Source organism: Petromyzon marinus, chromosome 6 (assembly GCF_048934315.1).
Source record: "Petromyzon marinus isolate PM22_M1 ecotype Great Lakes invasive population chromosome 6, UKy_Petmar_22M1.pri1.0, whole genome shotgun sequence".
Taxonomy (NCBI): domain Eukaryota; kingdom Metazoa; phylum Chordata; class Hyperoartia; order Petromyzontiformes; family Petromyzontidae; genus Petromyzon; species Petromyzon marinus.
The window spans coordinates 17,617,432-17,689,520 of NC_133672.1; the positions used below are offsets into that span (position 1 = coordinate 17,617,432).

The window sequence follows — 72,089 nt, forward strand, 5'->3', positions numbered from 1 at the left end:
GTGAATAGATTCCGTGGGAGTTGTTTGCGTGGGAGGGTGAATAGATGGGTCACATACCTGTCAACCCCATACCCTGATTATTGTACATGGAAATTGAGTTAAGTGAATACGGCAAACAGCCGTTCAAATACGTGGAAAGAATGCTCTTATTTGTTTGTGTTTCTCGCTTGTGATGGGACTTTGTAGGATGAACGTTGATATTTATAGGGGCACGGGGTGACCATAAGGTCTGAATTGGTCTGTAATAAGGTAGGGACTGACTTGTCGCGCTGATGCTTGTGTGCGTTCACGTGTGATAGGTAATGGGATGGGTTCCTCTGTGTGCGTGTCACACGTGTAGTGCTTGGGACCCGTCGGGTTGACAGGGGTAGTCGTGTTCTTGTATCATGAACATTAGAATCGCTATTCATCGATGCATCATTATATGCCTAAGCAACTTCCACCACCAACCCCTTCCTCCACACTTGGGATCGCAGAAACACGTCTTGTGCCCACGTCTTACTGAGAGGTCGTCTCAACCGAGACAAAATACCAGCGAGTTTGTGTCGAGCCACGAGAGTTATCATCAGGAGTGGGCAAAAATCCCTCCTCCCGATGCTGCCACGTGCTGGGTTGTAGCTGTGACCAGCAGTGGAAATTAGACATTCATATTGCAGGGCCCAGATGAATACTCGTTTAAGGATAACCCAAGCATTATTATTATGGGGCCCAGAACCCTGAGTAAGATAGGCTCATGGCTAACTTAAATACCATTATATTCAAAGCCGATCACGACATCAACACATAGGCACTACAACGTTTAACGCACACAAAGTACATACCAAGAGTATGATCAATCTCTTTATTTGCTACACGCTGATAATAGACAAAAGCCTGACATGCCATAATGCCATGGTATTGACACTTCAGGTAAATTTACAGGTACATATAAAAACACATTTTGGCAGTGGGAGAGCCTAGCAGACGCCTTCGTGACAGATTATCTTCGCCGCCTGCACCTCCCAATTAGCACAGTTGCCTTCGTACGGTGCAAAAGAAGTTCAACATACACGCGCACATACAGATGAGTGAAACATCCGCAGTCGGCCTGCCTCGGGGGGACACGTGTAAAGCGGTGGTCTCATCGTTTTACCAGTAGTTTAGCTCTCATTGTATTTAACCAGGCGAGAACTCAAGAGACCAGCGTCGTCTCGTTTAGAAGGGTGACCTGTGTCACCTGTGTCACCTGTGTGTCACCTGTGTCACCTGTGTCACCTGTGTCACCTGTGTCACCTGTGTCACCTGTGTCACCTGTGTGTCACCTGTGTCACCTGTGTCACCTGTGTCACCTGTGTCACCTGTGTGTCACCTGTGTCACCTGTGTCACCTGTGTGTCACCTGTGTCACCTGTGTGTCACGTGGCGTCACTGGCGTCACGTGCACGAGGGAGACGAGAGTTCCTGCCGAGAGCTGGGCTCAACCAATGTCTCACCTTCACTTAAAAAACAAACAGCTGAGCTATTGAGTATTAAACAAACACCCTTTTGTCAGTTTGGACGCACAACCTCTTACAAATACTTCAGCCTGTATAATGCACCTGCCTTTAGAGTGTACGTGTGTAAATGTGTTATGTACAATGTGTGCACCTGTGTGTGTGCAAACATGTGTTTTTGCAAATGTGACAATTCAATAAACGTTGGCAATAAATCAATGTGGATATGAAGGTAAAGCTAACATAAACATTTATTTGTAAAGGATTTGCAATTAGAATTTTGACATCTTTGATCTTTTTTTATACTTTTACATTTGTAGGTGGCTCAGGGCCTAATGCTACGTCAGAGCACCGAGCCAAAACCACAGAGATCCTGAAAGTGAATCTGGAAAACCACCCGTAACTAAAATAATTAACTTCTAATCGTTTTGCGTTTGATTACTTTCCCCTCAATTTTGACGTCAATTGTGCACTCGGATTAAGGGCATGAGACAAAGTATCCACAACTCTCACAAACCGCTGCATCGTGCCCCATTAGGGAGCGGGAAGGAGAAGGCTCCCCCCCTAATCAAACTGCCATGTTCTTACAGATCGCCTTCAAGTGACCTCTCGTCGCCACACTGCAATCTCCCGTGTGCCCGGCTACAAGAAACGTCTGTCGCAGGGCAGTCAAATGGAATAGTTTGAACTGTTAAGAGTTGGAATATTCTTTTGAATGACTTTCGTCTGGCCAATTAAGCGTAACCACTAGAGATTCAATTCTACGCGATTTCCTCAGGCAGTAGGAAGCTGCGGTCCATGGTTTGGTATTCATAGCCACAGTCGTATAAAGGAGAGCGCTTTATTCTAATCCAATCAGGCAAGGCCCATTGTTGCCGTGGAAGATGGCAGCCCAGGCAGTGTGATGGTGGGCACGTTGAATCTTGAATCCCAAGTATTTTGTCCACACCGTTTCGATCACGATATTCAAGTCACATTACAAAGAGTTTGTGCGTGTTTTCCAAAACGACTTTCTGCATCTTAGCCATGGGTGCGGAATGTTGTTCAGGTCGTCGTTGACTGGCAGGTTTGGACTGACTTCTGACCAGTGCAGTTGGCGAAGTGTTGCAGCAGGGTCAGCAAATGTCCGTTGGTGCGATGTTTGACAGTACAGGAAGCCAGGGCAATCGCTTAGATTTTGAAGCTCCTGAGATCTGGGTTTTGATCTTCAGTTGGGCACGATGGGTTTACTCTGTGGTTGAGTACGCCTGGGCAATTGCCGATGTCCAAAGCACGTCGGCATCTGACCCCCAGCTCGTACCAGCGTACAGCAGAAACCCTCTTAACGACCATTCCCGTTAACGACGGGCTGTTGTAGGTACGGTAAATATGAAGCAATGCATTTACTAACCATGTTTCTTTCCATATTATGTATTCATGTTGTTAGTAGCTTATGTATTAATATCCATGGTTTAAATATGATAAGGTAAGTTTTTGGGTGAAAAAGTAACTTTCGATGCTATCGGAACGAATTAAGCCTCTACCATGTATCTCCTATACTCGCGTAACGACCAAATCACTTAACGACCGGTTCCGTGGAACCAATGACCGTCGCTAAGACGAGTTCTACTGTGATTGTAAATGAGCTTTCCCCCTGGCTTTGCCTGCAGCCTCTTTCATGGTGTGCATTACATAAAGTCAGCTTGCGGTCAAGTGTCACGCCAGGGTAGATCGACCTCGGGTCGCGTCGCGCCTTTTTTGCCACGGAAAGTCACGTCGAGAGTGGCGCTGTTGTCAAGGCGAAACATCGAAACACCCGAGCTACTTCTCGGTCGCCACTTGCAGAGAGTACTCTGCCATGATGTTGAAGCCGGAGTCGCGAGTGGCCTCCACCTCAACAGGATCGTGGGCTTGTTCCCCCGGGGCCATGTCGTCCACGGACACTAATTTGCCAGACGATATCCATGGCATTTTTTTGTCAGCGGTGATCATTACATTCAAGCACCCGGTTTAATCGTCGGTGGGCTGCTTGGGTTCAAAACCAAGATCTCGGCTCATCTGGTTCAGTCCATTGACCTCTGGGTGACCCAGCCACCTCTATAGTTAGTTTGTAAGCGTAATGAGAGTTAATCGTCTCAGCCCAGTGACCAATGATAGCTCAACAAACCTTTCAACTTTGACATGTTACAATGCAACTCCTTGGTTACCAAAGGGGACTGCAGTATGCAGTGTTTGGCACACGTCTTATTATCAATATCCTTCCTTATCCGCACAACCATTATCCCACGCTTCTCTCCCTTCCCTCCGTGTACCATTCCTTGACTGACTGACCCTCCAACCTCCACCCCCGAAGTCTACCCTGCTAACCCTGACTCTCCAACACAGCCTCTCCCACACAGCCTCTCCCCACCTCACAACCCTTTCCCCCTCTGTTATATCCCACGATTACCCCTTCTCCTCTACCCCCTCCCCTGCCACGCCTCCACTCTCCCCCACCCCACCTACCACCTCTCCACTATCCCCTTCCACCCCTCCACTCTCCCCCAGCTCACCTACCACCCATCCACTCTCCCCTGCCACCCCTCCCTCCCCTGCCACCTCTCCACTCTCCCTCAGCTCCCCTCCTTCCCCTGCCACCCCTCCACTCTCCCCTGCCACCCCTCCACTCTCCCTCAGCTCCCCTCCCTCCCCTGCCACCTCTCCACTCTCCACTGCCGCCCCTCCACTCTCCCTCAGCTCCCCTCCCTCCCCTGCCACCTCTCCACTCTCCACTGCCGCCCCTCCACTCTCCCTCACCTCCCCTCGCTCCACTCCTCAAATCCTGTCCACCACTGCCCATCAAACCACCACGTTCTCTCGAGCCCCGATGAGCCTGGGCACGAGGTCTCGTGTTCAATCCTCTCGGTCGGTCATGGCTCATGTGCTCACGAGTCTTCAACCGGCCGTCTGAAACGGCATGCGTAAGACGAATCGTGAAACATACTCCACGAAAAAACTGTTTATCGATGCAGAAATAGGGCAGAATACAGTCACTCAAATCTTCGTACTCATCACATTATCATTTCCTGAAAAAGGCCACCCCAATTTTCACGTTTTCATTCTTAGTCCTCTGCCGAACTGCAGTTCTTTGGCCTAAATTACTCTCTGTCTTGTCTGATCTTGAACTTAGTTTCACTGTTGGACCCCTTCCCCTCTTGGCCAATTTGTATTTTACTACAGCTGACCCACAGTACCCGTTTCTATATTATAAAAGCTGAAATATATAATACCTTAAACCACCTAGTGTGTGATCTCACTAATATGGAGGGCCATTTCCGTGAATCATCACTCATGTATTTTTATATTTAGATGTATAAAAATATCGATTGTTTCCTCTCAGGGCACTGTCATTGATGACTGTGTGGAGCTTTTGTTATTTGTGCTTGTGTACCACCGCCAATGCAGTGTCACAAAACTATGTTTTTGTGCGGTGCGAGACAGGAATGGACTGGGTATGTGATGGGATACCTGCAGATTTGAGCGAGGAGATAGATGTTATAACCTTCAACAAATCTTCAAACACACAGTGTAGATCTCCCTAAAGGTACAAGAAGACAAGAAGATATTTTTTTTTGTGCATTAGCTTTAGAAACAATGACATGGACTTTCATGACCCTTGCATCAGTGTTAGTTGAGTCAGAATTTAATATTTCAGTAAAAGTCTTCGTTTAGTCGACAACAACCGGAATAATTTTAATAAATTCACAGTCTGTGGATTTCATTCAGTGATTTACTTCGTCTAGGCGACTAAACCTGTGAAACATGTAGCCCACTCTTGGTTATTAAATGGTGGTGTGTGGGGCACGCAATTTCCTCTACCCTCAATATATCATCAGGTCAGCCAATTGGTGCACTCAATCTTTTCATACACACAAATAGCCAATTACCATATCTGGTTTTCCTCCGTGAATGTCGGTCTCTTACAACGTTACTACATATCTCACTGCGCCTTAACTTACACCCATTAGGTGCTTCTCGTCGCAGTCACGCGTTGGTCTTTGGCGGGCAGTCAGCGTCATCATCATCATCGTCATGGCTGCGTTCGTCAACTCGCGGTCTTTGTTGGCTACAAAAAACCAAACATTTAACACGCGAATATTGGTGTCACATTTTCGTCACTTGACAAAATAAACACCGCCTTCTCGAAAAGTCGATGCCCCCAAAATATGGTGAACAAATGGGCCAGTTTTCGAAGGTGATTCAGCCAACAGGATGCAGCCATGATACATGCATAAACAAGCCTCTCGTGACGCAAACTTCACGATGCAATAGAGTTTAGAAAATATGGTGGAACTTCAAAAATCCCCGACGCACATTAACTGTAATTAAGATTTATCTGCAACTCATAATTGACCCTATGAATAACATAATTACCACTCATGAAACATTATCCTGCAAACGCTTGTTATTACACACTTCCAAGCCATTGATATATACACTTCATAGCTCCATGACGTTATCTGAAAGATTACAGCACCAAAAGACGTGCAATTCAATTAATTTGGTCATTTAAAGAGGATATGCACAACAAAATGAATGTGTAGTGGGTTTGTCTATTCAACCAGCTATTTGTTTTATAAGAAAGACCTGGAAAACAGCAATTATGTTTGGATGATTAATTATACAATAATAAAAACAATCTTGGCAGAGATGATCATCTCGCTTCATATGGAAACCCAGCGATTTCATCGGAGGAGGCTACCAGAGTTTGAGTTTTTAACATCTAGGCAGTCCCAGCTTAGACCGTGAATGTGTGAGTCCCCAACCAAAGCACTGAGAATGGCACGGGGATTTGATTAAAAAAAAGCATTGTGGCACATACTGAACATCCCTGCATTTGAACTCTCCTCTTCATTCCTATTTGGAAAACCTCCATTGGGTGTTAGATATAAAAATATAGCAAGTATTGATGCAAGGCAAGTGATATAGACAGCTAATCAAGTCTGTTATAGAAATAGGTTGGAAATTCCAAGTTCTTATGCTGGTAACCAGGAACCATTGTTGAGTATAAATGAGTAGCAGTTTTTTTTCATGGAAGATAACCCCAGATGAGGATTTGGTTTCGCATCCATCCGATTGTGAGCCGCGCGCTCCACCGCTGCGCCACGTGGCCAGGTAGACAGATGTCAAGGGCAGAGGTGCACAACATCGCTCACTGATGTCCCCAGAGCAACAACACACAGAGAAGTCTCATGTGGCGAGTACATTCTGTACCTGTCCGTCCAGCAGGTCGAGGGAGGGAGCACCACGGTGTGCTTGTTGGTACTTGTGCTGGAACAGGTGGCCGTCAAACAGTTCCCAAGGCATGATGCACGACTTGGGCAGGGGCTTACCGCTCGCAGAGTTCACAGTGAGCATCGTGTGCAGGCCACGCACCGCCAGGGCGCCCAGGTGCACGGCACGGGCATCCACCACGACTTCCTGCCAGAAACGGATGCGCAAAGCAAGAGCTAATTCGACCCCGAGCTGGGATTTGCAAATCGCATCCGTCCGATCGTGAGCCGCACGCAATAACCAATGCACCGTGTGGCCAGACAGCAGAGCATTTATTGGAGATATTTGTAATACTATAATTTACTGCAAGATCTGGCCATGTCCATCTAGTGCTCGCTGAGCTGCTTTGGCATTTGGTTGCCGAACGAATACATTATGAGGTCGCACTCATTACACACAAAGTACTTGCCACAAATTAACCACAATACCTTGCTGATGTCCTCAATGAGCATAAACCATCATGCGAACTCCAATTATCCTCACAGCAGCTTTTGGCTAGCCATCGAACAAAGAATTAAAATTAACTCTTAAAACTTAGGCTAACGTCTGTTTTTCCATTCATCGATTGCTTCAACCATTTTCTGACAGTGCTTTCACACACATACACAGACGACCCTGTACACAGCAAGCAATCATCACTAATCTCAACAGCCTTCACATCTTCTTTCACTCGAAACTCGATCACATCTCTCTGCTGGTAGCATAAGTCCACCCCAAACAAATTTTCCTAACGACTGCAGTGTATCTGCGTGGCTGAGAGACAACGCCACACAAAGGTGGCTGAGCTCAGTGCACACAGGCAAGCACAATGGACATGGATAAAGACGTCTCGCTTCTACCTCATATATCAAAACAACGACATCAATCAGTTATCCGTGCTAAAACATGCACGACCTGCGCAGCTGTGTTTACGAATATGCCAGTGCACTGTGTTCTGGAGGTAACGCAGGAAGGGATATTTGTCCATCTGCTCATGCCAAGCCATATCGGATCATGACGTTGTGGTTTCTGTGCAACTGCATGGTCTTTAGGTTGGGTAAGAGTAAATTTAGTGCGGCAAAACGTGTTGCTGAACCGTTTGACATGGCAGGGAGTATGCAGTGGCTTAAGATATTCTCCGAAGACGATCATCCGATATATTCTTGTACAGCATATATTGATGTTGCGAGTTTGGTGTGTTACTGTATGCCAATGCTGGTGCTGTCTCAAACTTCGTTGAATACGTACATTTTTAATTGCTTCAAATACATTTTTTTATTTTTTTGAAGAGGTGCATGTTTGTGGACTTAATTAACTGATTTAAGGCGCGTATGTGTGTACGTATGTATGGGTGTACATTCCATGAAAAAAAACTTTTATGAAACTTGATTTTTTCAAGCAGCTGATTGATATCCAGGACAAGTCATCGGTAGGGTACACACATTGGTTATTGTGAAGTGTTCATGTTGGTATAGTGATAGCCATTTGTTCTTTAATTATGAAAGCCATATGCATCTTCTTTCCTATATCAAACAATGAGCTTCCATAACTGAGAGACTGTCATTGAAAGTGTGGGCACTCAACAAATGAGCCAGTTTAGTTCCTACCCTTGGCCTGTTTCCTTCATATATTCACTATGTACGTGGCAATGGGGATTTCCGCATTTTCTTGTCATTAGGGCACAGTTTATTTATTTCCTTAATACCAGGAAATTCCTTTTCTGTGTTACCCAACATTTTTTTCTCCCTTTTTACGATAGAAATGACCCTACAAGTCCTCCACTCCTTACACTCCGGGCTATGATCCGCAGGCCAAACGAGGCCCATGGGCTCATGTCATCCAGCCGGCGGTATCATTCAATCTTCCTGCTGCTCCAAACAGCCCACACCGTGAACGTGAAATGTAATTAATAAAGTGAGCTCTCTTGTCAGTTCAGGCGTTTGTCTGAGGGCGATGATCGGTTAGGTGCGGGACTGGGCAGCGATTTCAGCATGGTTTCAATGAGTAGTGTACGTTAATCCATGCTTTTTTAGCCCTTTACCTCTCTCGCGCTCACGTGAATCTCTCACCTTATACTGTATCTCGTTTTTAATACATTTGTAACGTATCTTTCACTCGTCTTCTTTCTACGATATACAAATTGTGCGTGCATTTCTCCCCTCTTCCAAATTCATCAGTCCTGTCTCTATATATACTTAATATATGCATGCCTTCTACGCGGCCAACAGTCGAAAACTAATCTGGCCTAGCCAAACATACGTGACAGGCAATTTATTATTCAACAATATTTTGGAGTCCTCAAGTGACACAATTGTTTTTGCACCGATGCTGTAGATTACTGTTTTCAATTTTTCTCGTCATTTTTGGTGTCCCAGGTCACTCTCGCAGATGACACTATCCTGGTCTGCCCAGTTCTCACCTGGTTAAACAAAATGAACTCAAAACTTGAAAGCAGAGAGTTTCCGTACCCTTTCCCGAAGCGATGTTGTCTCGATTAGGATTCTGTTGCTCTCTTAAAATGCATTCTGAGTCCCTTATTCTCAGGCCTTGTCTTGCTTTGACCCTTCAGTAGCATGTTTTCAATCCATTCGATGCGTTATGATCGCAATTTCCTGCTCTCATTCCTATCCTAAGGAGTTGAAAAGTACCACATATGCCCCGCTGTATTTGGCAGCTTAGTTCATTGCCGCGTGCATGTATATTAATCATTTGTTTTCATATCACTTAAGGAAGATTGCTATTTGATGTTTTTTTTTTGTGTGTGTGGATGATATAACACATGCTGCTTTTCATCTAAAGAGTTTGTCATTTTGTGACGCTGGCTGTGGTATCCACCCCAGCCGGTCTTGTGGGGGAGGGTCCCTGGTTGCGATGAGAGTGGGGTCGTATGCAGACACATTGCAATCTTCTGCAACCACGACTTGGGTCCACTGACGGTGATGTAAACATCTCGTCCATCTCACGGACAATGATAACACGACAACGTGCTCAAAAAAACAGACATCAGAACAAGTAGCCGGGAAGCTTAGGAGGGTATAAGTCCATGTCGCAGCACTAAGCCAGCTCCGCTTACATCCTGGGTTCAAATCCAGACGGTAGCCCCTGTTAAATAAACTACGTTTTCAAGTGTAGATAGCTGATGGTCTCCACTCAACCACCGATGAGTACACATAAAAAAACTACCATTACTATGAAGTATGATTGTCAAGTAATTTTAGTCCAGCACCGTTTTGCACGAAATATGGAAAGTGTGCCCCTCGTGTGCAACAGAAGATGCCTCGTGAAAGCCTCGTGAAAGGGACCTCAGCAGTTGTTGTTTTAAGTGGCCAGGTTCCTAGCCAATTATTTGAGATAAAGCAGTACAATAGGGCAATTGCAATATAATTAAGGAGGGGGGGGGGGGGGACCCGACATTGTTGTCATAGAAAACATATTAATGTATTCATATTCTTGGTTCTTTCGGTAAAGTCACGTAGAAGGGAAACAATAAAATAATAAAAATACAAAACAATAAAATTCTCACGACGTTTCGACTGCAACACAAGCAATTATCATCAGGTGTGAAAACCACACCACTTGCTGTGGTTTTCACAGCAAGTGTTTATTGTTTCCCTTCTACGTGGTGACTTTGCTGAAAGAACCAAGAATATGAATCCCTGCAGTCACGAAAGCTTTAAATCAAAATATATTAATGTATTATTCAGTGCATATAAATGGTGCTAATTGAACATACTATTTTATTTAGTCGGTTACAGCTAAAAACACGCATATGTAATACCAGTAAATAAAACTTTACTCTGTTACAAACTATGATGTCACAGACCTCTGGGGAAAGATTCCTATCTTGCTGAAACAGCCAAAACACTCAGTTATGGCAATGCGCCCCAATGTTTATAATGGACACATAAGCACATTTAGTGGAACAGTCTAACAAAAACTGAACTTCTGCAGAGAAGGCTCTTTCGTGTTTCTACAGGTCACATGAGAACATCGTTTCCGGAAGATTATTTTACATGATTGAATTAAGAACTTTAAGTAAAAGTGATTTTCTGCTCAAATCTGTGTGAGTTTGCACTCATCTGCCAATTACAACTCTCAGAAAATGTATATTCAACTTCTTTCGCATCGTACATAGCCAACCGTGGTCATCGGAGGTGCGGGGGAAGAACAACAAATTAAACACAAAGAGTAGTTTGTCTTCAGAATTTCTGAATAAAGGAAATTCCACATTCCCGAAGCAAGGAGTTTACCTCACTGTAGGAAAACTACAGTACAACTTCACATATCTGACCATCACATATCTGCCCTGGCCAATAAACCTCCCATACCCAATGCAGCACTTGTTCAGGGTGTAACTGTAATTTTATTAAAATGTTTATATATACGATTTTTTATTCGCATATCCGCCTATACCTCAGGCCCACAGTGAGTGGAATATGCGATTGTGGGCTGTTCTTTAATTTAAACACAAAGTGTGGCTCGTTTTAATTACCCCAGAGGTGCGAAGTGCCGAGTTGAACTCACAACACTAAGATCTCTCTAATGCAATGCACCACCCTGCTGGGTAAACAATTCAACAGTCCGATTCTATCTCAGTGGGCAGGGTTTCTTGTGCTCTGATGTTTACATCACAATACATCTGGCTCTTCCTGGAAAAAAAAACCTTGTTTATACCAGCTGCATTTGCAAATAATCACTGCCTTATAAACTGCAAGATGTATCAGCATCAACAAAAATGAATCTTTTATGGGCAGCAAAATACTATAATTGGTGGTCTACATGCAGGAGACCAAAGGCATTCCACATGACCCTGCAACATTCACAAGATTTATCGGGACGCTGCACCAATGTCACTTATTAAGTTGTGTGAGTAAACATGACAAAAAACACGATAATGAACCCACATTGTTTGTTAAAACCACTCAACAATTCAAAATAACGACATCACAAAATACACATAAGCTAAAGTGTGCACTCTTATTGCAGAATAGACAAGGCAAATTGGTGGTTCAAAAATGCTGTGTTTGCCGAGTGCATTTGCACTGCAGTGGCTACTGTTGCCTGCAGGTGCAGTACACAAACAGCTCAAGAAGTAGTGTACGCCTTTTGCTGTGTGCAGCATTTTATTTACAGAGAATAAAAATGCAACTGCATCTCAAGACGCAGTAAAATAAAACAGTGGGCTAAACACATCATGCGTAAAAATGAGCCATTTACGCGCTATAAATGACATTCCGTATTTCATAATCACAGGTAGGAAAGAATAGGGACGTCTAGAGGGTGGGCTTGAATAGTGGAAGGGAGGCAACAACATGGACGGACATTGATAAGGCGGTCCAGACCACACGGGAACATAGGGGAGAAGGATCGACCTCCCATCGAGCGAAGGCTGACTTGGGGCTTGTACAGAAGAAGGCATTGGTTGAGTCTACTAGTTTTATTTTACCACGTTAGGCTCACTGGGCTATATCGCTCTTTTTCAGAAGCGACCTGGCCACAAACGATAGCTCTACGAAGTGGATTATCAGGTGGAAATGTACAGCAGCAGCCAAATGCTCTAAATGCGTGTTTCTAAATGTGGAGGGGAAAAAAGCAGAGGACCTGGAGAAAAATCCACGAGACCACGAGGAGAGAGAGAGACACGCAAACTCCAAATATACAACAGGCGTCAGGGTCGGGATCGAACCCACGATCTCCTGTATACAAAGCGAGGTAGTTAACATCTCTACGGGGAGAGACATGCAAACTCCAAATATACAGCAGGCGTCAGGGTTGGGATCGAACCCACGATCTCCTGTATACCAGGCGAGGTAGTTAACATCTCTACGGGGAGAGACACGCAAACTCCAAATATACAACAAGCATCAGGGTCCGGATCGAACCCACGATCTCCTGTATACCAGGCGAGGTAGTTAACATATCTACGGGGAGAGACACACGCAAACTCCAAATATACAACAGGCGTCAGGGTCGGGATCGAACCCACAATCTCCTGTATACAAAGCGAGGTAGTTAACATCTCTACGGGGAGAGACACACGCAAACTCCAAATATACAACAGGCATCAGGGTCGGGATCGAACCCACGATCTCCTGCATACCAGGCGAGGTAGTTAACATCTCTACGGGGAGAGACACACGCAAACTCCAAATATACAAGCGTCAGGGTTGGGATCGAACCCACGATCTCCTGTATACAAAGCGAGATAGTTAACATCTATACGGGGAGAGACACACGCAAACTCCAAATATACAACAGGCGTCAGGGTCGGGATCCAACCCACGATCTCCTGTATACCAGGCGAGGTAGTTAACATCTCACCACCGAGTGAAGAGAAAATGAGGGGAGTAACGTAAGATGAAGGGGCAGGGATGAGAACAGGGGAGTTCATTACTTATCTTTGTGGTTGATCTGGGACTGATTTGGGAGCCAGTGGAGGGAACGGCTTTTGGGATGTGGCCTCACATGCGGGGGAGGAGTCTGGCATTTGGGATCGTCTGGAGTTTGGAGACGAGGGATTGTGGGAGGCCGTAGAGGGGACAGTTAGTCGTGGCCATGTGATGACGGCATGGACGAGGCACAGTCGGTCCACTAATAGCTTCCCAGATGCTGTTTTTCCTGACCCAAGAGAGATGATGGATTGCGTTGATCCTAGTACAAAAATGCAATATTATGAAAATAGATTGCAGGCAGTAGATTAAAACCATGAAGAAATGCAAAAAGCCAACATGGACGATGTTCTACAACGTTACAGTAACCGTGTGATGGAACACAGAGCGGAATCCATGGTGGGGGGCTGAAGCATAAATGAAGATAAACATAACCGCAAATTGTATCCCAAGACTCCTCATTATGTGGACGGAGGTTAAAGAGGCTGGGAACAAGACGGAAAAAAAATCTCAGAAATCAGTCGCAGAGTGCTCGATAAAAATTCTAAGAATCCCAAGCACGCTGATGTGGCACTGTCTCCAAGAGGGGGGGCGGGGGGGGGGGACCTTTAAACCGATAAAAACATGTGTTCGGAATCACAAGGATCCGATGCCGAGCAATGAATGTGGCCAGGTGAAATTTGCTCTGCGTCATTGCATCGCCATCTCGGTTGCTGATATTAACACGGCAATTGTATAACGACTGGACCCCTTCCACTTTAAAGCATACGACTGCCAATGTTGATGCGGGGCTGCATTGTCAGCAGAGGGCAAGTGCAGCATGGTGTATTGTTGTCCAGTACTGTGCTCCGAATGTCTATGCTCGCTGCCTTCACCAACCCGCACTGACTCGCATGGTGAACTACAGTCAAAACAATTCCCAATGACCGAAAGACACGGGGAGGCCTTCATCCAGCAGTGGATTGAAAATGTACTGATTTACATTGCAATTTTTACCTTACATTGTTAATCATAGTGTGGTATGTGGCCTTTCAGTTCTTCTGTTCATAGAATAAATAAAGCATAGCCACTCTTAACGACCACCCCTGTTAATAACTAATTGCTTAATGTAGTGCCTCCATAGAGCCCAATGCATTCGCTCCACGGCCATTCCCCCGTTAACGACGGACTTTTGTAGGTACAGTAAATATTAATGCATTGCTTAAACATGTTTATTTTAATATTATGTGTTTATAATTGTGTTAGTATCTTTATGTATTAATATCCATTGTTTAAATATGATAAAATACGTATTTTTGGTGAAAAAGGATAACTTTTGATGCTGTCGGAACGAATTAAGCCTTTAACATGTAGTTCCTATACTCGCGTTACGACCAACTCACTTAACGACCGGTTTCGTGAAACTAATTAGCGTCGTTAAGAGGGATTCTACTGTATTAATGATATTAGTCAACCATCTCAATGCAATTCTAGATTTGAAGCTTTCGTGACTGCAAGGATCCATACTCTTTGGTTCTATTCGGTAAAGTCACATAGGTAAAAATAAAATAACAAAAAATCACGACGTTTCAGCCACAACACAAGTGCCCTTCATCAGGTGAAGGGACTGGACTGTCCAGAGGACGTCGTGATTTTTTGTTATTTTATTTTTACCTACGTGACTTTACCGAATAGAACCAAAGAGTATGCATCCCAATGCAGGATACTCTGCTCAAGAGGCGTGCATGGGTCTTTGCTGGATAAATAACCGGTATAACGTAACTCATTTTACAGCAACGAGAGTATGTTTCTGTCATTAGGGCACACCCAGATGGGTTATTTTGCAGAAAAAATAGCCTTCTCTTACCGAGATTACATCACGAGAACAGGTAATTTAGAAATCGGGGGAAATAATGAAAGCTTGGATGATGTCATTGGAATAGTTATGCATTGGGTATTTCTGAGCTATACAATGCAAGCCTCTGTCCCTCCCAGATAAATGGGAACACCAGACTTGGTCGATGGAAAGGTCGTGTGTGGTGGAGTAAAATGTGGGTATTCCCACCTCTGTCAATATGTCCAGCCAGGGTGGTCAAGTGGGACAAAATATTCTCAAAATGGGCTCTTTTGAGCTCCATCTGGTCGACGTCCTTCCGCTAGCAGTGGCGTGAGTAGGCAATTTCACAGGTTGCACCTATGCCTTCTATGCAGTACTGTACAATATCTGAAATGCGGACGAGCAATTTAAATAGCGCGTACAATAATCCCGTTTAAAAAAAACAATACAGTGGTAACTTTGCAATGTAATACATGCTGTGTAGATGCTTTTGGCTGTCCTGTACAGCTTTCCGATGTGCATGCGGGTTGTGTCGCGTTATTTGGCACGGGGTCTGACGTTTCGCTCCACATACCAATGCTAAATATCATGATGTACAACTGCAAAAAAACATATCAGAGAGAAACGTAAAAATAAAATCTTATTTCTTACACAACCTGTTGGTCCAATGGAAGTGTCATTTCAGCAGCATTGATTCAGTACTGTACAAGCAAACTCTGCACCGGTTCTGACAGAAGGTGTCTCATCAGCTGACTCAGGCTTGCTTTAGTCAATGCTAGGGAACTGCAAAATATAATTGCGATATGAGTTTGACGCCAACTTATTTGATATATAGTATGAAACAATAACTGGCGTGGTTGTGGAGAATATAAACCACAAAATAGACAAACAGACAATGCAGCACATCGGCTCCACCTTATTAAAAATAAAAGTATTTCTTACACAACCCAACAGCCGATGCGTTGTAATTAATGCTGAATTAGGGCTGTAATTAATGCTGACTATAGGGCAGTAATTAATGCTGACTATAGGGCAATAATTAATGCTGAATATAGGGCAATAATTAATGCTGACTATAGGGCAATAATTAATGCTGACTATAGGGCTGTAATTAATTATGAATATAGGGCTGTAATTAATGCTGACTATAGGGCTGTAATTAATGCTGACTATAGGGCTGTAATTAATGCTGAATATAGGGCTGTAATTAATGCTGACTATAGGGCTGTAATTAATGCTGACTATAGGGCTGTAATTAATGCTGACTATAGGGCTGCAGGACCGGTTCAGAGAATCGTCACTTGGTGTTGGCCGTGGGCGGTAATCGAACTCGGGTCGCCGGGTTCGCAGCGCTGCGCACGAACCACTACGAGTCCTGTGCCTCCTCCCCTAGGTCGACTCAGCCTCAAATGAGTACCTGGCGTGGTGTGTAAAAACACAACGCCACTGGGGAGACAAAAGCGGCCGGGCGTGGTGCAGGCCAACCCCCCCTCGTGTGCGTGTCGGCCCTCAGATGCTACTCGCTAAGAGCACTTAAGGGCATGGGGGGGGGGTATCTTTGTCATTACATTTCGGTCTGCACAGATTGGCGATTGCCTGCCGAGAGTAGTGTCACCTGCAGGACGTGAACCACGGTGTGAGGAAGCTGGTTTTTATTTCACGCTTTATTTAATAACTCTGTTGGCATATCCTCGAATCTTGTAACTCAATTTTAACCCACTTCCCAATGTCGTATCGACTGCCAAACTTGGTATACTTATGTCATACTGATGACAATACCATATTCTAGCATTAAAAATAAAAAATATATATATTTTAAACCATCTTTTTTACATGTTATGTTTCGGCTTGGGTCTAATTGTCCACGCTCAACTGACGTTGGCTGTAAATCACCAAGGTCCCCTTACGTTGTGGCAAGCTTCGGCGCCATTTCCTGGGGTCGTGGAGTTCTTCCATTACTAGTACGGTACATTTCATAAAAGCGTGTTTTAAACAAAAGTATTTTTAAATATTACTTATTACAACGAAGGCACGGTGCCGATGGTCAGGCAAGCCTGGCTGTGTAACAAAGACGGCTGTGTCTCACTGCGGACCCACCGTGATGATTGGAAAGGCGAATACAAACATAAAAAGGGGTAACATGCTCTTATTATAATCGGATAGGCCAAAGCCACCGCTGTCGCTGATACAGGATAAGAAGTTGAAATGAGTACAGGAGTAGGGAAGTAAGCGCTCTTCATTACCAGCCATGATGTATCTGCTGCCTGATGGCAACAAAGCTCCCTGCCCTCTCATACAACCCCACCACTATGCCATACCACACAGCTCTTCCATTATTTGAATTAAAAACGTTATAAACTCAACCGTGTACACTAGTCTCGACCTTTTGTATTGCGACGGCTTGGAGCGGTAGGGGGGAGGACTTTATCCAGCAGTCGATAGATCATAGAGAGGGTTGTCACCTCTTGAGGTTTTAAAAAAAACTGGGACATGTCATGGGAAGAATATTCCCCAATACGGAAAGAGGAACTTTGTGTAAATGCATCATCTTGAATGAGTGGCCTACAATTACACAGCTGACAAAAAAAACGTGACTTCTAATTATTCTGGGAAGACTTTACAGATTTCCCCAAGACAGCAGCAGCCTTTAAAAAACATGGAACGTTTCTGGCAAAGCAGCAAAGGTGGCAACCCTACTCCAGGCCGACGACGGTGACGAATTACGCGTTTAGTTTGTTGTGCTTCCCCACACCTCGAATGAACACGGTTGGTTACGTATGGTGCGAAAGAAGCGCACCATACGTACGCACTACAGGAAGTTGCTTCATAACAGGCACACGCACACAAGCGCATGTAGGCAGCACATCTGCCGCACGGGCGTTCTGCCTCGTGCCTTGTTGACACACATGCTCGTGATCGGCCGATTACTACAAGCGAATGTGCGAGTGGCACCTGCTCACGCGGCTATATTTCACGTTTCTGTATTTTGATTGCCAGCGTGCAAACATTGAACTAGCACACTCAAAGGCCGCACCTGCCCACGACAAGGAAGGAGACTCACCATGCCGGTGTGCTCGGCCCATTCGTCTTCTGTAAAAGCCCAGATAAAAACAGAACAATACTGTACAGGGAGTCCTCGACTTAAAAACGCCCGTACTTACGAACGCCCGTACGAACGAACCAGCTTCGATGAAATATAAAATAATTTACTTAAAACGCGAACTCGCAATTGCAAACTGAACCGCAGAACTATTTTGTTCAGAGGAGGTGGAGTAAGTCTGCCTCGCTCTGGGAGTGAGTGTTTTCGTGTGTGTACGCACGTGTGTGCGACACAGTGTGAAAGTGTGAGTGTGTTGAGTGTTTGGTGTACAAAATACCTAGGCAGGTGCTTAGTTTTAGTGGGGCTGATGGTTAGGACCCCCACCTCTTAGTGGCACGCTCCAGGTTCAGCAACAGCGCCTTCAACTCATCCTCTGAGTGAGCAGCAATTACCAGATCATCGGCATAGATAACATGGTTGACCAATAGGGAGCCATCCCTCGACCGCACCCAGACATCGATCAGCCTCTCATTGTATCTGTGCAAGATGGAAATTCCTCCGGTACAGCCATGGAAAGTGTCTCGAACTACGTGGTCAAAGATTATGTTAAATAACGTGGGAGCCAGAGGACATACCTGTTGCACCCCAAGGTGAACAGGGAATGGCTCCTGGCTACATAGATTTCCCCAGGCCTGCCCACCATCATGAAGGCCATTAATGATTGTGAGCAGAGTCAGGGACTCCGAAAGTATGAATAATTGCCCACAGCCCTGGTCTGTTGATGGATCAATAGGCCTTGATCAGGTCAATAAAGCAAAAATAATGCCACCAAACAATCTACCCCTCAGCTCCCCATTCGTGATGGAGCAGTTGTGGAGAGAGTGGAGTTTCTCATACCTGGGCAGTGTGCTTATGACCAGCCCCAGTTTGACAGCGTAGGTCTCACTCCGAATCAGTCGGGCGGCATTATCTTTACATCGGCTGTGCCATGCTGTGTGGAAGCTACCTGGTCTGTCACTCCACACGAAGCTTCGGGTCTTCTCAGCCACAGTCATGTCCTCCATTCTCTACGCTTGTGAAACGTGGACCCCTCAAATGGAATATCTGTGCCGGTTAGAAACATTCAGGCTGGCATGCCTACGATCCATCCTGGGTTTAATCAGGCTGGATTGTGTGAGGAGCTCACAAATCCTTGAAATATTTGGACACATTCCCATCGGTGAGCTCCTCCGGCAGGCAAGGCTGTATTGGCTGGGTCACGTAGCCCGCATGCCCAGCCACCGCATGAGCAAACCGCTTCTCTTTGGTTGCATAGAGGAGGCTAAACGGCCACGACATGGGCTGGAGAAGAGATGGAGTGATGTGGTAGAGGAGGATGTGGAGCTGAGTGGACTTGCCGATGACTGGTACCAGCATTGTCAAGATTGGCCTCGATGGAGGAGGCTCGTGAAGGACGCTACTGGACAGTTGGAGGCAGTTGCCCGGCAGCAACAACGGACAGAGGAGCGATGCTCACAACAATTAGTGGAGCGCCGGGCGGCTAAAATACAGCAAGTTGGCACAGTAGGGGCTACAGCTGGTGCATATACTGGTCATCTTAGTCAGCCAACCCATGGCACCTGGGTCTGTTCCGAGACATTCCTGTCAGCGAGCCTTCAATACTTCATGTTGCATCAAAGTATATCTGACCTTATATTCTTGGTTCTTTCGGTAAAGTCACGAAAGGAAACAATAAAATAAAAAATATATAAAACAATAAAATTATCACGACGTTTCGACTGCAACACACGCAATCATCATCAGGTGTGAAAACCACAGCAAGAAATTTTGAAAAAAGTGGCGGTTATTTTTAACGTTAGCACCACGGAGAGCGATTTGGCAGTTTGTTCAGATGGACGAGTCCATCTATGTTCGGAAAAGAGGAGGGGGGAGACGAAAATAATGGATGCGGTCTGAAAGCCACCGTAAGCGTGAACAATCAATTAAGACCCGAAATGGTTGATCAAATCCTTCCAATGATTGCTAAGCCAGAATCCCAGCAGTCACGAAAGCTTTAAATCTAAATATATCTGACCTGGTACAGGCGCCGTGGTGACGTCACCGTCACTTAGTAGCGAATAGCGGGTATTGGTATTCGTGTGGGGAGTGGTAGCGTAGCGGTTAGCGCGGTGCGTTACAAAAGCGATTCTTGTTCACGGCCAAAACCAGTACCTGGTGCGGTGTGTAAATATCACCACTGGGGAGACAAAGGCGGCCGGGCGTGGTGTTGGCCCCCACCCCCCTTGTGTGTTGTACCGACCTTTACAAGTGCTACTCACTAACAGCACTTGCTCCTGCAGTTTGTTAATGCTATATGGGGATTATTTGTCTTTGTGTGCACGCGTGTGTGCGCGGTGCGGCGAAAAAAGCGGTAGTGCAATGGATAGCGCGGTGGTACCGACCTGGCGACCAAAGTTCAAATCCTGCTCACAATCAACACCAGTGGCGATTATCTGAATGGGACCTGGACCTCCTCTAGGTAGACTCAGCCTCAAATGAGCACCTGGTGCGGTGTGTAAACATCGCTAGTGGGGAGACAAAGGCAGCCGGATGTGGCGCTGGCCACCCACCTCCTCGTGTGCCATGTCAGCCTACATAGGCGCTGCTCACTAACAGCACTTGCCCCAATAGTCTGTAAAGGCTACACGGGGGATCGCTGTCCTTGGGGTGTGTGGCTTTGTGTGTCTGTGTGTTTGCGCGCGTGCAATTGTGGTGACTCATTAGCCCCCTTCCTTACCTTGAGTGCTGAAGCTAGCTCTAAGTGAAAATAAAACAGATTTTTTTTTTCTATTTATGTTACTTTATTTTTCGTGTTACTTACTACTAGTTCATAAAGTCTTCTCCAGGCAAAAGTTTTCAATAAATAAAATAATTAACCTGATGAGATTTATCTACGATCAAAAATATTATTTTTCCGCCAAAAAAAATCTAAAATTGTTGACGACTTGATTGTGTTCTTTTTTTTAATCAGAAATAACAAAAAATTATTAATTGAATACTGTATGAGGGGAAGCTCCTATCTTCTACCGTTTTGTTCTTTCAAAACTGCTTGAATATACGAAATATCTCAAAAACAATAAAAGACAGAACAATGGTTCTCGCTTTATTTATTTTTTGCTGTTTAACGCTCTATCAAAGGAAACAAACCGCAATCTTATATTTGGAATGGTTTCTGAATGACACCACACACAAACGTGTTTATGGGGCACTTAATATGGAGATTTGGGGGCCTTAAAATAAAAAATCTGGGCTATTCAGATTTATCCTGTTTGTGTCCTAAAAGCTACAAATGTACCAACGTTAAGCTTTCTCCCTTGTCGGGATGTACCCAAGAGGTTTTTGAGACGTACGTTTAAAGGTTTTTATTTATATACAGTATTTTTTTTACAGTGTTACATGCAAATGTACAAATTTTAATTATGAATTTAACTATGCTATCCTTTTTTTTTAACAGTAACACATTTCATAACACTGACCTATGGACATTTAAACACAGTGCATTATTGTGTTCCGACTTACGAACTGGTCTCAGGAACGAATGACGTTCTTAACCCGAGCACTGCCGTACTGTAAAACTACCACGACTGAAAACGCAGACACAACAAAACGGCACAAAGACACGCAGACTATGAATACTGCAGAGACAAAGACAAAGATCCCCCGTATAGCCTTAACAGACTGTTGGGCAAGTGCTGTTAGCGAGCACCTATGAAGGCCGGAACGGCACACGAAGGGGTGAGAGGCCAGCACCACACCCGGCCGCCTTATGTCTCCCTCTTGGCCATGTTTACACACCGCACCATTTGAGGCTCAGTCGACCTAGGGGAGGTCCAGAACCGGTTCAGATAATCATCACTGGTGCTGGCCGTGAGCGGGAATTGAACTCAGGCCGCCGGGTTCGTAGCGCGGCGCACTAACCGCTCCACCACCGCTCCCCACTGCAGAACAGTACCGCACACACAAACGCAAACGAAAGCACCACAGCTGCTGGAACACACAGAGGCCAAAACAAAGCTTACAAGACGCGCATAAGCGCAAACATACGTATGTGTACATACGCAAGTGCACAAAGATCCTATTTTAGTGAGGTTCATCTCCCCGTGGAAAGCGCACAAGCAAAAGCACAGACAACATTGGACACAATCAGCAGAGGCGTTTCAATACGCAGGTCCAATTTCCTCTTTAAATATTGCAGAACATTGCAATAAACTGCTGGCAGACACTGCTGGTTACAGGTTGAATGGCATCTTTAGTTACAGTTGACCGTGCACCTGTTTACCGTGTTGAGAAAACTGATGGCGGTACGATGAGAAACGTGTTCACGACGTTGTTTTGGCCATTTTGGATTTCTGGGTAGGCAAATCAGCAGGACGTTGTCCAGTCTCATTGGATAATAAAGTTACTTTAGAAAAATGTTCCGAAGTGGAAATTCAAACATTTAAGTCTGTAACATTTAACTTCATGGGCCTTTGTTACAGCGCGGCAAACTGTGGACTGGTTTACACTTCTTTGTATCTTAGCGGCGTGCGGCCCATCGAACAAATTCTGCTGTTTTGCCTTGTGACAAGACAACAACCTACAACACCGAACCCATTGGTTGACCGACTTAAAAACTTAAAACGTTACCATAGCGAAGGATGAACATGTTGTTTTAGTTCGGGGATGAAACAGACCCTTCATTATTATTATTATTATTGCAGTTACCCACTTCATGCCAAAACGGTGCATAAAGATGACAAGTGCGCTTTTGCCGCTTTTACAATGTCGCATGCGAGCGAGAAGGGTGAGCGCTGCGACGGGCGAGAGAGCCGGCAACGGCGCGCACAGCCGAGGGTCGGGACTGCGCGAGTGATTTAGCCGAGAGCAACGGAGAGGAAGGGGAGAGAGGGGCGATGGCGAGGATTTGACGCGGGTGGAGTGTTAGGGAATAAGCGCCGTACAAGCCTGGTACTCGGGGACGTAAATAAAAACTGAACGCACACTCACATAGACACGTAGCTTTCTTGACATTTACTTACTTTATTTGTTCGAACCATTGTACAAACGCTCGTGAATGCAAGTGACGGCTGGCGTGAGTTTTAATTGTGCGTGGCAATCTATATTACACCGGAAAATGCAGGATAACAACAACACGTGCATTTGTACAAATGTGGTGATATAAGCACATACCGGTAAACGAGCAAGGCGCTGGGCATCCATTTCTTTGAGGCGCAGAGCTTGGGCAAGCAATGCTTTCACATCCTCCAGGTAGAACGTATCGATCTGGAAAGAAAGAATCCCACCGCAACATCTTCCACCACTCGAAAGTAAAGAGAGCACAGCATTTCGATTTGAAGCTTTCGTGACTGCAAGGATTCATCTTCTTTGGTTCTTTCGGTAAAGTCACGTAGAATGAGAATAAAATAATAAAATAACACAATAAAATTCTCACGACGTTTCGGCCACAACGCAAGCGGCCGTCTTCAGGTGAAAGGTACAGAACTGTCGGGACGACAGAGCTTCAATGAACGATGTTAAGATTCGTAGCGACTTTTAAGCTGGTTGGGAGAAGTGAGGCACCTTGACAAAGGGGTTTACATATCAATAGCTAAGGGATTAGCTTGTGACTGGTCACGGAAATGGCTATGTTAAAGTCAAAACCTACACATCCACGGAGGCAACTAGTAATTTAGCATTGACATAGCTAAGGGATTAGCTTGTGACTGGTCACAGAAATAGATGTAAAGTCAAAGCCTACACATCCACAGAGGCACCTCGTACATGGACGCCAAAGGGGACAGCAACAACTCAACTGTCATACAGTAAAGCGATGTGAAAAACCTAATTCTAAATTACATCAATCTAATAAATGTACTCAATATATTTTTCAATAAGCTGAGCTATTAACATTAACTGGGTATACACTACACTATATAATGATATCATATAGTAAACCAATACAAACTAAAAGATAAACTACCTCACCATATAACATTGTGATATAACATTGAGGTATTTTATATTTTAGTTTTTATTGGTTTACTATATGATATTCATTATATAGTGTAGTGTATACCCAGTTAATGTTAATAGCTCAGCTTATTGAAGAATATATTGAGTACATTTATTATATTGATGTAATTTAGAATTAGGTTTTTCACATCGCTTTACTGTATGACAGTTGAGTTGTTGCAGCCCCCTTTGGCGTCCATGTACGAGGTGCCTCTGTGGATGTGTAGGTTTTGACTTTAACATCTATTTCTGTGACCAGTCACAAGCTAATCCCTTACCTATTTCAATGCTAAATTACTAGTTGCCTCTGTGGATGTGTAGGTTTTGACTTTAACATAGCCATTTCCGTGACCAGTCACAAGCTAATCCCTCAGCTATTTGATATGTAAACCCCTTTGTCAAGGTGTCTCACTTCTCCCAACCAGCTTAAAAGTCGCTACGAATCTTAACAGCGTTCATTGAAGCTCTGTGGATGTGTAGGCCTTTACTTTAACATCTATTTCCTGTGACCAGTCACAAGCTAATCCCTTAGCTATTTCAATGCTAAATTACTAGTTGCCTCTGTGGATGTGTAGGTTTTGACTTTAACATAGCCATTTCCGTGACCAGTCACAAGCTAATCCCTCAGCTATTTGCACAAGCTAATCCCTTAGCTATTTCAATGCTAAATTACTAGTTGCCTCTGTGGATGTGTAAGTTTTGACTTTAACATAGCCATTCGTGTGACCAGTCACAAGCTAATCCCTTAGCTATTTCAATGCTAAATTACTAGTTGCCTCTGTGGATGTGTAGGTTTTGACTTTAACATAGCCATTCCTGTGACCAGTCACAAGCTAATCCCTCAGCTATTTGATATGTAAACCCCCTTTGTCAAGGTGCCTCACTTCTCCCAACCAGCTTAAAAGTCGCTACGAATCTTAACATCGTTCATTGAAGCTCTGTCGTCCCGACAGTTCTGTACCTTTCACCTGAAGACGGCCGCTTGCGTTGTGGCCGAAACGTCGTGAGAATTTTATTGTGTTATTTTATTATTTTATTCTCATTCTACGTGACTTTACCAAAAGAACCAAAGAAGAAGAGCACAGTATTCCCTCGTTATTTGCGAAGGATACGTTCCCGAGATGCTCGTGAACAGCAAATTTTGTGCACAGCGATTAAATACATGAAAATGATCATAACACAAAAAATTAATACCTCTTTATTATAAACATAAAGTAAATTAATTTAAATATTAACATATTAAATAATAGGTTCTAAATGAACTTAGCTTAAATTATAATGATCCTTTACATGATGACTTTATCTCATCACTTTCTCTCTCGATGCAATCGTGTCGAGACTTCGAGATGCGATTCACGGACAGCCAAAATCGTGGATAGCAAGTTCGTGAATAACGAGTGAATAATGTTTACAATAATAACAACGCAAAAATAATGACAGGCCCTTGTCAAAAAACGAAGGTCTCCCCATGCCGTGTTGGTCATGGGAGTTGTTTGACCATACTTCCTCACACTGGTCAATGCAAGTTGGTGATGGGAGGTGCCAGGACCAGTTCGGATATCACTCACCACCTATGTTAGCAGTGGCCTGAATTAAAATTCAGGTTGCACGTTTCATACAGCATGGTGCACTAACTACTGTCTGTCCACGCTCCTTTACACCGTGAAGCATGCGTCAGACATTAACCAACCCAGATGCAGTTATCCCACCGCACTCCGGGCATTTGTCCTGTATGTATGCATAGGCTACAGCGTTGTGTCAATTACTTGCCGACGTGTTTACGATCGCGTGGTTGCGGAGTTATTGCCACAGATCTGAACGACACCTACAGAGCAAGCTGCAATGCAATTGGGGGGAAGGGGGGTGAAGGAACACAAGTGTAGGTAAACGAACCTGCGTTGCCATGTAACCCAGCAAGCAGCAGAGAGCAGTGTGCCCCGACTGCAGGGCAACCATGGCCGATTGATGTCCCGATAGGCCGAAGCATGCCAGGAAGGTCCGCAGCCGCCACTCCGCCACATGCTCTGCATCCTTCTCCGCCGCGGGCTGCCACAGCGAGCGTGCCTCCAGCGTCCCCCCTGCACAACGCAGTGCAAGCCTCACGTCGTGTTCCCATGGGTCGCCTTGCTCGAAGGTTCGCGTAATTTTCGATTTAAAGCTTTCGTGACTGCAAGGATTCATCTTCTTTGGTTCTTTCGGTAAAGTCACGTAGGATGAGAATAAAATAATAAATTGATCAAATAAAATAACACAATAATATTCTCACGACGTTTCGGCCACAACACAAGCGGCCTTCATCAGGTGAAGGGACGAGACTGTCTGGTAGGACAGCGCTGGAGTGAAAGAGCCACGTTCAGATCACGGCCTTTAAGCTGTGTGAGAGGAACAAAGCGCCCTCAACTTCAGCACCACGGATAGCTACGGGCTCCGTTCAGACGGACGAGTTCGTCCATGGACGGAACAGATGAGGGGGAGAGAGACAGCTGCGAGGCCCTAGTATACTCCATGTTGTAAAACCATACCATTAACCGTGGTGTGAGAGGTATTAAGAGGCAATGCTGGCGAAAGAGCTGTGGTCTGAAGGTCATCGTAAAAATACAATTAAGAACAGAAATGATTTAAAACATCTTTCCAGTGGTTACTAAGCCAGAATCCATCTTCTCGGTTGAAATTGTCTCTGTGCTTGTATATGTGAATGGCCTCATGAACGAATCTCTCATGGTAGCCGGTTGGTTTGCAAAGAACCTCCGTCTTGGAGAAGTCAATGTCATGTGAGCCCACTGAATTATAACAGTGATCTGCCACGGCAGAGGAGTTCGTCCTACCGTGTTTCAAGTCTGCTTTATGTTCGCGGATGCGGTCCGAGATATGTCTTTTGGTTTCTCCAATGTAGCTACTACCACAGAGGCACTTTAGTTTGTAAACGCCCGGGTACTGTATGTCTGGAACAGCATCTTTTACAGATGGAACTAAATCACGGATTTTATGTACTGTTTAATCGGACCTGGATCTTGTGTTTATTCAGGATTTTGGAGATCTTTTTAGTGACCCCTGCAATGTAGGGTAAGGTGATGGTTTTGAGTGGCTCCACAAGAGGATCCTTCTTCATGACTGGAGTGATGGCTTTGCGGATTGTGTAGTCGGAGTAGCCATTAGCCCTAAGAGCCTGGTGTACGTGCTTGAGTTCACTGGTAATGTGTTCCTGGTCGGAAATGCATTGGGCTCTATGGTATAGAGTCTTGATGAGGGAGTTCTTCTGGGCTGGATGGTGGTGGGAATCCGGTTTCAAGTAAGCATCTGTATGGGTAGCTTTCCTGTAGACAGAGTGGCTCATTGAACCATCATGTCTCCTTTTAATTAAGACATCCAAAAAGGGTAGTTTGCCATCTTTTTCGACCTCCATGGTAAATCTGATGGCTGGGTGTATGGAATTGATGTGGTCGCGGAATTGGTCTAGAGCAGGCTGGCCATGTGGCCAGATGACAAATGTGTCATCAACGTACCTCTTCCATAAGGTCGGGCGTAGAGTGGCAGTCTGGATGGCGTCAGTTTCAAATTTTTCCATGAATACGTTGGCTACAACCGGAGATAGGGGGGAGCCCATTGGGGTGCCCTCAGTTTGTTTGTAGAAAGTTCCATTCCAGGTGAAGTATGTGTTGGTTAAGCAATGTCTCACCAGGGGGGGTACATCAGTATGCAGTCCTTGATGAACCAGGTCTTCAATGATAGCGATGGTGTCAGGTACCGGGACTTTGGTGAACAAGGACACCACATCAAAACTGACAAGCAGGTCGTTTGGGGACAGGGAAATGCCATTGATTGTCGATACCAGGTGAGTAGAATTTAGTACCGCAGAGGTGGTTTTTCCAGTGAAAGGTCGCAGTATATCAGCAAGAAAACGTGCCAGTTTGTAGGTGGGGGAGTTGATAGTAGAGACGATGGGACGAAGGGGTGTATCTTCTTTGTGTATCTTTGGAAGGCCATATAATCTTGGTGGTCTGGCAGCAGAGGGTTTCAATGAGAACTGTTTGATCTCATCAATTAATGCTGTTGAATCAGAGATGATTATGTTCGTTTTGGTGACCAGGCTGTTGGTGGGATCTCTTTTTATTTTTGTATAGCTGCCATCGTTGAGTAGTTCTTGAATTTTGTTGTTATATTCTGTTTTGTCCATGATGACAGTGGCATTGCCTTACACCCAGCCATCAGATTTACCATGGAGGTCGAAAAAGATGGCAAACTACCCTTTTTGGATGTCTTAATTAAAAGGAGACATGATGGTTCAATGAGCCACTCTGTCTACAGGAAAGCTACCCATACAGATGCTTACTTGAAACCGGATTCCCACCACCATCCATCCCAGAAGAACTCCCTCATCAAGACTCTATACCATAGAGCCCAATGCATTTCCGACCAGGAACACATTACCAGTGAACTCAAGCACGTACACCAGGCTCTCAGGGCTAATGGCTACTCCGACTACACAATCCGCAAAGCCATCACTCCAGTCATGAAGAAGGATCCTCTTGTGGAGCCACTCAAAACCATCACCTTACCCTACATTGCAGGGGTCACTAAAAATATCTCCAAAATCCTGAATAAACACAAGATCCAGGTCCGATTCAACACAGTACATAAAATCCGTGATTTAGTTCCATCTGTAAAAGATGCTGTTCCAGACATACAGTACCTGGGCGTTTACAAACTAAAGTGCCTCTGTGGTAGTAGCTACATTGGAGAAACCAAAAGACATATCTCGGACCGCATCCGCGAACATAAAGCAGACTTGAAACACGGTAGGACGAACTCCTCTGCCGTGGCAGATCACTGTTATAATTCAGTGGGCTCACATGACATTGACTTCTCCAAGACGGAGGTTCTTTGCAAACCAACCGGCTACCATGAGAGATTCGTTCATGAGGCCATTCACATATACAAGCACAGAGACAATTTCAACCGAGAAGATGGATTCTGGCTTAGTAACCACTGGAAAGATGTTTTAAATCATTTCTGTTCTTAATTGTATTTTTACGATGACCTTCAGACCGCAGCTCCTTCGCCAGCATTGACTCTTAATAACTCTCACACCACGGTTAATGGAATGGTTTTACAACATGGAGCATAATAGCGCCTCGCAGCTGTCTCTCTCCCCCTCCTCTGTTCCGACCATGGACGAACTCGTCCGTCTGAACGGGGCCCGTAGCTATCCGTGGTGCTAAAGTTGAGGGTAAGAATCCACCCATTTTTTCGCCATATAGCATTGTGATATATAACGACTTATTGTTGGTAGCTTAGCTGATTGGAGAATATAGAGTTTATTGATAACATTAAGGTAATTTATATTTTAGTTTTTTATTGGTTCACTATATAGTACTGTGAATAGCTCAGATGTGTAGGCCTTGACTTCAACATAGTCATTTCTGTGACCAGTCACTAGCTAATCACTCAGTTATTTCAATGCTAAATTCGCCTAGTTATTTCAATGCTAAATTCTCCTGTTTGATTTGTACTAAGTGCCTCGGTGAATGTGTATGCTCTGACTTTAACGTAGCTATTTCTGTGAGCAGTTACAAGCTATTCACTCAGCTATTTAAATGCTAAATTCTATGCTAATTCCATTGTCAAGGGGTGCCTCTGCGGATGTGTATGCTTTAACTTAGCTATTTCAATGCTAAATTCTATGCTAATTTCTTTAACAAGGGGTGCCTCTGCGGATGTGTATGCTTTAACTTTTAACATAGCTATTTCTGTGACCAGTCACAAGCTAATCATTCAGCCGTTTCAATGCTAAATTATATGCTAATTCCTTTGTCAAGGCGCTTTGTTCCTCTCACACAGCTTAAAGGCCGTGATCTGAACGTGGCTCTTTCACTCCAGCGCTGTCCTACCAGACAGTCTCGTCCCTTCACCTGATGAAGGCCGCTTGTGTTGTGGCCGAAACGTCGTGAGAATATTATTGTGTTATTTTATTTTATCAATTTATTATTTTATTCTCATTCTACGTGACTTTACCGAAAGAACCAAAGAAGAGGTTCGCATAATTATCGTCTGAGAATGCTCGTTTCTAAGCCCCACATGGAACGGCGATGGAGGTACAAACCCGTGTCGTATTGCGCAGACCTCATAGCAAAATTGTGTAATGCGATCAGAAGAATTGAGGAAAGTTGGGACTTGGTGTGTTATTTTATCAGGACCAATGCTCAAGTTCACAAATCCCAAGTTGGCATAGCTGCCAATTCGCAAGGCCAGATTAGAATTGGTTATACCAAACTGGAAGTCTCCAGACTTGGCTGCCAGTCCTTTCCACATGTTTCTGCAGTTAAAGAATCACTTGCTAGACAAAAAAAAACTATTTTCAAGTGACAAGAAAGTGATGTTTGCCATGATTGGATGGTTTGAGGAGCGAGGACAAGAGTTTGTCAGGGTGGCATAGAAGCCCTGGAAGAGCATAACTGAACTAACGTGTAGGGAAATAACACCATTTCATCAAGGTCACTCATTTCTTGATCTACCAGACCACAGATTTTTCATTACCCCTTGTATATCTCACTCTGCTGAGTCTGCAAATAAGACACATCTAAAACTCGCTCTATGCTGTAAAGTTAAAATCCTGTAACATCATTCCTTCTCTTTGAGAGCGAGTGAACACTGCATGTTTCAAGTCAAAATTATGTATTTCATATACTACATGTCACGAGCCAAATTATAATGATTAGTCAATAATTAATATACACTTATTCTTTGGGTCTTTCGGTAAAGCCACATAGATGGAAAAATAATACAAATATCACGACGTTTCGATCGCAACACAAGCAATCGTCATCATTTTTCTATCTACGTGGCTTTACCGAAAGACCCAAAGAATATGAATTCCTGCAGTCACGAAAGCTTTAAGTCAAGATTTAATATACACTTATTTTTATTTATTGTCACTCATAAAGGCTTAACACACTTTTAAATCATTAGCCCATGAACTATGTTAAACTTCAAATTTTATGTAATGTGGCGTTTTTGCTTAACTATGTATACAATTTCGATTTAAAGCTTTCGTGACTGCAATGATTCATCTTCTTTGGTTCTTTCGGTAAAGTCACGTAGAATGAGAATAAAATAATAAATTGATAAAATAAAATAACACAATAATATTCTCAATGTCAGAGACATTCACATCACATGTGCTCAAACAGAGCAATAAAGCTACATTTGTCACCAAAGTAAAACCAATTATATTTTAGTTAATATCCCTGGGCTGAAATTGCTGAAACAGCTGCAATATAATAAAACAGCAAACATACGGAATCAAGATATTCATACGCACACAAGAATAATTAAAGAAAATCAATATTGCTGATTTACCTGATATACACCGATGGAAAAAACACAAAAAGTGAAGAGCTTTCTACGTCCAGCATGACACGCATGTGGGTGCACAGGCCACTGCCACCATACAATTTCAGCTATTACTGTCTCCCGAGTGGTGATTTTAAATCATGACACCGGGCAGTCATAAAAGGTTGAATAGAAATAGAGGTGGTCGAGGTCAAATTCAGACATCAAATGCTGCTGGTGTTTTGTGTGGCCAGAAACTGAGAATGAGACACCATGATTACAGCACAGTGCGATAATTATAATCATTGAGCGATCACTCACCACTACTACATATACCAGAGATGAGGGGGGAGAGGTCAGCCCTGATGAAGTTTCTACAACGCCTCTAGGCGCAGAGCCTTCTCAACACTACGCGTGGTCCTGTGCAGACACGGGGCAGAGCAGCAAAGGCAGATGCACATAGAAAGACACGGAGGCAGACAGAGAAAAAGACAGAGAGACACAGACAGTGAGAGACGCTGAGAGATAGAGAGTGAGAGATATGGGGGAGGCCACTGACAGAGATGGGACCAACGTGACAGAGACATGTGTCATGAGCACGTACAAATTCCATTATTACTAGTTAAACAAAGTTAATTCCGAAAAAGATATCCACACCTGGCATATCCAGAGGCAGAGGGGCTATGAGCTCAGGTTCCCTCAGGTCATTCCCTGGGTACACTATCCATTCCTTCACATGACGAATTTCTCCATCTGCAAAAAAGGTCACACAAAAACAAGCAAAACCATGGCAGGTGTACATATTGTAACAAATTACTTTAAGCAGTATTGTAAATACATGGGGAGATTTTATTGTGACCTTTAATGGACCTTTTTTTTTTCCAACCTCCTAGAATGATTATAAGACCAAACACATTTGTACAGTTTTTTACCAAGGCATGTGGTATATACTATATCAGTTAAGAGTAAGACAGCAGTGACACACATCTCAACTCGCATCACAACACTCAGAAAATGATTATGCACCAGATTAAAGACATCACCTTGATGGTGGCAAGCTATCCATGGCCAGATTGGAACTGTGTCTGCCTCAGGCCAGCCTATCCATTTTTAGGAGTGTGACTCCCAGTTACAGACGTTCTTCTTTCATATTACCAAACCGTTTATTTCACTTGGACATCCTCTAGTCCTTGTTTCACTGATGTTGCTGTACAGAAGAACATGGGGAAATCTCTCTTTGTCCACTCGAATGTACACTACCTACCCAGCATGTTTTTTTCGGATTGTACCATGTGTCGTTTGTCATAATGTCCGCCGTTTCATTCCACATGCTGGGAGCTTTTTGAAACTCGCTCCCAGGACATGCAGCGAAATGTCAGACATCGTGCCGAGCAACACGCAGTAGAATCTGAAAACACTGGAGAGCCAAAAATAATGTTACGTTTTATATAGCGGCATGGCATATGCAAATTGCATCTCGCAAACGCTGAGAAACCACAGATTGATCTGGTCCCAACAATTTACCAAGCAACGCAGTCCTCTATATACTTCAATGTTTTCAACCAATGAATGAGTGTTTACATGTATACATGTTGAACTTAGTTCGCACTACGTAGCCAACCGTGCGAATCGGGGGTGCAGAGGAAGGACAATAAACTAAACACAAAGAGCAGTTCTTAAGAAATAAGTTTTGAATCTAGATTTAAAAGTGCATAGCAACAGTGGCTTCCTAATATTGGAAGAGCGTTCCAGACGGCCGCAGCTCATCTGAAAGCGTGCGATGCAGTGACCGTCTTTGTTCGATGGCTCGCCGTATGTGGAAAGGAACCAGGGCACCCACGCACTTAAGGGGGCAACACTATCCCATACAGATGTGTTTACAATTAAACCCAACCACAAAACCCTTCGCAAACAGAATTGTCTCCTTTGAATTATGCCTATCATGTCCCTTATTATTGCTGGTTCCTTTTGAATGCCAACATTCTTCCTATCTTACCTGGTTTATCCCATGCGTTATCTTAGTACAGCCGTTTCAGAGTCTTCCCTACAGTCATGTATGTACAATAATAACAAAAACTACTTTCCTGACTCTTACCCACAGGTTTGATCCCCAGTAGCAGGCCATAGATGTGCTGGCGTACAGGCCGGTAGAGAAGTCCAGCCGGGGGAAGGCCTGTCGCAGCTGGATCCTCTAGGCTGTTGCTCACATCCAACTCTCCCAAGACCAGCAACTTGTAAAGTTGGTGACCCTGCTGTTGGGCCAACTGTTGACACAAGCATCCCCTTGTTGTAAGATTTCCCTTACTTGGGAGTGTGTGGCAGTACATTGTGTTTCAAAATGCTTACTGCTGCTTTCATTTGTAGTCGATGAGTACGCACAAACACTTCATATTACTCCTACTGATTTATTTAAATATGTTTGTCAACGTTCTGCTTACCATTTGAGACCCAAAGGTCGTACAATTACGTGCAATACACCAACATATGCAACAAACCTCCTTTCCGAAATGCAAGGGTTTTTTGTTAGAAGGCATGACCTGACCTGGCAAGTGGTGGCCACAAACATGTCATGGAAATAACGAACAGCTTGAGGATGGCTGCCTCAATGCCATCTGTGAGCCAAGAGACAACAGATTCTGAGCAAATACCAGAGGACTGCAACAGTGCATGTTTGTGCAAGACGAAAAGAGAGAGAGTGGAAATTGCTGGCCATTCATCATCCATCAATTCAGGTGCACAGACAACCGTCCATCAGCACAGCCGTGATGCTGAGACAGTGCCTAGGTCACGGCAGAAACTAGCCCTGCCATGATCAGTCATTTTCTATTCACTGCTAGATGAAGGTATGTCCACGCTGGTGCTGTATCTCACCGTCTGGTGATGTTACAATCCATCTCACACTTGCGCACGAATTAATCTCAACACTCGAAAGTGTTCATGCATAACAGCCTATGGAGATATAATCCGAAATGGGAGTTTGACTGTTTTTTGTAATCTAGCTGCGTTGCCACGTGATAAGAGTACACAAGTGTGTTAATTCAAGTCTTATTTAGGAGTCGATTCAGCCCATCATCCCTCTTAGATGAATAGAATGAGAATGAATGTGTTTTATCAAGAGACGCGGGCTGCTGTAAGAATGGAAGACATAGCATTTAGGTAATCAGGACATGAAAAGGAATGAAGAGTACGGAGGCAAAAGCAGGGAAGAGATTTCAGACCTGCAGGAACTCCACATCGGTGCAGAGTGACGCCTTACAGCCTCCATCCATAGATGAGACAGTGCCATGTCCCAGACTTGCCTGTACAGTATAAATAATTCAATCATTGAATGAAAAATGGTAATTAACTACTTTCAGCATACAGCAAAAGCTTTAGATTCGTAATTAACAATATTGTACATTTTTCAAAGATGTGACTCTTTCTATTCCCAGTCAACATTCTATCCCATCCTTACTATTCACAACAGCACAGCAACAACGTAGCTTTTACGTCACATCTCTCGATGTCTCTCGATGTGAAGTAAAAGTGGTCATGGAACACACAATGAGGACACATCAAGGCACGAGCAGATCCACACACACACACATCACACTTTCACTGTACCTGCATATTGGCAGGTAGCCAAGGAGAACTAAGTCCTGCCAAGGTGTAACCTGCCACAACAGCTTGCAGTTGCCCACAAGCCTCGTCACCAAACAGCTCACGCTCGAGTTGCTCGAGAGAGGCAGGAGACGCTGGAACCTTGCGGAGGTATCGAGCCACAGCCGCCACAGGAGGCTCACCCGGAGATGCACAGCGTCTTCTAAAGTAGGCTCCTCTTTTTTGATCTACGACATCATTACCCATGAGGCAGGCTAATACTGGCAAGTCAGAGATGCGAATGCGGAGGTGCTCACATAACCGCCCTCGCACGTACATTACGGTAGTAAGAGTCTCCAGGTCTAGACTGTTGATGGACAGGTATGGTACCGTATCGTAGACCAGATAGTCCGTGTCTTGGCCTAAGATCCCGATGCAGTTTTTACTTCGTGCAAATTCGGCCACTTCGTAGTCAGCCTCCCGTGTCGTGCGGATAACCTCAGCTCCCAGGGCCTGGAGGGCAGCCCTCGTAAAGCTGCAGAGACCAGACGGGATGACAGACATGTTGTCCAGGGGCTGCTGCCCTGTCTGCTGGATGTGCCTGAATATGCATGATATTTCGCGGCTATTCTGGTGCCGGCGGCGAGCCCACTCCTGCCGCTTGGGTTGCTGCGTTGACCCATCGAAGAAGAATACGAGGTGCAGTCCGACGTCCGCCAGACGGCGTAAGAAGTTATCCAGGCTCTGCAGGTACTCCTTCCACTGGCCACCCTGCACCCAGCGCTGGGGAGTGTACCAGAAACGTATGCAGCAGGGAGCATCCACGACAAGACAAGGCGTTTCTCCCGGACGCTTTATCTTGAAGCTCTCGGCGAGGTCGGCAAGGCGAACTGGCTCGCACGCACCAGGAACGCAGCCCTCCACAAAGCTCTGCAATCCCTTTACTCCCATTGTGCAGTGTTGCGATTCCTAGGATAAAACAAAGTTAAGATACATTAGCTCAATCTGTGGCATATAAAATCCACAAGCACTGCTCCAAATATTCAAGATCTCACTTTTTTTTACATGGAGTTTAAGGTAGGCAATATTCAGCTAAGATGTTCAAATACTGCCCACTATACAACTTGTTTAGGTGCATCATTCATAGGGGGTTGTTTGGCCATTCTTCACCAACCTGGCCGGTACAGGCTGTTTACGCAAAGTTAATTGGCTGGGATAGGACTCATCGCGAGACGGGATGATGGCCCATGGACGAGACTGGTGATGGAATGACACCCAAAGGGCAGCACGGCCAACGCAGATGTGGAACGGTGGCATTAGTTCATGTGTAGAAGAGAGGTGGATGGTGGCAGTGCTGAGGAGGTGACGGCATTGGGGTGGCCTTCATTCAGAGAACAGACAATGGCTGATCACGATGATGATGCAACAAATGAATATGACAAAGTGTCATCTTTTGCTGGTTGCTTTCTTTGTTTTATTTTGCTACCAAAGATGTACTAATCACAAAACATCCAAAATTTCAGTTATTATCTGGCCAAACACACATTGACATTGAGGGAAAATGTCGTATCAAAACCGACCAACATTTTTCTGAAGCAAAAACACGTGTTACATATCCACATTGGATATTTCACCCAATTTTTTTGATCTTCATATGGGAGAAATTACAATTTTAATCAAGTATTCAGCAAACCATCGGCGTCCTATCTCAGCTTCAAATAACTCACATTTTATCACAATGTTGACAAATATGTTCATGAAGGCTGATCATATTGTAGTTACACTGCAGCAATTATACCCACATATGGCTCTTAGTAACGGTGGCTAGGAATCGACAATAATACTTGAAGTCCCACTATTAGGTATGTTAAAAATGCATTGATTCATCTATTAATTTTAATTCTGACACGAAAGCTACTACTCGTTTAAATCGTGAGAATCGCTGCACTGTTACGTACGCAATCACGCTAATTCAAAGTGGCACACCGCAGGCCCAAAGAATATCGCTTCGAATTATGGATCAATAACTTATCAACATCTCGGGCACTGAAAAGCTGCAGATGTTGGTGAAATATGAGGGCTGTAGACATAGAGACATAGATGAGGCAGATATACAAAAAAAAATGCGAGCGTGTATTCGGGATATTTCGTGCACCGTGATGTCCCCTTCAGCTACATGGGGCCCCTTAGCATTTGGCTTGGGTTGCAATGCGGAGAGAGCCACCTCTGGCCGTAATGTCCAAACGACATCGAAGATAATCGATTATCCCAATGGGCTAGAGACTAAAATCGCAACATCACCCACCCGGTGGTTATTATTGTAGAGACTCCGGAAGACATTTACTCCCCATGGCAAAGTGTTCCAAATTCCCTGGATGAGATCAAAAAACAAAATGAAGATGCATCAGCTTCAACCCGTGGCACATAAAACCCACGAGGCACGCTCTAAAAAGAAAACAATTACACGCAGTTTCAAGTTAACAAGGATTGTGGCACAGACTCTTAAGCCTCTCAGGGGGGATTATAAGAAGGCCCGCACGCACAGAGGCTGCGGAAGTCCAGTTTAGATCTCGCGTGGAGACTCGCCGCTCATCTCCGTGATGCAGCTCAAGAGGCTTTTGTGGCAATTCCACGTTACTATGGCCCGGCTGGTGGGGTAGGGAGGGGTGGGGGGCGCAGACGACGGAGACAGCTGGAGGGGAGACGGCAAGAGGGATGAGACAAGCTTTGTGGGCAGACACGGGGAGCGAGACGAGTTAGAAGAAGAAGAATAATAATAAGAGAGAGGCAGACCCGAGGGACAACGAAGGGAGGGACAGAACCAGTGAGATAGATACGTTAGAAGGAGCGAGAGACAGACCAGAGAGAGAGACAGACCAGAGAGACGGTCGAGGGAGAGACAGACAGACAGAGAGACAGAGACAGACCGAGAGACAGAGACAGACCGAGACAGAGACAGACAGACAGAGAGAGACAGTCGAGGTAGAGACAGACCGAGGGAGAGACAGAGACAGACCGAGAGACAGACAGAGACAGACACAGATAGAGAGACAGAGACACAGCGACAGACCGAGAGACAGAGAGAGACAGACAGACCGAGAGAGAGACAGAGACAGACAGAGACAGACAGAGACACAGAGACAGACAGAGAGACCGAGAGACAGAGACAGACAGAGACAAACAGAGACACAGAGACAGACAGAGAGACAGAGAGCCAGAGAGAGACAGAGAGACACAGACAGAGACAGACCGAGAGACAGAGACAGACAGAGACACAGACAGAGACAGAGAGAGAGACAGACACAGAGACAGACAAAGACAGACAGACAGAGACAGACACAGAGACAGACAGAGAGAGACAGAGAGACAGACAGAAACAGAGAGAGAGACAGAGACAGACACAGACAGACAGAGACAGACAGAGACAGACACAGAGACAGACACAGAGACAGACAGAGACAGACAGACAGAGACAGACAGAGACAGACAGACAGAGACAGACAGACACAGACCAGTCAGTCAGACACACAGAGACAGACAGAGAGACAGACAGAGAGAGAGAGACAGACAGAGACACAGAGACACACAGACACAGACCAGTCAGTCAGACAGCCGCCCGCTGCTGCTGCTGCTCCTGAAGCCGCCGCGCTTCCTCTGTCGTCATGGGCGCGTCAGAGCGCAGTCCCCACCCCCCACCCCCCATCTGAACCACCATCGTCTGAACCACCATCGTCTGAACCACCATCGTCTGAACCACCATCGTCTGAACCACCATCGTCTGAACCACCATCGTCTGAACCACCATCGTCTGAACCACCATCGTCTGAACCACCATCGTCTGAACCACCATCGTCTGAACCACCATCGTCTGAACCACCATCGTCTGAACCACCATCGTCTGAACCACCATCGTCTGAACCACCATCGTCTGAACCACCATCGTCTGAACCACCATCGTCTGAACCACCATCGTCTGAACCACCATCGTCTGAACCACCATCGTCTGAACCACCATCGTCTGAACCACCATCGTCTGAACCACCATCGTCTGAACCACCATCGTCTGAACCACCATCGTCTGAACCACCATCGTCTGAACCACCATCGTCTGAACCACCATCGTCTGAACCACCATCGTCTGAACCACCATCGTCTGAACCACCATCGTCTGAACCACCATCGTCTGAACCACCATCGTCTGAACCACCATCGTCTGAACCACCATCGTCTGAACCACCATCGTCTGAACCACCATCGTCTGAACCACCATCGTCTGAACCACCATCGTCTGAACCACCATCGTCTGAACCACCATCGTCTGAACCACCATCGTCTGAACCACCATCGTCTGAACCACCATCGTCTGAACCACCATCGTCTGAACCACCATCGTCTGAACCACCATCGTCTGAACCACCATCGTCTGAACCACCATCGTCTGAACCACCATCGTCTGAACCACCATCGTCTGAACCACCATCGTCTGAACCACCATCGTCTGAACCACCATCGTCTGAACCACCATCGTCTGAACCACCATCGTCTGAACCACCATCGTCTGAACCACCATCGTCTGAACCACCATCGTCTGAACCACCATCGTCTGAACCACCATCGTCTGAACCACCATCGTCTGAACCACCATCGTCTGAACCACCATCGTCTGAACCACCATCGTCTGAACCACCATCGTCTGAACCACCATCGTCTGAACCACCATCGTCTGAACCACCATCGTCTGAACCACCATCGTCTGAACCACCATCGTCTGAACCACCATCGTCTGAACCACCATCGTCTGAACCACCATCGTCTGAACCACCATCGTCTGAACCACCATCGTCTGAACCACCATCGTCTGAACCACCATCGTCTGAACCACCATCGTCTGAACCACCATCGTCTGAACCACCATCGTCTGAACCACCATCGTCTGAACCACCATCGTCTGAACCACCATCGTCTGAACCACCATCGTCTGAACCACCATCGTCTGAACCACCATCGTCTGAACCACCATCGTCTGAACCACCATCGTCTGAACCACCATCGTCTGAACCACCATCGTCTGAACCACCATCGTCTGAACCACCATCGTCTGAACCACCATCGTCTGAACCACCATCGTCTGAACCACCATCGTCTGAACCACCATCGTCTGAACCACCATCGTCTGAACCACCATCGTCTGAACCACCATCGTCTGAACCACCATCGTCTGAACCACCATCGTCTGAACCACCATCGTCTGAACCACCATCGTCTGAACCACCATCGTCTGAACCACCATCGTCTGAACCACCATCGTCTGAACCACCATCGTCTGAACCACCATCGTCTGAACCACCATCGTCTGAACCACCATCGTCTGAACCACCATCGTCTGAACCACCATCGTCTGAACCACCATCGTCTGAACCACCATCGTCTGAACCACCATCGTCTGAACCACCATCGTCTGAACCACCATCGTCTGAACCACCATCGTCTGAACCACCATCGTCTGAACCACCATCGTCTGAACCACCATCGTCTGAACCACCATCGTCTGAACCACCATCGTCTGAACCACCATCGTCTGAACCACCATCGTCTGAACCACCATCGTCTGAACCACCATCGTCTGAACCACCATCGTCTGAACCACCATCGTCTGAACCACCATCGTCTGAACCACCATCGTCTGAACCACCATCGTCTGAACCACCATCGTCTGAACCACCATCGTCTGAACCACCATCGTCTGAACCACCATCGTCTGAACCACCATCGTCTGAACCACCATCGTCTGAACCACCATCGTCTGAACCACCATCGTCTGAACCACCATCGTCTGAACCACCATCGTCTGAACCACCATCGTCTGAACCACCATCGTCTGAACCACCATCGTCTGAACCACCATCGTCTGAACCACCATCGTCTGAACCACCATCGTCTGAACCACCATCGTCTGAACCACCATCGTCTGAACCACCATCGTCTGAACCACCATCGTCTGAACCACCATCGTCTGAACCACCATCGTCTGAACCACCATCGTCTGAACCACCATCGTCTGAACCACCATCGTCTGAACCACCACCGTCTGAACCACCACCGTCTGAACCACCACCGTCTGAACCACCACCGTCTGAACCACCACCGTCTGAACCACCACCGTCTGAACCACCACCGTCTGAACCACCACCGTCTGAACCACCACCGTCTGAACCACCACCGTCTGAACCACCACCGTCTGAACCACCACCGTCTGAACCACCACCGTCTGAACCACCACCGTCTGAACCACCACCGTCTGAACCACCACCGTCTGAACCACCACCGTCTGAACCACCACCGTCTGAACCACCACCGTCTGAACCACCACCGTCTGAACCACCACCGTCTGAACCACCACCGTCTGAACCACCACCGTCTGAACCACCACCGTCTGAACCACCACCGTCTGAACCACCACCGTCTGAACCACCACCGTCTGAACCACCACCGTCTGAACCACCACCGTCTCAACCACCACCGTCTCAACCACCACCGTCTCAACCACCACCACCACCATCTCAACCACCACAATCTCAACCACCACCACCATCATCTCAACCACCACCACCATCATCTCAACCACCACCACCATCATCTCAACCACCACCACCATCATCTCAACCACCATCATCATCATCTCAACCACCATCATCTCAACCACCATCATCTCAACCACCACCACCATCATCTCAACCACTACCACCATCATCTCAACCACCACCATCCCCATCTCAACCACCACCACCCCCATCTCAACCACCACCACCATCTCAACCACCATCATCTCAACCACCACCATCATCTCAACCACCACCACCATCATCTCAACCACCATCATCTCAACCACCACCATCATCTGAACCACCATCATCTGAACCACCATCATCTGAACCACCATCATCTGAACCACCATCATCTGAACCACCACCACCACCATCTCAACCACCACCACCATCATCTCAACCACCACCACCATCATCTCAACCACCACCACCATCATCTCAACCACCACCACCATCATCTCAACCACCACCACCATCATCTCAACCACCACCATCTTCTCAACCACCACCATCATCTCAACCACCACCACCATCTGAACCACCACCACCATCATCTCAACCACCACCACCACCATCATCTCAACGACCACCATCATCTAAACCACCACCATCTCAACCACCACCACTACCACCATCTGAACCACCACCACCATCTCAACCACCACCATCTCAACCACCACCATCTGAACCACCACCACCATCTGAACCACCACCATCATCTGAACCACCACCATCATCTGAACCATCACCACCATCATCTCAACCACCACCATCATCTCAACCACCACCACCATCATCTCAACCACCACCACCATCATCTCAACCACCACCACCACCACCACCATCATCTCAACCACCACCACTATTTTCTCGACCACCACCACCATCATATCAACCACCACTATCATAATCTCAACCACCACCACCATCATCTGAACTACCACCATCATCTCAACCATCACCACCACCATCATCTCAACCACCACCATCATCATCTGAACCACCACCATCATCTCAACCACCACCACCATCATCTCAACCACCACCACCATCATCTCAACCACCACCACCATCATCTCAACCACCACCACCATCATCTCAACCACCACCATCTCAACCACCACCATCATCTCAACCACCACCACCATCTGAACCACCACCATCATCATTGTAACCACCACCATCATCTCAACCACCACCACCATCATCTCAACCACCACCACCATCTGAACCACCACCATCATCATTGTAACCACCACCACCATCTGAACCACCACCACCATCATCTCAACCACCACCACCACCATCATCTCAACGACCACCATCATCTAAACCACCACCATCTCAACCACCACCACTACCACCATCTGAACCACCACCACCATCTCAACCACCACCATCTCAACCACCACCATCTGAACCACCACCACCATCTGAACCACCACCATCATCTGAACCACCACCATCATCTGAACCATCACCACCATCATCTCAACCACCACCATCATCTCAACCACCACCACCATCATCTCAACCACCACCACCATCATCTCAACCACCACCACCACCACCATCATCTCAACCACCACCACTATTTTCTCGACCACCACCACCATCATATCAACCACCACTATCATAATCTCAACCACCACCACCATCATCTGAACTACCACCATCATCTCAACCATCACCACCACCATCATCTCAACCACCACCATCATCATCTGAACCACCACCATCATCTCAACCACCACCACCATCATCTCAACCACCACCACCACCACCACCATCATCTCAACCACCACCACCATCATCACCATCTCAACCACCACCATCATCTCAACCACCACCACCATCTGAACCACCACCATCATCATTGTAACCACCACCATCATCTCAACCACCACCACCATCATCTCAACCACCACCATCATCTCAACCACCACCATCATCTCAACCACCACCATCATCTCAACCACCAACACCATCATCTCAACCACCACCACCATCATCTCAACCACCACCATCATCTCAACCACCACCACTATTATCTCAACCACCATCATATCAACCACCACTATCATAATCTCAACCACCATCATCTGAACTACCACCATCATCTCAACCATCACCACCACCATCATCTCAACCACCACCATCATCATCTGAACCACCACCATCATCTCAACCACCACCATCATCTCAACCACCACCACCATCATCTCAACCACCACCATCTCAACCACCACCATCATCTCAACCACCACCACCATCTGAACCACCACCATCATCATTGTAACCACCACCATCATCTCAACCACCACCACCATCATCTCAACCACCACCATCATCATCTGAACCACCACCATCATCTCAACCACCACCACCATCATCTCAACCACCACCACCATCATCTCAACCACCACCATCTCAACCACCACCATCATCTCAACCACCACCACCATCTGAACCACCACCATCATCATTGTAACCACCACCATCATCTCAACCACCACCACCATCATCTCAACCACCACCATCATCTCAACCACCACCATCATCTCAACCACCACCACCACCATCATCTCAACGACCACCATCTCAACCACCACCATCTCAACCACCACCACCATCTGAACCACCACCATCTCAACCACCACTATCTCAACCACCACCATCTGAACCACCACCAATATCTGAACCACCACCATCATCTGAACCACCATCATCTGAACCATCACCACCACCATCATCTCAACCACCACCACCATCATCTCAACCACCACCATCATCTCAACCACCACCACCATCATCTCAACCACCACCACCATCATCTCAACCACCACCATCATCTCAACCACCACCACTATTATCTCAACCACCACCACTATTATCTCAACCACCACCACCATCATATCAACCACCACCATCATAATCTCAACCACCACCATCATCTGAACCACCACCATCATCTCAACCATCACCACCACCACCATCATCTCAACCACCACCACCATCATCTCAACCACCACCACCATCATCTCAACCACCACCACTATCATCTCAACCACCACCACCATCATCTCAACCACCACCATCATAATCTCAACCACCATCATCTCAACCACCACCACCACCACCATCATCTCAACCACCACCACCATCATCATCGCAACCACCATCTGTCGTGTCCCTCACATCATCACTTCTCACCTCATTCCTCGCATCAGCATCCACGTCATCGCCTCTCACAACATTACCCCTCACCTCATCACTCGCATTACCTCATCATCCCCTACCTCATCGTCCCTTATCTTATCCACATCTTCACTCCCTCACCTCATTCTTAACTTTATTTCCTTGCCTCATCATCCCTTAAATTATCCCTCTCCTCATCATGTGCCTCATATACAGTGAGGGAAAAAAGTATTTGATCCCCTGCTGATTTTGAACGTTTGTCCACTGACAAATAAATGATCAGTCTATAATTTTAATGGTTTGTTTATTTGAACAGTGAGAGGCAGAATAACAACAACAAAATCCAGAAAAACACATGTCAAAAATTGTATAAATTGATTTGCATTTAAATGAGGGAAATAAGTATTACCCCTCTGCAAAACATGATTTAGTACTTGGTGGCAAAACCCTTGTTGGCAATCACAGAGGTCAGACGTTTCTTGTAGTTGGCCACCAGGTTTGCACACATCTCAGGAGGGATTTTGTCCCACTCCTCTTTGCAGATCTTCTCCAAGTCATTAAGGTTTCGAGGCTGACGTTTGGCAACTCGAACCTTCAGCTCCCTCCATATATTTCTATGGGATTAAGGTCTGGAGACTTGCATAGGCCACTCCAGGACCTTAATGTGCTTCTTCTTGAGCCACTCCTTTGTTGCCTTGGCCGTGTGTTTTGAGTCATTTTCATGCTGGAATACCCATCCACGACCCATTTTCAATGCCCTGGCTGAGGGAAGGAGGTTCTCACCCAAGATTTGACGGTACATGGCCCCGTCCATCGTCCCTTTGATGTGGTGAAGTTGTCCTGTCCCCTTAGCAGAAAAACACCCCCAAAAGCATAATGTTTCCACCTCCATGTTTGACGGTGGGGATGGTGTTCTTGGGGTCATAGGCAGCATTCCTCCTCCTCCAAACAAGGCAAGTTGAGTTGATGCCAAAGAGCTCCATTTTGGTCTCATCTTACCACAACACTTTCACCCAGTTGTCCTCTGAATAATTCAGATATTAATTGGCAAACTTCAGACGGGCATGAATATGTGCTTTCTTGAGCAGGGGGACCTTGCGGGTGCTGCAGGATTTCAGTCCTTCACGGCGTAGTATGTTACCAATTGTTTTCTTGGTGACTATGGCCCCAGCTGCCTTGAGATCATTGACAAAATCCTCCCGTGTAGTTCTGGGCTGATTCCTCACCGTTCTCATGATCATTGCAACTCCACGAGGTGAGATCTTGCATGGAGCCCCAGGCCGAGGGAGATTGACAGTTATTTTGTGTTTCTTCCATTTGCGAATAATCGCACCAACTGTTGTCACCTTCTCACCAAGCTACTTCACAATGGTCTTGTAGCCCATTCCAGCCTTGTGTAGGTCTACAATCTTGTCCCTGACATCCTTGGAGAGCTCTTTGGTCTTGGCTATGGTGGAGAGTTTGGAATCTGATTGAGTGATTGCTTCTGTGGACAGGTGTCTTTTATTCAGGTAACAAGCTGAGATTAGGAGCACTCCTTTTAAGAGTGTGCTCCTAATCTCAGCTCGTTACCTGTATAAAAGACACCTGGGAGCCAGAAATCTTTCTGATTGAGAGGGGGTCAAAAACTTATTTCCCTCATTAAAATCCAAATCAATTTATAACATTTTTGACATGCGTTTTTCTGGATTTTCTTGTTTTTATTCTGTCTCTCACTGTTCAAATAAACCTACCATTACAATTATAGATTGATCATTTCTTTGTCAGTGGGCAAACGTACAAAATCAGCAGGGGATCAAATACTTTTTTCCCTCACTGTAATTCCTCATCCCTCATATCATTATCCCTCACATCATCATTCACATCATTGTCATCTCACCATCACTTCTCAGCACCTAATCCCTCATCACTCCTCAAATTATCATTTAGATCGTTATCTTAAATTATCATCCTACACATCACATCTCAACACCTCATCCTTCACCTGTATCCCTCACCTCATCATCCCTAACGCCCACCTCATCACCCCTCACTTCATCCATCGCATAATTTCACCCCCCCCCCCCCCCGCACCGTTTTATCCCTCATCTCCGTCGATAACAGTGCTGTCACAGTAAGGTCGCATTCATTACACACAAAATGAACCACAATACTTTGCCGATCTCGTCAAGCAGCGTAAACCATGATGCCAACTCCGATCATCCTCAGAGCAGCAGCGGCTTCTCATTCACCATCGAGCAAAGACGGTCACTGCAGCATCGCGCGCTTTCCCATGCACCGTTTCTGTGGCCGTCTGGAATGCCTTCCTTCTGACATTAGGAAGCCACTGGAGCTACGCACTTTTAAATCTAGTGACGTAATCGGACATGTCATCAAAGGGTGACATGCTGGTCACGGTTGGCAAGCATTGGTCCATGTGGAGTCCAACTGAGTCGCAGACGTTATCTTGGGAGCAACACTATTTATTTTGCAACTTCAACACAACATCACACAATCTACGCTCGGCTCTCGAATGCCCATCTAACCACGCTACGGTAGAACTAGACACGGTTCGCTATCCCGGCCCAGACCACAAGCTGGGTCCTGGACTGCATGGCTAGAGGCTTCTTCTCCCCGACGTGGATCTTCATCACCAGCAACACGAAGAACTCCGAGCCCCTCACGGGGCCCCCGTTATATCGGCCTGGGCTGGGGCTGGCTCCACCCCTCGCCCCGCCTACCTTCTAGATCTCTCGAGCTCTTTCCCGAAGGTTCCCGAGAGCTCTTGTATACCACGTGACCGCCCAGCAGCCCCCGTCCACCGGTGGCCCCCCTCCAATATCATCCGGTCTCGTGTCAGCAGGTCAACCAACGTATCGTGCCCCAACATAACCCTTGCTGGCTGACGCTCCCTCTCGCTCCCTCACCGGGAGCCCACACCGCACACTGCACGTGGTGCTTCCGCGCTGACCAGCGCTCACCCAAGCCCCGCTAGGGCTGTACTATGCCCAGTAAGCGGGCTACATGTAATGCCAACACGTTATCCGCCGTGGCTTCATAAGCCCGGCACCACACAGTGACAATCACAGTCACTACAAATGTGTAGTGTTTATAATGACGAATAAACTTCTTATGAGGCACACTCTGTTTATTGTAATACTTATCTTTACACAGTCCTTAACACATAGAGGGGTTTTCGGTCCCCTCACCCGATACCCTAAGAAGGCACAGACTCCGGACTTAGCGTGACCTACACACAGGTCTCTTCCTAACCTAAGGAGGTACAGCCTCCTATCTTGGCAGGACTTACTCACACGTCTACCACTATCCTAGAGTCCTCCGGTTGGGACCTAGGGGAGGCTATCTGACCCACCGCTGGCCCGGCGGGCCTTGACCACTGGATACGCCGAGCCTTAGCCCTCAGAAGGGCTGGAAGGCTGGGTCCAGGGTCCTGGCTATCTTCAGCCCGGGCTTTGGTCTTCGTGTAGGGAGAGAACTCCCCGCGCTCTGCGCGGTCACCCTTCTTATACCCGTTGTGGCCAGGTCGAACCAATCCCACATTCCCACGTGGAACTGTCTGATTGGTTCTTACCAAACTGTGGCTACATCCACTTCACCTCGTCTGACCCCAACCGTTATGTTCACAGAGGTAACGCTGCACTGCCCCTTTGATACACAGTGGCAATGGAGGTTACCGAACAGTGAGTAGTTAACACCTCTACACATGGACTACTGCTGTGTGTTGATGCACTCAATTGACCACTCACATCTCCTGCTCTTTCAGCTGACGATGCATGACCATTACCATAGAGAGCAACCAGTGCTGAAGAACATGGTTTCCGATCGATGTATATACATGCAGTGTGACCCTTTGGTTGCAAGTGTGAGCTTGCTCACCGTCGATATAATCTAGTATTCTTGTACCCACATCAATCTTACATCGGAAACAACAGTTATCATTCACCAACGATATTCGTGACATCCCAATGGTGCTCGTGGTAATCCAAATGGACTCTGGGTCCTTATGGCAGAAGATCAAAGCAAAGGTCTAATTAAATATGTCGGTGTGCATGTTAGATTCATCACCTGAGTTCACCACTGTGCCGCATGTGTTTTGCAAAGTTTTAGCTGCTGGATGCCCTCGTGCCGAATAAGGATTATGACGAAAGGTATAACGCGGTTAAAACAAATACCTCGCTGACCGCAAGTATTTCAATGTTTACATTAACCTAAACTATCAGCTCCTCTGATGTTGAGATGGTTCCTGAAAGTTGCAGCCAGACTGCTAAAGGAACGCCTGCCCAAAGTCACGCGTTGGGAGTGAGGAACTATGAGGTAGCTCTGTGCTGTAGATCTAACACACTCGGCAAGACAATAGTTCTCGAGAAGGGGGCAAGCAATGCCACTTGAAGTCCTGTCTGTACGTTACCAGAAGGATGTTAAATACAGCTCGGAAGTGGACCGATAGCGAAGATGCGCTCTCGACGGAGAGATATGCTCCCAACGGGCCTTGCCTGTCAAATCTCGAGCAGCTGCATGATGCCCTAGTTGGAGACGAGTTTGGGAGTATAATGTAGTCCAGCATACAGGGAATGACAACATTCAAGGCCTAGAAATGATAAAAGTGTCGAGGCACAGTATCTCTGCATCCCTTTCATTTTCAAATTGACTATAAATATTAGGGTTTAAAAAAAACACTACTTTAACTGAAGTCAGTTGGGCTTTGTTGATGTGACCGTGGAGGCAGGAAATAAAGGAACCATTCTCTCGAACTCTCAGCTCTGGGCTCCAGGCATCCGAGAGCTCCAGTGACCTCAGCTCCATCTCTGCTTCAGATTCGGAGCACAACACAGAACATTGGAAAGCTGCTTTGGCTCTGGAGGCCCTCAGAGCTGGAGCTTGGCCAACCCTACCATACATATTGAGTTACATTTAACAAACATTGTTTTATTGGTTTCTCTGGCCTTCCACCGCACACATGTTTAGTGTCCGTTGCCCCAGAGCGATGCTGATAATGTTGATGGTGGGGGAGAGGGTGATTAGCGTGTAGATGATGTTGCATTAGTGGTGGTGATACTGATGATGGTTACTATTGTACTGTACTGTTGATGGTGGGGGAGATGGTTATTATAGTGTAGATGATGTTGCATTAGTGGTGGTGATACTGATGATGGTTACTATTGTACTGTACTGTTGATGGTGGGGGAGATGGTTATTATAGTGTAGATGATGTTGCATTAGTGGTGGTGATACTGATGATGGTTACTATTGTACTGTACTGTTGATGGTGGGGGAGATGGTTATTATAGTGTAGATGCTGTTGCATTAGTGGTGGTGATACTGATGATGGTTACTATTGTACTGTACTGTAATAGGATTGGCAGGGATGACGACTGTAAAGAAGATGGTGGAGAGGCGATGATGATAGGCTTAGACCATACATTACATTGCTCTACGCATTTACCAAAGGTGACGTTTTCTTAACATATTACATAATATTGCAGCGTTAATCCATAGCATAACATCGTTAATTTTCATTCATACATAATTTTTTTACAATGTTTGATTTATCTGCGGTGTTATACATTTTTTAAGGAGACTTTCATAATTCAACACGAATATGAATGAATCTCCTGAAACAAATTGCGGAAATATATTTGGAAACGTGTTTTCGGTCTATTACAATTAATATCACCATCACACCTCCATCATTATCATCACTACTATCGATGTTAACAGCGCATTTTTGGCGCCTGTTATGCAGGAGGTCGTGGGTTCGACCCCTACGCTGACACCTGCTGTATATTTGAAGTTTGCGGTGTCTTTCTCCCCGTGGTCGCGTGGAATAACCACCGATTCCTCCGGTTTTTTAGAAACATTGCGTTTAGAGTATTTGGCTGCAATAGATTTCCACGTAAGAAGTCACTTCGCCGAGTTATTATTTGTGGCCGGGTCGCTTCTGGTCTTACCTGGTAAAATAAAAAAATAGTGGAAGTAATAGTAAATGCTGTTCATGATAATAGTAAACGAATGAAAAAAAACATCATCTACGTTACCCCCATTATTACCACTACTATCCACAGAATTCTGAGTGGTGCAAAAAGTAAAAAACAACTCGATGTGAAGCGTGTATAATGTAAAGTGATGAAAATGTGAAAGCACATGTCCTGAATTGGCTGTGTAATGGCTTGACCTAAGTCCCTCCCAAGAAGGCTTAACAGCATCGTTGGAACAAAAATGCGTTTCGTGTGACAGGAGGAAAAGTTTAAAAATAGGATGGATTTCATTCACTTTACTTTTCCAACACTGTATTGTCGAAAAAGTGCACCGTTGGCAGAAGCCCCCTCCAGCACAGGGACATTTAGAGAACATCTGTGGCCAATTCTTCCACTTGGTCAGACGCCTTGAACGAAACCGATGTACGCTGTACCCGTTGCTACTGCTTGGTGGTCCGAGGCGAGGGTATTTCAGGAAGCTGCTCGTTGCTTCAAGTGGCGCGTCAAGAGATCAAGACGGCGACCTCTGGATCGCAAGTACAGCGTTGGTAACCATTATACTACCGCAGCATCCTGCAGACGTAATTTTAGAGTCCTAGATACAAACAACAACAAGAACGGGGCCTAATTTCAGATGGAGCTATCCGGGGATGAGCTCTCGAAAATATCCCCTGAGGGTGGTGGGTGGGTGGTGGTGGGTGGGGGGTGGTGGGTGGTGTCCGGGGAATTGGACGTTGAGGGGCCCGAAATATTTTGGGGGGGAAAGTGAAGTACTGGACAATACCATGTAAAACTTTGCACAAAGAAGAGTGTACCGATGAAGACGAAATAGAGGGCACTCGTTTAATGTAATCACGTTCGCGAAGCCAAACACACATTAAATTCACACTCACATTTAAGAGCTTTATTATTATGAACAGTTTTAATTAAATGTGCGTTTGACTCTCAAATGGAATTTCCACCTACACCGAATGTGTGGGATGAATATTAACACGTTTCATTCTCGTTATCATCGCGACAATTTTGATCATTGTCGATAAAGAAGCCTCGCCAAGCCACCAGACGGAACACTTTGGAAAAGTGCAGCCCCTTTGTCAAGCTACTGCTGGATGAGAGCCTCCCAAAACGGTACGGGTCGTGACGGTTATTTGACTAAACTTCATCACGCTGGTGGTCAGTGGCAGTCGGGGGAGGAAGGGGATCAAATACGTGGGAGCATACAGAGTACAGTACAACAATGGATTTTGCCACCGCTGATCAGTGCACGTGTGAGCAGCACCACGGACAGCGAAGGCATGGTGCCATCAGAGCCCGCAACTCATCATCATCAGCCATGGTTAATCCACTGCTGGATGAAGGCCTCCACATGCAACCGCCACTACAAACTATAATGCGATGTAGTAACCCACCAACCACATCCACGCAACATTGCGGAAGGTTAATGCTATCATTCAAACCGTTAAGCAAAGTAAGTGGGCTTGGTCAGGGCACGTCGCTCGAAAGGATGATGATGATGGACGATTGTCAAGAATAGTGGCGGGGGTGGCTGCCTAGGGACGGAACGAGTCCGAGAGGAAGTCCGTCGGGGAGAGATTGAGGGGTCAAATCAGCTCGGTGGATTGTTGCATCGCAGGCTCGTCGTGGATGGCGGCGGCTCGGAGGAGGCACTTCATTCAACAGTGGATCGACCATGGCTGAGGGATGATGATGATGATGATGGCGACTTGCAACAAGAGGCAATAATGAGGCGCTCGGCCGCGTCCCGTCGGAGAGTGGTGCGCTATCTCGCACGGCAGACGGCGCAGCCTGCTTCCCCTCCCTGCCGCTCGCTAAGTCCGCCTGTGTTTGCTCGAGAATTAATGCAGATTGAACACCACGGGGGGGGGGGCGAGAAGGAGGAGTGGGGGGGGGGGGAGCAAGGGATGAAGATTCCCACCACTCTTCTAGCTGTTATGATAGCCCCGCACATCTGTCGACACCTACCGCCAGTTATTTAATTCAGACGCCACTGCGCTAACAGCGGCGGTGGTTATTGGTGGTGGTGGTGGCGTATGGCGTCAGCTGGCGGCGTGGAGGATGAGGAGGAGTGACCACGCGGACCGGCCTCCCCGCAGTGATTGGGCTGAACGCGGAGCCACTGCCTCTTAAAGCGTGGGGGGGGTCGCGGGGCAGGGCTCACAGCGAGCTCACGCACGCACGCACACGTGCTGCTGTGAGCTGAGCGCTGTCATCACAGCACCACGAGCGCGCGCGTGTCCCTTCCCTCCCTCCCTCCCTCACTCCTCCTCATCCACGCGTCGTCCTCCTCCTCCTCCTCTTCTACTCCCGTCATCATCGTGACGGCAGCCTGGCTTGTACCGAGCAGCGGCCAGCCTGACTCATCAAATCACCGAGCCGTCCGCTGAGCGCCTTGGCTGCTCCTGCCCCACCGGGAGGGTGGTGCCTTGTGAGCCACGCTCAACGCGCCCGGCGGCTCCGCCGGATGACACAGGCGGCATTGGCTTACAGAGGCAGCGCAGAGCGCGGTCGCGTCATGGATGTGTTACCGGAGGCTGTGCTGCGACTGTGGATCGTCTCCTTCGTCATCTTCCCCATGCTACTGCTGCAGCAGGTAGCGGCGCGTCTCTCTCTCTGTCTCTCTCTCTCTCTCTCAAATCCTCACGCTCCATCGCATCGCTCACTCTGCTCTATTCACCCCCACTCGGTGGTGTTCATCTGCAATGCAACCCTGTAGCGTGATCTTGTTTAAAATGTGTGTGTGGGGGGGGGACACAGTCAACGTTAAACTTTAAGCACATGTTACACGCTACACATCACGGGTATTTGGTATGACCTCTGATGCGTTCTGATCGAGCTCTCGCCCTCGTTGTGAATGAGGAGAGGTTGCGATCCCTGTCCCACTCGTTATGGGGGGATTTGATCGAGGCCACTCCAACTATTGCAGACGGTTTGTTGGAACAAGCGAAGCTGGCAAATTAAAGCGAATACCGCAGCAGATCAGTCGGTTGTGTGAGCGATCATTAAAAGTGCGTGTGGTGGGACACAGTCGTTATCACAGCTGGCGAACTTAGAAGAAGAAGAAAAAAATCGCCACCGGTGTTCAATATTATGCCAGTATTTTTTGACATTACTACGAAAATAGAAACGTGTTTGAGCTTTACAGCAGGGGACCGAGGGATCAGCCTCCCGCCCCGGGGCTGGTCTCAAGCTCCGTCTCGCATCACGTCTGGCATGTCAACCCCCCACCGTCGTCTCTCCGTCTCGGTCGTGATCCGACGTTTCGCGCGCAGGCTGCGTGCGCTGGGATCTTTGAGCTGAGGCTGCAGGAGTTCACGAATGATCAGGGACTCCTCCTGGATGGCGCCTCGTGTGGGGCGAGCGCGGAGTGCATGACCTTCTTCTCGGTCTGCCTCAAGCACTATCAAGCCAGCATCATGCCCGATCCGCCCTGCACCTACGGCAGTGTCGTCACCCCGGTGCTGGGTCTCAACTCATTCGCCGTGCGCGATTCGGACCGCTTCCAAAATCCCATCCGCTTCCCCTTCAGCTTCACGTGGCCGGTAGGCGTCCATCTCGCGCTCGTTATTCCGTTTTCCAACCTGCCACAGATACAAAGGATGAGTCGTTACGCGCTGCACGTGCCCGATCGTTGTTAAACACGTATCGGCGCTCACTAAAATTCGATACGCACGGACACACGCGCGGACACGCGCGCAGGCGTGCACGCGCTCACACAACACGATCTCCGTCGTAATTATGAATCAGCGCTGTCTGCGCACGCACGCCACGCAGCACGCGTTTAGCAATCATCGGGCGCGTGCAAGTGCGTGACGACTTACCCACAACAGAGCTAAACAACAACAAGAGGGTGACGTGCGGCGGCGAGGACAGATGCTTGCGAAAATCACGCACTCACCGCACTCACCGCACCCAGACCCCCTTCACCTCCATCGCGCGCGCCTCACCTCACCCCCCCCCCCCCCCCCGTGGTGTTCTGCAGGGAACCTTCTCGCTCATCATCGACGCTTGGCACGCGGAGGCCGACGGGGACCTCACCACAGGTGGGGGGGGTGGGGGGCCCCACGCGGCGCCGTCGCCGCTGAGTTGGGCCCGCGCCGCGCGCGTTGCGTCACCCCGCGGCCTCCGCTGCGGAGCGCCCTGAATGAAGGTCGCGCTCCGCACGTGTTCGCGGGCTGTGCCGCTCAGCACCGATGTCCGACTCCCCTCCCTCTCTCTCTCTTTCTCTCTCTCTCTTTCTCTCTCTCTCTGCACGCACCGAGAGCTTCCTCCACGCCGCATCGCAGCACCGGCGGCACGCACGGTCAAATAACCTCCACGACTCGCCCGTGGTGCGGGGAGACCCTCATTCAGCAGTAGCTTGACAAACGGTGGGGGGAGTGCTGTGCATGCTTTTGTTCCTCTATCTCGTGCCTTGCGGCACTTGTATGGAGAAAACGAGCACATTGCAAAGATGACGACGACGATGACGACGATATCAAACGTTAAAATACTCATCCCAATTGCATTCGCTGTATCCCACACATCCACGGTACAAGCCGAAAACACATCGGGATGATCTACAACAGCAACAACCGCGAACATCTATGCGGAAGGTCGAACTGCGCGGTGGAGGAGGGCGTTCGTGGCCCACAGTGAAACCGTGCACCGAGTCCATTGACCCTCACGGTTTTCGCAACATTTGAGGGGGCCGTGCAGATACCAATTGAACTGCCAGGGGGGTGGGTGGGTGGTTGGGTGGGTGGTGAGGGAGGACACACTATAAGCCTGCTCCTGTTACCGAGTTAATCACACAGATACACACACACACACACGCGTGCCAGCGCGCCCCCCCCCGCCAGACCCCCCAGCGTGGGGCTGCATTGAGGGAGCGTCAATGATGCCCCGAGATGTCAGCACGGGCCACTGGACGGTAAAGATGCGTGCAGGACGAGGACGCAGTAAACACGCAGCGTGCGTGCACTCGGAAGGACGCGGGCAACGTGACCGTCTGCACCCACAGAGGCGGGCAGCGTTCTCTAAATTACGTGGAATTTAAACTGCGCGCAATTTAATTATACTGTGTGTGTGTGTGTGATTCATAACTACATTGTTCCAGCCCCTTTGACAATGGACTCTGCTCAATTAAGGGCTCCCCACCGTGATCGAGGTTGTTTGACAACAATACTCACCACGCTGGTCATTGCGGGGGGGGGGGGGGGTAAGGCGGGGGGGTTAGCGGTGGGTGGTGGTGGATTTGACCGGTGTAGATGTCACGCGGCATTGATGTGACCGCACTAACCACCGCGCCGCGGCTCCACCGATATCTAAATTTCACACCTTAAAATTAGTTTCAAACGTGTATTTTTACTCATGCGAAATACGATACTCCGACCTCTTCCAAGATGTGGAATAGTGAGCAAAATACCCTTGAGACTAGAGGTGCCCTCTACAGACTGTCTCCAGCAGAGGCTATTATTTATACTAGCAGTGACACGATCAAGTAATTGCAGACCTACGCCTTTTCACCTTTACGGACACCCGGTAACGTCTCTATCCATTAGATCTCTTGGCGTAGTAACGGCGACATTATCAGCTCCGGTGGGGGTGCGTCAATCGGTCAGGAGGGGCACCAATATTTAATTCGTCTCTCGTAGTGTTTGTCAAAGGGGGGGGGGGGCCCAACTCGTGTCTTCGCCTGCCCCCCACCCCCGTGCTTAATCGCTCGGGCAATTTGTAATTCCGCTGGCCAATCCGCAGATGACCCGGCGCGCCTCGTCAGCCGCCTGGCCACGCAGCGCCACCTGAGCGCGGGCGATGACTGGTCCCAGGACACGCACGTGGCGCGCCACGCCGCGCTGCGCTACTCCTACCGGGTCGTGTGCGCCGAGAACTACTACGGAGAGAGCTGCTCCGCTATCTGTCGCGCCCGGGACGACGCCTTCGGGCACTTCACGTGCGGAGACACGGGCCAGAAGGTGTGTCTACCGGGCTGGAGGGGGCCCTACTGCGCTGAAGGTACGAGAGCCCCCCACCCACACCCCCAAAACCCCCAGACCTACCCACGACCACATCACTCACCCTGCCACCCCCTCCCGATGATCCGCTCCCCCTCGGCGTGGGAAAGCGCCAGATCGCCCGCCCGCCTGCCCGTTCGGGAGTGGGTGAGTGTGTGGGTGAGTGAGTGAGTGGGTGAGTGAGTGAGTGGGTAGGTGAGTGAGTGAGTGGGTGAGTGAGTAGTGGGTGAGTGGGTGAGTGAGTTAGTGGGTGAGTGAGTGAGTGGGTGAGTGAGTGAGTGGGTGGGTGAGTGAGTGAGTGGGTGAGTGAGTGGGTGTGTGAGTGAGTGAGTAAGTGAGTGGGTGGGTGAGTGAGTGGGTGAGTGAGTGAGTGAGTGGGTGTGTGTGTGAGTGAGTGGGTGAGTGAGTAGGTGGGTGAGTGGGTGAGTGAGTGAGTGAGTGGGTGAGTGAGTGAGTGGGTGAGTGAGTGAGTGGGTGAGTGAGTGAGTGGGTGTGTGAGTGAGTGAGTAAGTGAGTGGGTGGGTGAGTGAGTGGGTGAGTGAGTGAGTGGGTGTGTGTGTGAGTGAGTGGGTGAGTGAGTAGGTGGGTGAGTGGGTGAGTGAGTGAGTGGGTGGGTGGGTGAGTGAGTGAGTGGGTGAGTGAGTGAGTGGGTGAGTGAGTGAGTGGGTGTGTGTGTGAGTGAGTGGGTGAGTGAGTAGGTGGGTGAGTGGGTGAGTGAGTGAGTGGATGAGTAAGTGAGTGGGTGTGTGTGTGAGTGAGTGGGTGAGTAAGTGAGTGGGTGTGTGAGTGAGTGAGTGAGCGAGTGGGTGAGTGAGTGAGTGGGTGAGTGAGTGAGTGGGTGGGTGAGTGAGTGAGTGAGTGGGTGAGTGGGTGGGTGAATGAGTGAGTGAGTGTGTGAGTGGGTGAGTGAGTGGGTGAGTGAGTGGGTGTGTGTGTGAGTGAGTGGGTGGGTGAGTGAGTAGGTGGGTGAGTGGGTGAGTGAGTGAGTGGGTGGGTGGGTGAGTGAGTGAATGGGTGAGTGAGTGGGTGAGTGAGTGAGTGAGTGGGTGAGTGGGTGAGTGAGTGAGTGGGTGTGTGTGTGAGTGAGTGGGTGGGTGAGTGAGTAGGTGGGTGAGTGGGTGAGTGAGTGAGTGAGTGGGTGAGTAAGTGAGTGGGTGTGTGAGTGAGTGGGTGAGTGGGTGAATAAGTGAGTGGGTGTGTGGGTGAGTGAGTGGGTGAGTGAGTGAGTGGGTGGATGAGTGAGTGAGTGGGTGAGTGAGTGAGTAAGTGAGTAGGTGGGTACGTGAGTGGGTGAGTGAGTGAGTGGGTGTGTGAGTGTGTGAGTAAGTGAGTGAGTGAGTGAGTGGGTGAGTGAGTGAGTGGGTGGGTGAGTGAGTAGGTGGGTGAGTGGGTGAGTGAGTAGTGAGTGAGTGGGTGAGTGAGTGAGTGGGTGTGTGTGTGAGTGAGTGAGTGGGTGGGTGGGTGAGTGAGTGAGTAGGTGGGTGAGTGGGTGAGTGAGTGAGTGGGTGGGTGGGTGAGTGAGTGAGTAGGTGGGTGAGTGAGTGGGTGAGTGAGTGGGTGAGTGAGTAGGTGGGTGAGTGGGTGAGTGAGTGGGTGGGTGAGTGAGTGGGTGAGTGAGTAAGTGAGTGAGTGGGTGAGTGAGTGGGTGAGTAAGTGAGTGAGTGGGTGGGTGAGTGAGTAAGTGAGTGAGTGGGTGAGTGAGTGGGTGGGTGAGGGGGTGAGTAGGTGAGTGAGTGGGTGAGTGGGTGAGTGAGTGGGTGAGTGAGTGGGTGAGTGAGTGGGTGAGTTGGTGAGTGAGTAAGTGAGTGAGTGGGTGAGTGAGTGGGTGGGTGAGTAAGTGAGTGAGTGGGTGAGTGAGTGAGTGGGTGAGTGAGTGAGTAAGTGAGTGAGTGGGTGAGTGAGTGTGTGAGTGAGTGGGTGAGTGAGTGGGTGAGTGAGTAAGTGAGTGAGTACATGAGTGGGTGAGTGGGTGAGTGAGTAAGTGAGTGAGTGGGTGAGTGAGTGGGTGAGTGAGTGAGTGGGTGAGTGGGTGAGTGAGTGAGTGGGTGTGTGTGTGAGTGAGTGAGTGGGTGGGTGGGTGAGTGAGTAGGTGGGTGAGTGGGTGAGTGAGTGAGTGGGTGGGTGGGTGAGTGAGTGAGTAGGTGGGTGAGTGAGTGGGTGAGTGAGTGGGTGAGTGAGTAGGTGGGTGAGTGGGTGAGTGAGTGGGTGGGTGAGTGAGTGGGTGAGTGAGTAAGTGAGTGAGTGGGTGAGTGAGTGGGTGAGTAAGTGAGTGAGTGGGTGGGTGAGTGAGTAAGTGAGTGAGTGGGTGAGTGAGTGGGTGGGTGAGGGGGTGAGTAGGTGAGTGAGTGGGTGAGTGGGTGAGTGAGTGGGTGAGTGAGTGGGTGAGTGAGTGGGTGAGTTGGTGAGTGAGTAAGTGAGTGAGTGGGTGAGTGAGTGGGTGGGTGAGTAAGTGAGTGAGTGGGTGAGTGAGTGAGTGGGTGAGTGAGTGAGTAAGTGAGTGAGTGGGTGAGTGAGTGTGTGAGTGAGTGGGTGAGTGAGTGGGTGAGTGAGTAAGTGAGTGAGTACATGAGTGGGTGAGTGGGTGAGTGAGTAAGTGAGTGAGTGGGTGAGTGAGTGGGTGAGTGAGTGAGTGGGTGAGTGGATGAGTGAGTGAGTAAGTGAGTGAGTGGGTGAGTGAGTGGGTGAGTGAGTGAGTGAGTGGGTGAGTGGGTGAGTGAGTGAGTAAGTGAGTGAGTGGGTGAGTGAGTGGGTGAGTGAGTGGGTGAGTGGGTGAGTGAGTGAGTGGGTGAGTGAGTGGGTGAGTGGGTGAGTGAGTGAGTAAGTGAGTGAGTGGGTGAGTGAGTGGGTGAGTGAGTGGGTGAGTGGGTGAGTGAGTGAGTGGGTGAGTGGGTGAGTGAGTGAGTGAGTGGGTGAGTGAGTGAGTGGGTGAGTGAGTGAGTGGGTGAGTGAGTAAGTGAGTGAGTGGGTGAGTGAGTGGGTGAGTGAGTGGGTGAGTGAGTGGGTGAGTGAGTGGGTGAGTGAGTGAGTGGGTGAGTGAGTGAGTGAGTGGGTGAGTGAGTGGGTGAGTGAGTGAGTAAGTGAGTGAGTGGGTGAGTAAGTGAGTGAGTGAGTGGGTGAGTGAGTAAGTGAGTGAGTGAGTAAGTGAGTGAGTGGGTGAGTGAGTGGGTGAGTGAGTAAGTGAGTGAGTGGGTGAGTGAGTGGGTGAGTGTCTCGCACATCTGGTCCGGGTTTTGTGCGTCTCGTCAGCGTGGCGTGCGGGAGGTCGGGCGGTGAAGGAAGCCGAGTTTGTGTTGTGGAGGCCGTGACTAATCGTGACTAATCGTGACTAATTTCCACCCCGCGGTTTAACCGGACAGGAGAAAGGGGGGGAGGGGGGGCTAGACGATGACATCTTCATGACGATCCACAACACAGCTCACTCTGTCAATCCACTGCTGGATGAAGATCTCCCCTGCGCACAGAGCTGTCACTCGCTCACGGACTTTGTTTGATTCGCCTTGCTTTACCACGGCTGCTGTCGTGGTAAAGCAGGTCCAAGTACCGATTTTAATCGCCGCTGATGTTAGCCGTGGCAGGAAATTAAACAAACTTAACAGCGTTAACTCTCAACCTATTTACACCTTCAGCAGCGCCGTTTGTTGCGTGGCCTATGGGGCTGTGCTCAACGACTGTGACTTAGAATATGTATATATGCTGTAATAGATCCACGGCAAAAGTGTGCGAACCAGTCGAGAAGCACTCACGGTTTTCACGGCCGTCTCTCTGAAGGCGATAGCACCGCGTGTGTCGACGACTATGGACATCCGTTGCAACAGACTTGGCGCTAGACACTGCAAACCGAGCTTCTCGTTAAATCGCCGTGTCACACCATTTGGTGGCCGTGGGTATTAGCGAAAGCCCCCCCCCCGTCCCCGATTATTTAATCTCCTTGTTATTGAATGTGTGGCGCAGTGTTGAGCGCGCTGCGCTGCGAACCCAACCATCTTGAGTTCGATTCCTGACCGTTGGCACGTCTGGATGGTGAATGGGTCGGTAGGGAGAATCCATAACCTTACTCTTACGTGAAACATGTGGGCCGGAATGTGATTTTTTGTTATTTTAGACTCGAGAGGCACCAAAGCTTTGACCAAACTTGATGTATTACCCGCCATGCCTAAGCGTCGTAATGTCACTCGAGTATAATGTGTCTGGTCTAGTCTCCAGACTCACATAGAGAAGAGCCGTGATGTGTATTATAGATTACGTTAAATAAGGCATCGAACAAGTAGGTGAATCTCTTAAACGTGTCGGGTGAGTATTTTTACCAACCCGCATTGACCAGTGTGGTGAAGTATGGTCACATATATGCCCCTCCTCCCACGCTCCCTCCATGGTAGTGCAACCTGAATCTCTGTCCTCGGACACATCCATTTCTCATCTCATCATTCATGATGACAGCTCCAAACAGATGGAATCAAGCTCGTGTGGCTGGAATTTAGGTGAATTATAATTCAATCTTGATTTAAAGCTTTCGTGACTGCAGGTGTTCCATACTCTTTGGTTCTTTCGGTAAAGTCACGTGGGTATAAAATCGAATAAATCACGAGCGGACGCTTGTGTTGCGCCCGAAACGTCGTGATTTCTTTTATTTTATACCTACTACGTGACTTTACCGAAAGAACCAAAGAGTATGGATTATTTTTTAATTTCGCTGGATCGTGAGAGATGGCGGCAGATTGGGGAGGGAGGACGTCATCCAGCAGTGGATTACAAATGGTTGCTGCCGATGCTGATGATGATGAGCATTGAGCAGTCAATAAGTGGTTCATGTGCTGTTCGTCTTCGTGTTGTTCTTGTTGAGAAGGCAAACAGGGGAGTTAAGAAATGAGTAAAAACTAAATTTCGATTTAAAGCTTTCGTGACTGCAATGATTCATCTTCTTTGGTTCTTTCTGTCCTACCAGACAGTCTCGCTCCCTTCACCTGATGAAGGCCGCTTGTGTTGTGGCCGAAACGTCGTGAGAATATTATTGTGTTATTTTATTTTATCAATTTATTATTTTATTCTCATTCTACGTGACTTTACCGAAAGAACCAAAGAAGAGTAAAAACTACTTGGGCACGCCATGCGGCATAGATTCTATACTACGGCATGCCACTGACTTCGATACATGTACTGTGGACTATCTAATCATACGTTCATTCATAAAAGGGTAAATATTGCTTCAGGTGCCCGAATGAAAATGACAGATTACATACGCGCCACTAGAGGGCAGCATTATTAATGTATGTTTATACTGTGTACTGCCTAATTATAAATGCCCAGTTGGCTTATCAATTAATTAACAAAGAAACGTACTTTTATCTACAAAAAAACATTACACACGTGTCAAACAGCCAGGTTAAGGTTCGGCCTTTCTAAGACGTGATATCGACAAGACCCAAGTTATATGAATCTTCGACAAGCCTTGTCGAAGATTCAACGGTGGATTAAATAAACAGGACAATTAGGGGGGGAAACAACGTTGTGACCAACTCGTTATTTAATGTTGCTCGGGGTTCAATTTCAACCGGAGCCGTCCTGGGCTGAGCTCTAGAAAACTGTTGTCAAGGCATTGTAGGTGCAGGGTCCAGGACATTGGGGTAGGCAGGGGCAGAAAATATTCCTCGATTCTAATTAAGCGCTGATGCTGCTGTTGCTGCTGCTGCTACCTTCTGCATCGATGGAAAAGGAGGGGTCAGGTTTGTGCCAATCGTGTCATGTATAGCGGAAACACTTTTCACATTAAAATTTTACAGGGTTCGCTGTTCTATGTAATTTGGTCCCGGTTGTAGATTTCATATAGCCTAGAGCAGGGGTGGCCAATTTGTAACAGACCGAGAGCCACAAAATACCCCTGAGTATATATACAATATATCATACAACTTATCGCACAACTTTAATTAAATATTATTTGTAACTGTAATACGTTGTGCCCCTTCGATATCAGATGCGTGCGGTGGATTCAAGAGCCGTGGATGGCTCTGGGGACGCCAGTTGGCCATTGACGCTCGAGAGTCTGATACATTTTCTAACTTGGCCGGTATTTTTACACGTGTTACGTGTTTTTTTTTTATATATAATGTGAGTGCAGTATTATATTTGCAATCTTGATGAGATGCTGCTGGACTTTAATCACAAGTTTAAGGTATTCATTGTCTAATTCCAGTCTGGGGGTCGTCTCAGCCTATAGTCCCTTCAGGGTCGATAAAGTTAGTACTGTGTGGGAGGTCAAAAGTACTGTAAGCATTCTATTGATGGACAGTCCTCAGCATGGCAATGCGGAATTTCCATCATGCTCAGGGGATCCGACGGGGCTGGGTACAGCCCAAAGCCCTTGTGATCGGGGAGACTTTTCCCTATGCTGTACGTCCAATACCCTGGGTGGAGCGGTGGTGCAGTGATTAGTGCACTGCGCTGCGAGCCGGAAGTCCATGGCTAACATCGATAGTGAGTGAAATCTGAATCGCTCTTCGGCCCCCGAAATCACAAACGTGCACTGACTAGCACGGTGAAGTATATTCGGACTATGATCGTAACAGCGTGAGGAGGCCTTCATCCGTATGTATGTTGAACTTCTTTCGCACCGTACATAGCCAACTGGTGCTGATCCGAGTTCCAGCAGTAAACTAACAAAGGGGCTGATGAATAGTAAACTGTATCGTGCACAGCATCCAAATGGGACCGGAGTTATTGTCATAATTCCATAAGAATAATGCCCAGTTTAGCCGTGTCGTTATTTCGATTGAAACGTATAGTCTCGTTCATTAAAATCGGTGCAATGCCTCTACTTTCATTAAAACGCATAATTAGATCTTAAAAAGACGAAGGTGTGAAGGGACGGGTGGTGTCAGTGATCAGTGGGGTTAATGCGTTCAACAAACACCATGCCGAGCCGCGCCGGGGGGGCCTGGGGTGGGGGGGGCAGGGTGGGTGGGGGGTCGCCTGGGTGGGGCTGGGGGGCGGGGTGGGTGGGGGGTCGCCTGGGTGGGGGGGGGGGGCCTGGGGGGCGGGGTGGGTGGGGTGATGCTCATGGCTCTGTCGCTGCAGCTCCCTGTCCGACTCTTTCTCTCTCTCTCTGTCTTTCTCGGTGTCCACCACTCGCCATGTCTGTCGCTGTGTCCAACTCTCTCGCTGGCTCACTCTTCCGCTGTCTCTATTCGCCAATACTACTCCCTGTCTTTCTCCCAGTTCGACTCTTTCCCTGTCTCCATCTCCAAAACTCTCCCTGTCCGATTCTTTCCATGTCTCTCTCTCTTCCTGTCACTCTCCGTGTCCGACTCCCACTCTTTCTCTCTCTCTCCATCTCTCCCTGTTTGTCTTTTGCCACGTTTCCCCTTCTCTCTCCACCCCTAATTATATCTCTCTCTCCCCGTTTCTCTCGCTCTCTCTGTCTTTCGCCTCGTTCTGAATCTCCCACTGTCTCTCCCCGTGTCCGAATCTTTCCCTGTCTCTCTCCATTTGTGTCTCCGCAGCTGTCTGCATATTTGACGGCAACTGGCTTTGGCCCTGCGTCTGACGCTCCGTCTTTCTCCGTGTTGTCTTTGTGATTTGTATCTATATCTTCTGTGCCTTATTCGATAACAAACATCACGATGTGCAAGTGTTAGTCATGAGCAAGGCTGATGCACACAGAGGTGGCCTGACAGTTAACAGGTTCCGATGAGGCCGTCAGAGATCTGATAACTCGCACCCACCCACACTTCTCGGCATCTGTGTTTACCCTAAACAAATACAGTACATTGTATACACAGCCAATGGTTGTGTACACAGACAAATGGTTTCATTATTTTTGCTTGTGTTTCTGCCTGCAGGACACAGCGTAGAAATAAAAAAACATGGATAATGCATTAACTGTGGATGTGTTTGTAAAGAAACCTGATTCGAGGCACAACTCTGTCCAATATCAGTTGTGTTTCGTAGACCTTCAGTGAGAACTCTCGACAATTGGAACATGCTGCTACCCCACGTTACTTCCACCGCCGCTATCACTCGCTAGATTGTGCGAAAAACACCATTCGAGGATGTTAATTGATAATTTTGCAATGAAGGAAATCTCGAAAATTAATCTCCGGTGTTAATTTCTCGCACCTTTTGTATACCCACTGTGCATATCCTTGCTATGCTAATATATTTATTTAAAAATATATATATATTGGTTTTAAAAAAATGTATCACACAAACAAAAACACATGGTCCAATTTTGTTCGTAGGCCCTGGTGTGCTGTAGATGCCGGGTGGATTATTATTACATCACAGGATGGTGAGAGGTGGCGATGGCTTGGAGAGGGAGGGAGGACCTTCATCCATTCAGCAGTGGATTGATCATGGCCGATCACCGTGATGATGATGTATTAACTATCAGTTTTTCTTTTTGCAAAGCGAAGGAAAGTGGCTGGTTATGTTTCACTTGGTGACGTTGGATACCTCAATCAGGGGAGGAGGGTGGGGGGTCTCGGCAGGGTTGGGATTTGATTGACACTTGACACGAGGTCCGTGGGTGCTCCGAGGAGCGTCAACCCCAGTGGGCTGTCGAACGCCACAGCCCTCTGCACGGCGGTGGTAGGGGCGGTCAGCGAGCTGCACTATCAACCCGGCGACAACAAGTTCGATTCCCGCTCACGGTCAAGACCGGTGATGGTTATTCGAAACCCGTCCTGGGCCACCCCTAGGTCGACTCAGCCTCAAATGAGTACCTGGTGCAGTGTGTAAATATCGCCACTGGGGAGACAAAAACGGGCCGTGTGTGTTGCTGGCCACCCAGCCCCGATTGTGCCGGTTCTGGCCTTCATAGGTGCTCGCTAGCCGCACTTGCCCCAACAATCTGTGAAGGCTACACGGGGGATCTTTGTCTTGGGTGCTAGGCCCATAACGTGGGAGCTGACGGAGCACAGCATTTTTGTCTAGCTCCCCATGCAAGATGCGTTCTCGGGTTCTTGCAGCGCGTTGTTCGGCACGATGTCCGACGTTTCGCTCCACGTCTGGGGAGCTTCTTCAGGCACTGCATCTTAACAGCACGTGGAGCGAAATTGAAATCTTATGGGGGAAAAAACCCCGAACCCTATTGTGCACTGCGAGACGCATATTTATATTTTTGGGGGGAGGGGGTTATAAACCAAGTGAGGATCATCAGAATATTTATCCTGGAAGAATCCGATGAGCTATGAAGCTCTTTTTCACAAAAGTCCAGTAGGGGCGGGTCAGCGAGAGACAGATATATATCATGGTGTGGTAGACATTCACGAAGCGGCTTCATTTCTTCTCGTATAACGCATAACAATAACAATGTACAACCACTTTGTCAATCCACTGCTGGATGACGGCCTCCTTAATCCGAATGAACCATGAAAAAGGGGGGGGGGGGAGTGTGTGGGTGGTTGTTTACCACGTGGTTGTTTACCACGTGGTTGTTTACCACGTGGTTGTTTACCACGTGGTTGTTTACCACGTGGTTGTTTACCACGTGGTTGTTTACCACGTGGTTGTTTACCACGCGTTATCACTCGCCGCTGAATTTTAGCCGTCAGTGGCCACGAATCAATCTCAGGTCAGCGGGTTCACATGCCCGCAACGTGCTAACAATTCGCCGCGTTACCGCTACCACCACCACCACCAACCACCCACCCACCCCAGCCACTAATACCCCCCGCCTCCTCCACCACCACCACCAACCCGTAAAACACGTGCGCCGCATAAAATGGCCCCGAGTGTTTGGACAGCGCCGCAGGAGATAAGTGGACGTGCGCCGGGCGCGATAATGCAAAGCGAGGAGGACGGTCGCGAGAGATAGCGGCGAGGCGAGCGGGTCGAGCGCAGCGCTCAGCGAGATTACGGGGCCCAGCGCCAGCGGGAGAGGGAGGGAGGGAGGAGAGGGAGGAGGAGGAGGGAGGGAGGAGGAGGATGGAGAGGGAGGATGAGGAGGATGGAGCGTGGAGATGGAGCCTGGAGAACGGGACGGCAGCGGCACAATAGCGCAGCTGACCAGCGGGGGGTTTCACCTCTTCCACCACCTCCTCATCTCCTCCTCCTCCTTCCCAGCTGCCCCACTCACTGCAGGCTTCATCGTCACCTTCGTCATCGTGATCGTCATCGTCATGAGTAAATTTTGAAAAAATATCGTCACAGGCCCAAAGGGACCGCAACAACAAGCGGGCAGCAACAAACAGCACTATTGTCGTGTAATAGATGCGAGTTAACACGTTTCTTTAAATTGGGAAGGGTTGCAAGAACTTAGTTTAAAGAAGACGGCATGGGAGGGGAAGTCCAAAGTGGAGCAGTGCGAGGGCAGGGACAGAACGAGAAGCGTCGTGACCTGCAGTGTGGTGGTAGGACACAGTGTGATGGTAGGACACAGTGTGGTGGTAGGACACAGTGTGGACACAGTGTGGTGGTAGGACCCAGTGTGGACACAGTGTGGTGGTAGGACACAGTGTGATGGTTGGACACAGTGTGGTGGTAGGACACAGTGTGATGGTTGGACACAGTGTGGACACAGTGTGGACACAGTGTGGTGGTAGGACACAGTGTGGTGGTAGGACACAGTGTGGTGGTTGGACACAGTGTGATGGTAGGACACAGTGTGGACACAGTGTGGTGGTAGGACACAGTGTGGTGGTTGGACACAGTGTGATGGTAGGACACAGTGTGGTGGTAGGACACAGTGTGGTGGTAGGACACAGTGTGGTGGTAGGACACAGTGTGATGGTTGGACACAGTGTGGACACAGTGTGGTGGTAGGACACAGTGTGATGGTTGGACACAGTGTGGACACAGTGTGGACACAGTGTGGTGGTTGGACACAGTGTGGACACAGTATGGTGGTAGGACACATTGTGATGGTAGGACACAGTATGGTGGTAGGACACAGTGTGGACACAGTGTGATGGTTGGACACAGTGTGACACAGTGTGGACACAGTGTGGTGGTTGGACACAGTGTGGACACAGTGTGGTGGTAGGACACAGTGTGGACACAGTGTGGACACAGTGTGATGGTTGGACACAGTGTGACACAGTGTGGACACAGTGTGATGGTAGGACACAGTGTGGACACAATGAGGTGGTTGGACACAGTGTGGACACAATGTGGTGGTTGGACGCAGTGTGGACACAGTGTGGACACAGTGTGATGGTTGGACACAGTGTGACACAGTGTGAACACAGTGTGATGGTAGGACACAGTGTGGACACAATGAGGTGGTTGGACACAGTGTGGACACAATGTGGTGGTTGGACGCAGTGTGGACACAGTGTGGACACAGTGTGGACGAGCCGATAGTCGGTCTGGTCGACATGGGTGGAGGAATGAACGAGTGACGTTCACTGGAAGTGACGTTCACTGGAACAGTGATGGCAGCAGTGACGCTGACACACGCGGCGACTCCCGTTCCGTCGACTGAAAACTCATTCGAGAGCTGATTTCCGCGTCTTAGTTTGTTGACCTTTACCCCCACACCTCCGATTAGCGCCAGTTGGCTATGTACGGTGCGAAAGAAGTTCAGCATGCTGTACATACACAAGTCTGCACTACGCCCTCTCAAATGCCACACTCTCGATTCAAGGACGCGCCGTGACCTGCAATGTGCGACGACACTGAACGCATTTACTTTTGCGCGCACAATTTGGAGTCCATTGATGTTGTGACGCGCAATTGCCATCTTTTATTTGCAAGTTCGCACGCGATTGCAATTGCAAGAAGCATGTTTTACTCTTTTGTGAGTTAATCGTGGTCACGCAGAAACATAACTTACGGAGTTTTTGGGGGCTTTTGCCAAAAACTATTATACTCGTCGATGTTATTTTCACGAGAAGTCTTCCTTTTGATGGTGGGGAAGGTCTTTCAATCTGCTATAATTGTGTCATGTTCATATATTTTCACTACGTACATCGATGCAATTGCTGTTAGCCTCACCCACCACGTAAACATGCAGAACCTTAGCCCTTAAATATTTGTACGTCTTAGCCTTGATTGTTGGACTGACCGCTGCAGCTGAGACGTATTTCGATTATGAGCGTGTGTGTGTGTTTGTGTCTACCTGTGCCCCGTGATTTCAGCCGTGTGCTTACCTGGATGCAGTGGGATTTGTGACAAGCCTGGTGAGTGCAAGTGAGTGTCCAAATTATTTATGCATTCAGTCCATACACCTAGTATCGTAACAAGTACGGCGTACGATGCGCCACTCGATAAAGAGCAATCAGAATACACCAAAACCCAGTTACACCTGCTGTATGAATACATCGGAGCACAAGCCCGCTCGGGGTGGTGACACGGATGAGCGGCAGCTCCTTTTTGCCGCCCGTTTCTAGATATTCGCAGTTCGAATCCAGCGGCCCGCCCTGGTAAAATAGCTGTGGCTGTCTTCAATAAAAATGCGCGCCGTTTGCCTCACAGTGGATGTTGAAGATCCCGTGATGTTGTCCGTGTGTGCCGGCGTCACGGACGAACTTTTCAACAACAACAAAAATCACTCGCCAATTGCCTAATTGAATAAATACAACGAGCAGCATCATTGCTCAGCGTTAAACTAACGACTGCAGACTATGATAAAACCGTGAAACACAGCGCCTCTGTGATCGCCTGGCGCTGTAAGAGTGGTACAAACACCAAATGTAATGATGACGACGATTATGATGAGACTAATTCGGATTTGAATTAGCAAACCGGTGGAGCTCAACTGTGCTAATCGTTTTTCCTTCCGTTGCCAGATGCCGCGTCGGGTGGCAGGGCCGCTACTGCGACGACTGCATCCGCTACCCGGGCTGCCTGCACGGCACGTGTCAGCGGCCCTGGCAGTGCACGTGCCGCGAGGGCTGGGGGGGCCTCTTCTGCAACCAAGGTGAGCGACGGAGCGAGCGCGCGACCCCCGTGCTGCCGGTCCACCCCTTTTGTCTGCACCGCAGCGCGCGGGCGCGAAACCGCCGCAACCGCCGTTGCCTCTGCGTTGCTCGCCACGTAGCACACTCGTTTTGAGACGTCAGTAAGTGTGAGGAACGCACCCTGTTATTCCTCATTGTCGTCGTTTGCCGTGGTCAACCCCGTCGCTCGATGAAGGCCTCCCCAAACCGCCACATCGCCTCTGATGATCCTGCGAAGTAACAATCCACACCGGTACCTGCGCACGAACTGTCCTTATTGCTCCTTCTCCTTGGTGGACATCCTCCCCGTACACGTTCCATACCTTGACTGGAATGCATGGAGCGATGAGATCAGCTTTAGGTCTCAATAAATAGATTGAACTGATTAAACAAATATATATATACATCCATTCATGGGCATGTACTGAATATTATGCTACATTTTTTTCAAGTCTGTCAACATTCTTTCCCACACACGCGTGCCAACGTGGAACCAGGGCCAGCATTCCATCACAGTGTGAGGATTCATCATTGTTATGGAACCATTTGCCAACATGATCCTGAATCGCAGTGTAATGTCCCAAAATGTTGCCCGTATAAGCCGTCCTTCAGAGGGCCAAACAGACGAAGATCTGAGGGTGCCAGATCTCGGTTGTACGGAGGATGGGGCAGCACAGTCCACACGAACTGTGCATGAGCTTCTCTTGTTCTCATGTGCAATATTTACCTATAAAATCCTCACAGAGTCTGGAGACTCGTTTTCAGGATGGTCTTGTTTTTGGGGATGATTGGCCAATTCTATCAACAAGTGTTTGGCATTTGGGTGGACAAATGCCAGAGAAAGCCCATGTGCACGAGGGAATAACACTCAAAACTGGCGCCGCGCATAGTTTGAATTCACAGCTGAAGAAATTAAATTTCACTCTTTGCGTGGACTGAGTTCATTAGAATCACCACGTCTCAATTTCAGATTATTAAAAGCAGAACTTTTCACTATAAGGAATTTGGATTTTTCACCATAAGCGTTAATTGTATGCATACATCTCAATTCAAAAGCTGATGCACTTTAACCGTCACACCTTGAGGAGCAACTTACTGTTCTTGAGAATGTCAGTGTGGTTATTTTCTTTGACTCTAGGATGTGGACAATTATAAATTATAGTTCCCTTTCTCTAGTTAATTCAGTGTTTGTAGTGGACTTTATTTTCAATGGTGCGCATTATATAATTCCACGCTGCATTGCCCCGAAACTTTAAACGGCACGCAAAAAAACACGCTCAACACTTTTAACACTAAAATTAAACCAAAAATACTGAGCAAGTGCGACACGTGTGTCACAAAAGCTCCTCTTCAGTCCTTTGGTGGCAAAGGGAGTTGGCTCACAAGGATTCGGGAAACTGCCAATCCCATTTGGGCTATGAGGTGGCCAGCAACTGATAGCACAGGTACAGAAGTGTACGTTCGAACATGTATTCCTAAATCCATCTGTGTGGAGCTGTGAGTGTTGCATGGGGTTTCTCTCTGGCAACTCTGGTTCCCTCCCACGTATGGGATGCTGTGGTGGCTAGATTTTAACTACCTCAGCTGTTTAACACGTAGGCTTTCGCGGCCAATATTATTCATAATAAAGGTGTTTTGGGTGAGATCGCGTCATTTATAGATGTGTTGTAACCCTCCACCACCCGACATGGCCAATCAGTAAAAAAATGTGTCACGTTGACAAAAGACAGATAGTTCACTACTTTAGCCCACCCGGTGTGTTGAAGAGTGAATCTACAACATTTGCAATGTTTTAGTACAACGTTTCGCTGGTAATTACATCCAGCATCATCGGGCAATTTGCCAGAATAGTGAAGCCCTCCACTTGCTCCCGGTCTTAAATAGAGCAGCAGGGTGACGTCATCATCATTTAACCCAATCAGATGCAGAGATCAGAGGCGGAGAGGGGGGGGGGGTATTGTAATTATATAATAGATTAGTAATCAGTTAATTGTTATTATTAGTAATCAGTTGTAGATTAGTTGTAATGTGTTTTATTTAATGACTAAACCCAATCACTATACCCAATCATGTGCAGAAATCAGAGGTGGCGTACGGGGAGGGGCTGGGGGAGTATTGTAATTATATAATAGATTATTAATCAGTTAATTATTATGATTAGTGATCAGTTGTAGATTAGTAATTAGTTGTAATGTGTATCATTTAATAACTGAACACAATCACTATACCCAATCTGGTGCAGAAATCAGAGGTGGCGGAGGGGGGGTTATTGTAATTATATACTACGTTAGTAATCAGTTAATTATTATGTGTTTCCCCTATAAGCCATTGTAATTGTAGTATGTATTATTTAATAATACGCTTCCAGGCCGCACTAAGCCTGTAGCTGTCAGAGCGATTAAAGTTATTTCTATTTCTCTCAATTTCAATGGATTCTCTAATTAGTCTTGGCCAGTAATAATTAGTTTTACACAACACTTCAACGTTATCAAAAGCAATT

The 72,089-nt window shown here is 47.6% G+C and overlaps 2 protein-coding genes and 1 long non-coding RNA gene across 3 annotated transcripts in view; 1 reads left to right on the top strand and 2 right to left on the bottom strand.

The window, feature by feature from the left end:
• Positions 1-827: 827 nt before the first annotated feature.
• Positions 828-3,909, bottom strand: LOC142923993 (uncharacterized). The gene is made up of 2 exons (XR_012941116.1): positions 1,398-3,909; positions 828-1,272 (listed from the first exon to the last, which is right to left on the bottom strand). It is a non-coding gene; the product is annotated as an uncharacterized LOC142923993 (long non-coding RNA).
• Positions 3,910-3,998: 89 nt separating this feature from the next.
• On the bottom strand, positions 3,999-37,329 carry FAM120B (family with sequence similarity 120 member B). The gene is made up of 11 exons (XM_076063219.1): positions 37,231-37,329; positions 34,950-35,894; positions 34,565-34,645; positions 33,442-33,610; positions 32,004-32,099; positions 25,911-26,095; positions 23,196-23,288; positions 6,704-6,910; positions 4,958-5,027; positions 4,156-4,396; positions 3,999-4,002 (listed from the first exon to the last, which is right to left on the bottom strand). Exons 2-11 carry the CDS (start codon positions 35,874-35,876, stop codon positions 3,999-4,001), a joined length of 2,073 nt encoding a protein of 690 aa, XP_075919334.1. The 5' UTR covers positions 35,877-35,894; positions 37,231-37,329.
• A 15,537-nt stretch (positions 37,330-52,866) lies between these two features.
• Positions 52,867-72,089, top strand: part of LOC116939361 (delta-like protein 1) — a 32,215-nt gene continuing 12,992 nt past the window's right edge. Inside the window, exons 1-6 of the mRNA XM_032947605.2 lie at positions 52,867-53,314; positions 53,994-54,263; positions 54,704-54,764; positions 56,461-56,718; positions 68,789-68,840; positions 69,440-69,570. Coding sequence (XP_032803496.2) covers positions 53,186-53,314; positions 53,994-54,263; positions 54,704-54,764; positions 56,461-56,718; positions 68,789-68,840; positions 69,440-69,570 — 901 coding nt within the window. The 5' untranslated portion in view covers positions 52,867-53,185. The remainder of the gene's footprint in view (positions 53,315-53,993; positions 54,264-54,703; positions 54,765-56,460; positions 56,719-68,788; positions 68,841-69,439; positions 69,571-72,089) is intronic.

Bases quoted from the DNA above. Each gene is read 5' to 3' on its own strand.
- FAM120B (XM_076063219.1), bottom strand. From the start codon at position 35,876: ATGGGAGTAAAGGGATTGCAGAGCTTTGTGGAGGGCTGCGTTCCTGGT. The intron at 33,611-34,564 runs GTCTGAAATCTC...TTGTGTCAACAG, and splicing joins CCGATGTGGAGTTCCTGCAG to TTGGCCCAACAGCAGGGTCA. The intron at 5,028-6,703 runs GTACAGAATGTA...TTGTACCTTTAG, and splicing joins TCGACCTGCTGGACGGACAG to GGAGATCTACACTGTGTGTT.